This window comes from Arvicola amphibius, chromosome 3 (genome assembly GCF_903992535.2).
Source record: "Arvicola amphibius chromosome 3, mArvAmp1.2, whole genome shotgun sequence".
Lineage (NCBI taxonomy): Eukaryota > Metazoa > Chordata > Mammalia > Rodentia > Cricetidae > Arvicola > Arvicola amphibius.
In genome coordinates, this window is record NC_052049.1 from 88,168,952 (window position 1) to 88,241,040 (window position 72,089).

Genomic DNA, 72,089 nt, shown 5'->3' on the forward strand with positions numbered 1-72,089 from the left:
GGACCTAGGGATGAAACTAGAGGACTGGATTTTGAGGAGCACAGGGAGAGTGAAGATCTGCTGTTAGCCTACCTACTTCTTAGTGAAAAAATTCCACTAAAAATAAAGCAGGAGCACTGGGCACAAAGGAAGAACTAAAAAAACATACTGACTAGTGTTGCCATCAATTTGCTTCACAAGCTTCCCAACCATGAAGGACACACTAGAATTCTCTGAAACTTGCTAAGAAGTTTTTATTGTAAAAACCTTTGAAAATGTTTCATTTTTAGTGAAAAATAAAAGACCATACATATTTTAAAAATGTTTAAAATATTTTTAAAAGAATTTTAGTTCTATTTTTAGTTCTATTTTTTAAAAAAGAAAGAGAGGAATAAACAAACAGAAAAGAAACAAAGAATGTAATGTATTCACTGTTCTAGTGCCTTATAATTTCCACATAATCAGTTTTTACAATCTAAGCTAAATGCAAATAGTTTCTTTTATATTACATACTCTTCTTTTCTCTTGACCTAGAATAGTGTATGTGAGTGTTGTGGTATTTGCGGACATCAACCAACAGATTGAACAAAACCTTAAACAAAATAAATATCCCAGAAATGTTGAAAGCCATGGGTGACTAAAGGTTCATAGCATCTATATGCAATTTTGAGTACTCTTCTGTATCAGTTGAGACAAGAAATGTGATTTTTTTCCATATTACAATTGTGTTAATAATTACTTTTACATGCACTGTTTTATGTGCTGTTCAATAAATATATAGTGAGACCTTTTGTGAGGAACAGGCAGCATAGACAGATTAGGCCAGTAACTACAAACTACAGAGAGATGTAAGACTCTGGGAAAGAAATGCAGAATTCCAATTTTGGCTCACTCTTGGTTAAACTATTTCAAGGGGATATTTTTGTTTCATTCTTTAAGGTAATATCAGAACACATAATTAAATAAGAGGATAATTAGGGATGGAAAAAGGAATGTCTCAATATAGTAAATGCCATATATAACAAATTGTGCTGAATAGTTTGATGGAGGAGAGTTATCTGTCTATGTTTTTTTTATTGGTTAATTAATAAAGAAAACTGTCTTGGCCCTTTAAGAACAAAAAATTAGGTAGGTGGAGTAGACAGAACAAAATTGTGGGAACAAGGAAGTAGAGTTGGGGAGACGCTTTAGGCAGTCGCGTGGTGAGTCTCCATGTTGTTTCTCTCCGAGATGGACGCAGGTTAAGATCTCTCCTGGTAAGCCACACCTCGTGGTGCTATATAAATTACTAAATATGGGTTAAAGAAAGATGTGAGAATTAACCAATAAGAGGCTAAAACTATGGGCCAGACAGTGTTTTAAAAGAATACAGTTTCCGTGTAATTATTTTGGGCAAAGCTAGCCAGCGGCGGGTGGCGGGACGCAGCCCCGCCGCTTCGCACTACAGATTGGCGCTCCAACGTGGTCACTAAATCCACTTAAAAACCTTGCCCACTTGGTATCAAATCTGTAGTGTGAAGCGGAGGGGCTGCGTCCCGCCGCCCAGTTCCCAGCAACCGGCTAACTTTATCCGAAATAATTACACGGAAACTGTATTCTTTTAAAACACTGTCTGGCCCATAGTTTTAGCCTCTTATTGGTTAATTCTCACATCTTTCTTTAACCCATATTTAGTAATTTATATAGCACCACGAGGTGTGGCTTACCAGGAGAGATCTTAACCTGCGTCCATCTCGGAGAGGAGCAGCATGGAGACTCACCACGCGACTGCCTAAAGCGTCTCCCCAACTCTACTTCCTTGTTCCCACAATTTTGTTCTGTCTACTCCACCTACCTAATTTTTTGTTCTTAAAGGGCCAAGGCAGTTTTCTTTATTAATTAACCAATAAAAAAAACATAGACAGATAACTCTCCTCCATCATTTCCCCATTTGGCTGTAACTTGGATTAAAAGAGTTTTTGTGCTACACGCTCAGTCTCAGAGTTAAAGTGCTGAGTGCGGCTCCTACCTGGCGGCCCCAGAGCTAGTATAAAATGGTACATCCTCCATTTTGAAATTGGAGAGAGGTGGAGCCAACATCCAGAGCAGCCCGCTGCTCTGCAGCTCAGAGCTGCAACCAATTCAGAGTCACAAGCGGCTCAGCTATGTTGGACTGGGCGTGGCAAGCTCACAGTACCTGTTTTTTGACCTAGGAATGTCACAGCTTAGAGTCTTAAGCGCTTAGCAATGTAAAGGCTCAAATCAAACAAGTTTCTCGACAGTAAAAAAATTACAGATTCACAATAGGACAGATTCAGACATAAAAGACTTTTAAATGAGTCACAGTGTTGGATGAATGTATGTAGGCTTGAGAGAGAGAAAAAAAAATATAAAAAATAAAGTTAATGCCTTAAAATAGGGGTAAAGTCTTTAAAGAGACAAAATAAAGTAAGTGATAGAGTAAAAATAAGCCACATAAAAATAAAAAATTCACAGAGAGTCTGGATTATGTATTTTATTGTGTTTTCTTTGAAATTTTTGACTGTAAAGGAGCTAAATACAGAGAGACATTTCATTATATGGGCTGCCAGTCTAGACCAGAATGGACATTTTAATGGTATGACTTCAGGATTTGGATCTAAGAACATGATGCTTTAAAAAAGAGTTTCTTCTTTTGTTTTCACAGAGGACGAGACTCTGTGGATTGCTTCTATCCCAATATGGTATGATAGACCACGCCCTCCTAAAAGGTTGCTATAAACATCTTCAAAAAATTACTTCACTCAACTGCCAACTGAGAGAAACCTAGCACACAGGTTACACCATAAAAGACCTAAATAACAGCGCCCCCATTCAACAGAAAGCAGTTTGGAGAAAAATAACTGCGCCCACATTCCCAAATATTGTTTATAAATGTTCTTTTACATTTAAAGGGGGATATGATATAGATATAAATAATTTACATTGGTATGGATTTTAAGGTCAATTTGTTATATGTATATGTATTTCTGATTTTGATTAAGCTATTTTGATTGTGTAGTTCATTTTAAAAATTGTAATGTATAATTAGAAAATATAGGTTGTTAATAAATAATCATTGATAATAGTTAAGCTTATAGTCATGTTATTAGATTTTCTAGATATGTAGAGATATATTTCAGTTAGATAGATATTCTTCATATCTTTCAAAGACTGCAAAATATGGCATTTAATGTTTTAATAACTTAGGGTTTTTCATGACAATGAGACACGTCTGCTCCTGGCAGCACCAATCTACTTCGAGAGAAAGATGGACATCAAAGAGGCTACTTATGGAGTTTGTTAGCCATTTGGGCAAGAAACTGCTCTTGCCTGGACTGTTGCATAAACTGGACACAGGAACCCACAGAAAGAGGACTGCTAAACTTGCCTAAAGGTGAGATGGCCTTTTGGGGTTCCTGATTCATAAAAGAGTCTGCGAGACGTTCTACAGGACACAGCAAAAAGTGACTGAACTGTCTTTAAAATTTTTCTGCTTCATAGAAATGTCTGCTAGATACTATGGGCCTAAAGGCTAAAGATGGATGCCCCAACAGTACAGAAGAACTTTGGGTGACTGTCCAGGCAGCGAGTTGTCTCTGTCATTTCTAGAGTTTTATAAGTTACTTATTTCTTATTTACTTAGGTAACATTATATCCTTCTGGAGTCTTTGATGGAATTAAAAAATAAATAGATAGTTATAGCTTTCCTTAGTTATGATAAAAGATAAAATAGATTTAAATATTGTAACTGTAATACTTGCTTGATAACTGTTTTGTTATATGTAATTTTGCTATGTTAAAGTTAAAGCCTTTCTTTTTTGTTTAAACAGAAAAAGGGGAAATGATGGAGGAGAGTTATCTGTCTATGTTTCTTTCATTGGTTAATTAATAAAGAAAACTGCCTTGGCCCTTTAAGAACAAAAAATTAGGTAGGTGGAGTAGACAGAACAAAATTGTGGGAACAAGGAAGTAGAGTTGGGGAGACGCTTCAGGCAGTCGCGTGGTGAGTCTCCATGCTGCTCCTCTCCGAGATGGACGCAGGTTAAGATCTCTCCTGGTAAGCCACACCTCGTGGTGCTATATAAATTACTAAATATGGGTTAAAGAAAGATGTGAGAATTAACCAATAAGAGGCTAAAACTATGGGCCAGACAGTGTTTTAAAAGAATACAGTTTCCGTGTAATTATTTTGGGCAAAGCTAGCCGGCGGCGGGTGGCGGGACGCAGCCCCGCCGCTTCGCACTACAATAGTTTGTCAGCTTGACACAAGCAAAAGTCATTTGAGAAGAGGGACATAAATTTATATTTCTTTATTATTTTACATATATATATACATATAAAATTACTTATAACTATCCAGTACACACACACATATATATGTATATATATATATATATATTACATATATATTATATATATACATATACATATACTATTAAGTCTATTATTTAGCATTGCCTATATGCATGTCTTCAGGGCTGACCACTTGAGGTAAGACATCCTATGTAGATTCTCACTCTCTCCATAATATATTTTCTCATTTTTATTAGTTGTTTGATAATTTCATAAAAGGTATTTTGATCATATTTATGACTTCCCTCCAACTCCACCAAGATCCATTACTACTCCCTACCTACCCAACTCTGTGCCCAGTCTTTTGACACTCCAAGAACCACATGTTCTGCCCATGTGTTCTAAGATGTATGGCCTTCACTGGAGGATGGCCAACCCATCAGGGAGTGGATCTTAAAGAAAAGTGACTCACCCACTTTCAGTAGTTACCAACAGACAGGAGCTGCTTATATAGGAATGGCACTTTGGTTATATGTCTCCTCTCCATACTGGAATTTTGTGTAGGCTATGTCTGCACAGGTCTTGTTCTTACTGTCTCAACAGCTGTGAATTCACATTTGTAAACACCCTTCTGTATACACAAAGCCTACTGATTTTTAAAGTCATCCACAGCCTAGAATACTGATGTTCTTAGGTTCAATGAGCCTTAAAAATTATCTGGCTCCTGATTATAGCCACTCTGCTTTTGTTTCAGAGTTATAGGGAATACTGCTACCAGATACTTTTACTGTAATGAACTGAGGAACTCACATTCCCTTCCTTACCATAAAATGTTCCTGAAATTTAGTCAAAATAAACCTTTCCTCCTCTAGGTTGCTTTGTTCATTCATTATTGACTAAAGACATAATAGAGATGAATATACTCACTTCTACTTTCACATTTTTCTTCTTTTCTTTTAAACTAAATTGTACATATGACATAAACAACAGACGACTTGTATTATGCATTTGGCTTATTTTGCTTTATATGATGATGTCCAGTTATGTGAATTTCCTGAAAATTACATAATTTAATTTTAAAACATAATAACACTAATATAATCAGTAAATTATATAATGAAATTTAGTTATGTAACATACCAAGGCAGAGAAGCTGAACACCTCAAGGCTGAGACTGTGAAGTGATGCATACCAAAGGCTAATGTAAAGAGTGACCAGAATGATCAAGAAACAGAATCAAGATTTGTTGTTCCTGTGTAGACTAGTATATCCCAAATGAGCAAACAGTAGTCATAGACCAATTCTGTAAGGGGATATTTTTAAGCAAGTTAAAAAACTAGTAAAAATAATATTTAAAAACATATATGTCAATTGTTTTTACATTAATTTACTAAGTACAATACCATGTGTCTAGTAATGTTTAATAATATGCACATGTCAGTAAGATGGTATTGCAAGATTTTTAATGGGACATAAAAACAATATTTATGCACACTAAATAGATTAATCAAATATTCCAGAAAGTCCAGCTTTAAAACATAGATGCTATTTTATTATAGCTACTTACAGTACCAAAATTCAACAGTTCTGTTCACCAAGTTCTTAATTCGTATGGCTCTAGGCAGCATTTGTTGCAAACATAAAAGTGACTATAGGCTCAGGCATCTTGATGTCTTGATAAAATTAAACCAGAAGGAAATTGCATGGTTTTGGGTACTTCAACTGAATTTTCATGGCTCTTGAAAATATGGTAATCATGAAAATAAATGAATGTTTCCATATAGACTGGCATAGACAACAGCTAAAGATTCTGTAAAGCAAAGGACACAGTCAATAAGACAAAAAGGCAACCTACAGAATTGGAGATCTTCACCAACCCCACATCAGACAAATGACTGATCTCCAAAATATATAAAGACATCAAGAAATTAGACATTAAAATTCTAAATAACCCAGTTTAAAAATGCGGTAATGAACTAAACAGAGAATTCTCAACAGAATGGTCAAAAGATAATTAAGGATATGTTCAACTTCCTTAGATATCAGGGAAATGCAAATCAAAACAACTTTGAGATACCATCTTACACCTGTCAGAATGGCTAAAATCAAAAACACTAATGATAGCATTCACTTGAAAAAATGTGGAGTAAGGGGAACATTCATCCATTGCTGGTGGGAATGAAAACTTGTACAGCCACTTTGGAAATCAGTTTTCTCAGATAATTGGAAGTCAATGTACCTCAGGACGCAGCAATATCACTCTTGGGAATATACCCAAAAGATGTTCAATCATACTACAAAAGCATTCATTCTACTATGTTCATAGAACCATTATTTGTAATAGCCAGAACGTAGATACAACCTAGATGCCCTTCAAAGGAAGAATGGATATAGAAAGTATAGCAATCTACTTATTAGAGTACTACTCAGTGGGAAAAATATTGAAATCTTGAATTTTGAATGCAAATGGATGGAATTAGAAAACACTATCATGAGTGAGGTAACCCAGACCCAAAAATATGAGTATAGTATATTCTCACTCATTAGTGGAATTGGCCATAAACAAAGAACACTGAGCCTATAGTTCAAGATTCTACAGAAGCTTAGTAGTCAGGAGAACTCAAAGAAAAAACTATGTAGGTCTACCTGAAAACTGGAAGAAAACAAGATTGCCTGAAAAAATTTTGGAGCATGTGGGCAGGTGGTCGAAGGAAGGGAGAAGGAGAAGAGGAGGGTAGAATGGGAGGGTTGTGGAGAGCTTGAGGGAATGGGATAGTTGAAATGGAGGAAGGACAGATATGAGAGCAAGGAAAGAGATATCTTGATGAGAGAGCAATTTGGGGGTTAGCAAGAAATCTGGTTCTAGAAAAATTCTCAGGAATCCACAAGAATGACCCCAGCTAAGACCCTAAGCAATAGAGGAGGGAGGGGGTGCCTGAACTAGCCTTGACCTGTAGTCAGACTGATGATTATCTTAAATATCACCACATAAACTTTATCCAACAACAGATGGAAACAGAGGCATAGACCCACATGGGAGCACTGGACTGAGCTCCCAATGTCCAGTGGAAGAGCAGAAAGAGGGAGAGTATAAGCAAGAAAGTTAAGACCATAAGGGATTCACCCACTGAAACAATGTGCCTGAGCTAATGGGAGCTCACCAACTCCAACTGGACTGGGAATGAATGAGCATGGGATCAAACTAGTCCCTCTGAATGTGGTTGACAGTTGGGGCAGACTGAAGGGCCAATGATAATGGCAATGGGATTTGTCTCTACTTCATGTACTGGCATTTTGGGATCCTATTCTCCTTGGATGTATACCTTGTTCAACCTGGATGTAGTGGGGAGGGCCTTGGACTTTCCACAGGGCAGGGTGCCTTTCCCTCTCTTAAGATTGGAGGGGCAGAAGGGAGGGTTGTGGAGGGAGTGGGAGGAGAGTGGGAAGAGGGCAGGAAGTAGGAATTTGGGTTGGTATATTTTAAGTAATAAAATAATAATAATAAAAATTTAAAAAGAAGACCTAAGCAATACACTAAAATATATTCAAATATAAAATTCAAATAGGTCTCCTAACTAAATATATTGATATAGTTTAAATAGGGTGTTGGAATTTACAAAAATTTTAGTTTGTTCTGTTTGCAAGGTCTATGAAATGGTGGTGGTCAGGAAATATAATGAAAGGCAAATAAGGCAAATATGGCCTCATGGGTCAGGATACCAGGCACTCAGAATTTCTCCTATCTACAAAGTTGGTCTTTAAGGACCTACACTCTTGGGATCTTACTGAAATTATCATTTGCTGTCTAATAAGTAGCTTTGGCTATTAAACTGTCACGGATCTTGAGACTATAGGTGTCAGCCACTGAAATCTCCCGTTAAAAGTTCTGCAATGTCAGAAAAGAATATTCTCGATTTTTTTTTGACTGCCCGGAGCAAGGTAGGCCTTTGTCTGAGATCCATCATTCTTTGGGGTGAGTGAGGAGTGAGTGCCCGAACCCTGGCAGCTGCCCGGAGAGGGACCACCGACTCTCCACAACTACCCCTGCCACCAGCACACTTCCTGCTCTTCCTGCAGGGGTTATTCTCCCCGGATACCGCCTCTCTCTCCCTGTCCCTTCCCAGCTTGCACCCAGAATCCTCCCCCCCTCCCCCTGCCTCTTCCTCCCGTCTTTGGGGCCACAAAATCCCACAGCTCAGCCTGTTTGGGCTCTGGGGACCTGGAATTGAGTGCACCCAGGCCGGTGGGAGGTCCCCTCCTTCATTTGACTGCCCGGAGCAAGGTAGGCCTTTGTCTGAGAGCTGCTTGGCCTGCAAGGGGACCTGACAGTCGGCAGGAGGATCCATCATTCTTTGGGGTGAGTGAGGAGTGAGTGCCCGAACCCTGGCAGCTGCCCGGAGAGGGACCACCGACTCTCCACAACTCCCCCTGCCACCAGCACACTTCCTGCTCTTCCTGCAGGGGTTATTCTCCCCGGATACCGCCTCTCTCTCCCTGTCCCTTCCCAGCTTGCACCCAGAATCCTCCCCCCCTCCCCCTGCCTCATCCTCCCGTCTTTGGGGCCACAAAATCCCACAGCTCAGCCTGTTTGGGCTCTGGGGACCTGGAATTGAGTGCACCCAGGCCGGTGGGAGGTCCCCTCCTTCATTTGACTGCCCGGAGCAAGGTAGGCCTTTGTCTGAGAGCTGCTTGGCCTGCAAGGGGACCTGACAGTCCGCAGGAGGATCCATCATTCTTTGGGAGGAGTCAGACCCTGGCCTCCAGGACACCAAACACCTCCGCGCTCCTTTTAAAGGAAGAGATGGGCAGGCGCCAATGCAGGAGCTCCTCCAACAACATGAAAGGCAACATGACATCACCACAAGCCAGACATCCCGAAACAACAAGAATTGAACACCCTACCCCAGAAGATATAGAAGAAACCGACCTTAAACAGTACTTTATGAAAATAATAGAGGACCTTAAACAGGAGGTAAAAAACTGCCATAAAGAAATGGAGATGACAAACAAAAAGGTAGACGAAATAAATAAATCTCTCAAAGATACCCAAGAAAAACAAGAAAAACAAGAAAAAGCAATCAAACAGGTAAGGGAAACAGTACAAGACCTGAGAAATGAAATGGAGGTATTGAAGAAAACACAATCTGAGGGACGACTGGAAATGGAAACTCTGAGTAAACGAACAGAAACTTCAGAGACAAGTATTTCCAACTGAATACAAGAGATGGAAGAAAGAATCTCGGACTCTGAAGATACTATAGAGGAAATAAACTCACAGATTAAAGATCTAAACAAATCTAACAAATTCTTAACACAAAACATCCAGGAAATCTGGGACACCATGAAAAGACCAAACCTAAGAATAATTGGGGTAGAAGAAGGAGAAGAATTACAACTCAAAGGCCCAGAAAACATATTCAACAAAATTATAGAAGAAAACTTCCCCAACCTAAAGAAGGATGTTCCTATGAAGGTACAAGAAGCCTACAGAACACCAAATAGACTGGATCAAAAGAAAGCATCCCCACGCCATATAATAATCAAAACACAAAACATACAGAATAAAGAACAGATATTAAGAGCTGCAAAGGAAAAAGGTCAAGTAACATATAAAGGGAAACCTATCAGAATTACACCTGATTTCTCAATGGAAACCATGAAAGCCAGAAGAGCTTGGATAGATGTGCTACAGACACTTAGGGAACATGGATGCAAGCCTAGACTATTATACCCAGCAAAGCTTGCATTCACCATTGATGGAGAAAACAAGATATTCCAGGACAAAAACAGATTTAAACAATACGCAGTCACAAATCCAGCCTTGCAGAAAGTAATAGAAGGAAAATCACAAACCAAGGAGTCCAACAACGCCGACAATAACTCAGGCATCTAGCGACCCTTCACCAGCACAACTAGAAGAAGGGAAACACACAAACTCTACTACTAAAAATGACTGAAGTTAACAACCACTGGTCATTAATATCACTTAATATCAATGGACTCAATTCACCTATAAAAAGGCACAGGCTAAGAGACTGGATACGAAAACAGAATCCAACATTTTGCTGTTTACAAGAAACACACCTCAACCACAAAGACAGACATCTACTCAGAGTAAAGGGTTGGGAAAAGGTTTATCAAGCAAATGGCCCTAAGAAACAAGCTGGTGTGGCCATACTAATTTCCAACAAAGTTGACTTCAAACTAAAATCAATCAGAAGAGATGGAAAGGGACACTTTATACTCATAACAGGAAAAATCCATCAGAATGAAGTCTCAATCCTGAATATCTATGCCCCTAATATAAAAGCTCCCACTTATGTAAAAGAAACACTTCTAGAACTCAAGGCAGCCATCAAACCACACACACTAATAGTTGGAGACTTTAACACTCCTCTCTCACCAATGGACAGGTCAATCAGACAGAAACCTAACAGAGAATTGAAAGACTTAATGGAGGTAATGAACCAAATGGACTTAACAGACATCTATAGAACATTCCACCCAAATAGGAAAGAATATACCTTCTTCTCTGCGGCTCATGGAACCTTTTCGAAAATTGACCATATACTTGGTAACAAAGCAAACTTCCACAGTTACAAAAAAATATTAGTAACCACCTGTGTCTTATCGGATCACCATGGATTAAAATTAGAATTCAACAACAATGCTACCCCCAGAAAACCCACAAACTCATGTAAACTGAACAGTCAACTACTGACCCACACCTGGGTCAAGGAAGAAATAAAGAAAGAAATTAAAGTCTTTCTTGAATTTAATGAAAACAAAGACACAACATACTCAAACCTATGGGACACAATGAAAGCAGTGCTAAGAGGAAAGTTCATAGCACTAGGTGCCCACTTAAAGAAAACGGAGAAAGCGCTCATTGGTGACTTAACAGCACACCTGAAAGCTCTGGAAAAAAAAGAAGCAGACTCACCTAGGAGAAGTAGAAGACTGGAAATAATCAAATTGAGGGCAGAAATCAACAAAATAGAAACACAGAAAACAATCCAAAGAATCAATGAAACAAGAAGCTGGTTCCTGGAGAAAATCAACAAGATTGACAAACCCTTAGCCAAACTAATCAAACGGCAGAGGGAGAACACGCAAATTAACAAGATCAGAAATGAAAAGGGGGACATAACCACAGACACAGAGGAAATTCAGAAAATCATTAGATCTTACTACAAAAGCCTGTATGCCACAAAATTGGAAAATGTAAAAGAAATGGACAGTTTTTTAGATAAATACCATATACCAAAGTTAAACCAGGACCAGGTAAATGCTCTAAATCGTCCTGTTAGTCGCGAAGAATTAGAACTGTTATCAGAAACCTCCCTACCAAAAAGAGCCCAGGACCAGATGGTTTCAATGCGGAATTCTACCAGAACTTCCAAGAAGACCTAATACCTATACTCCTTAAGGTATTTCATAATATAGAAACACAAGAGTCACTGCCAAATTCCTTCTATGAAGCTACAGTTACCCTGATACCTAAACCACACAAAGACTCAAACAAGAAAGAGAATTACAGGCCAATCTCACTCATGAACATTGACGCAAAAATTCTCAATAAAATACTGGCAAACCGAATCCAAGAACACATTAGAAAAATTATCCATTACGATCAAGTAGGCTTCATCCCAGAGATGCAGGGCTGGTTCAACATACGAAAATCTATTAATGTAATCCATCATATAAACAAACTGAAGGAAAAAAACCATATGGTCATCTCATTAGATGCTGAAAAAGCATTTAACAAAATTCAGCACCCTTTTATGATAAAGGTCTTGGAGAGATTAGGGATACAAGGGTCATTCCTAAATATAATAAAAGCTATTTACAGCAAGCCGACAGCTAACATCAAATTAAACGGAGAGAAACTCAAGGCTATCCCAGTAAATTCAGGAACACGACAAGGCTGTCCACTCTCTCCTTATCTCTTCAATATAGTGCTTGAAGTTCTAGCAATAGCAATAAGACAACATAAGGGAATCAAGGGGATTCAATTTGGAAAGGAAGAAGTTAAACTTTCATTATTTGCAGATGATATGATAGTATACATAAGCGACCCCAAAAACTCCACCAAGAACTCCTACAGCTGATAAACTCCTTCAGTAACGTGGCAGGATACAAGATCAACTCCAAAAAATCAGTCGCCTTTTTATACACAAAGGATAAGGAAGCAGAGAGGGTAATCAGAGAAGTATCACCTTTCACAATAGCCACAAATAGCATAAGATATCTGGGAGTATCGCTAACCAAGGAAGTGAAGGATTTATTTGAGAAGAACTTTAAGTCTTTGAAGAAAGAAATTGAAGAGGATACCAGAAAATTTAAGGATCTCCCCTGCTCGTGGATTGGGAGGATCAACATAGTAAAAATGGCAATTCTACCAAAAGCAATCTATAGATTCAATGCAATCCCAATCAAGCTCCCATTAAAATTCTTCACAGAGATTGAGAGGACAATAATCAACTTTATATGGAAAAACAAGAAACCCAGGATAGCCAAAAAAATCTTATACAATAAAGGTTCTTCTGGAGGCATTACCATCCCTGACTTCAAACTCTATTACAAAGCTACAGTATTGAAAACGGCTTGGTATTGGCATAAAAACAGAGAAGTTGACCAATGGAAGCGTATAGAAGACCCGGATCTTAAACCACAAACCTATGAACACCTGATTTTTGATAAAGGAGCCAAAAGTACACAATGGAAGAAAGAGGGCATCTTCAACAAATGGTGCTGGCATAACTGGATGTCAACCTGTAGAAGAATGAAAGTAGATCCATATCTATCACCATGCACAAAACTCAAGTCCAAATGGATTAAAGACCTCAATATTAATTTGAACACATTGAGCTTGATAGAGGAGAAAGTGGGAAGTACTCCACAACAAATGGGCACAGGGAACCGTTTCCTATGCATAACCCCAGCTGCACAGACTTTAAGGGGCAACATTGAATAAATGGGACCTCCTGAAGTTGAGCAGCTTCTGTAAAGCAAAGGACATTGTCACTAAGACACAAAGGCAGCCTACTGACTGGGAAAAGATCTTCACCAACCCTGCAACTGACAAAGGTCTGATCTCTAAAATATATAAGGAACTCAAGAGACTAGACGGTAAAATGCCAATTAACCCAATTAAAAAATGGGGCGCTGAACTGAACAGAGAATTCTCAACAGAAGAAGTTCGAATGGCCAAAAGACACTTAAGGTCATGCTCAACCTCCCTAGCTATCAGGGAAATGCAAATCAAAACAACTTTGAGATATCATCTTACACCTGTCAGATTGGCTAAAATCCAAAACACCAATAATAACCTTTGCTGGAGAGGTTGTGGGGTAAGGGGCACACTCATATATTGCTGGTGGGAATGCAAACTTGTGCAACCACTTTGGAAAGCAGTGTGGCGGTTTCTCAGGAAATTCGGGATCAACCTACCCCAGGACCCAGCAATTCCACTATTGGGAATCTACCCAAGAGATGCCCAATCATACAACAAAAGCATATGCTCATCTATGTTCATAGCAGCATTATTTGTAATAGCCAGATCCTGGAGACAGCCTAGATGCCCTTCAGTGGAAGAATGGATGAAGAAATTGTGGAATATATACATGCTAGAATACTACTCAGCGGTAAAAAACAATGACATCTTGAATTTTGCAGGCAAATGGATGGAAATAGAAAACACTATTCTGAGTGAGGTAACCCAGACCCATAAAGATGAACATGGGATGTACTCACTCATATTCGGTTTCTAGCCATAATTAAAGGACATCGAGCCTATAAATTTGGGATCCTTGAGAAGATAATAAGAAGGTGAACTCCCAAAAAAAGATATAGTAATCCTCCTGGATATTGGAAGTAGACACGATCGCCAGGCAAAATTGGGAACTTGAGGGTTGGGCAAGACTGGGCCAAGGGAAGATGGGGAGAGAAAAGTGTGAAGGGGAGAATGGGGGGAGCTCGGAGGAATGGGGTGCTTGGGATATAGGAAGGGTGGATTTGAGAGCAGGGAAGCATATATCTTAATTTAAGGAGCTACCTGAGGGTTGTCAAGAGACTTGACCCTAGAGGGGTTCCCAGGTTTCCAGGGAGACGCCCCCAGTTAGTTCCTTGGGCAGCTGAGGAGAGGGAGCCTGAAAAGGCCAGTTCCTATAGCCATACTGATGAATTTCTTGCATATCACCATAGAACCTCCACCTGACGATAGATGAAGAAAATGACAGAGCCCCACATTGGAGCACCGGACTGAGCTCCCAAGGTCCTGATGAGGAGTAGAAGGAGAGAGAACATGAGAAAGAAAGTCAGGACCGTGAGGGAACCTCCAGCTGGCGACAGATGGGGAAGGTGACTGAGCCCCACATTGGAGCACTGGACTGAGCTCCCAAAGTCCCGATGAGGAGCAGAAGGAGCGAGAACATGAGGGAGAAAGTCAGGAACGAGAGGGGTGCGTTCACTCATGGAAACGGTGGGACAGATCTAATGGGAGATCACCAACTCCAGTTGGAATGGGACTGATGGATCATGCGACCAAACCCGTCTCTCTGAGTGTGGCCAACAGCGCAGGCTGACTGAGAAGCAAAGGACAATGGCTCTGGGCTCTGATTGTTATTCATGGACGGGCTCTGTGGGAGCCTTCCCAGCTTGGTAGATCACCTTCCTGGACCTGGGGGGAGTTGGGAGGACCTTGGTCTTAGCATAGAGTGGGGAACCCTGATGGCTCCTTGGCCTTGAGAGGGAGGGAGGGGAGGTATGGGTGGAGGGGAGGGGAGGAAAGGGGGAGAAGGAGGGGAGGGAAGGGGGAGGAGGAGGGGAGGGAGGGGGAGGAGGAGGGAAGGAGATGGAAATTTTTAAATATAAAAAAAATAAAAAAAAAAAAAAAAAAAGAAACAGGAAAAAAAAAAAAAGAAATATACAGGCTTATGTGGACGGGGAAAACCCTATGAGCCTTAACACTAATCAAAGAACTATGGGCAACTAAGGAATGTTGAGGCAGGAGAAACAGTCTTCCCCCAGAGAAACACACCAATTTGTTATCCAGTACCAAATAGCCTTAAAAACACGCATGTGCAAGTAACATTATCCAGACTGAGTAAGTTGTATTTAAGTATTTTGGAGTCTCTCTTTGTTCTTCCGCCCCCCCCCCCCCCCCCCCGTGTGTGTGTGTGTGTGTGTGTGTGTGTGAAACAGACATGAATCAAACAAGAGAGAGCATAAATTTGAAAGGTAGCAAGGAAAGGTATATGGGGTGCTTTGGAGGGAGAAAAGGGGAGGGTAAATAATTATATTGTAGTCTCAAAAAGTAATTTAAAAACTTTCAGTGCAACTTCTAATGACTAAAAAGGGTTATTTGAGATCTCTGCTTAAGCTGGGTAAATCTTTCTTTTTTCATGGGAGAGCTGTTTCTATTACTCATTTGTCATGTGGTAGCATGGGTGAGAGAGAGATACCCCCCATCAACACCTGAGGTAGGTGGGAGAGCTAGACCTGCAGTCATAAGAGCGAGAGAGTTGTCTCTGCCCTTCATCAAGTACTGCTCTCAGGAGAGTGGCCTGTATGCCACCATGCCTGGGCAACACAGTAGAGCAGGCCCTGAAGGTGTCCGTGTGGGAGAACCACCCCTTAGGACATGAAAGCAGAATTGGTTCAACCCCATGCTCATCACTGCATGGGGTAAACAGGCCAGGGCAATGCAGGAGAGGTCACTCTGGTGGTGAGGAAGAGGGACAGCGGGTGGGCTGACCAACATTGCAACTACGCAGGCCCAGAACCATGGTTTTGTGTGGCTCACTCCCACATCCACCCCATCTGTGATCTGCTGGAGTATGTGAAGGGACTGGTCCTGCACACCCAAAGCTGCAGGATCTTCACAACAAAAAGCAACAACAGGATATCCAAGAGGAGTCGCTGTGAGAGCCCAGCATTGAGGCCTCGAACCAGACCAATAACTCTGCAGTAAACACTTGCTAGTAAGGGTATAAGACTAAAGGGTCTACTGTGCAATTCACTGTGTCACACCACAGCGTCCAGAGTGAAATAAATTTTCCCTTCTCTTTATTTTTCTTAAATAATTTTATTTCATTTTGGGGGAGAACTTGCAAGGGCAGACGGGAAGGGATGGAGAAAGGAATGGGATGGAGATGCATGATGTGAAAGACACAAAGAATAAAAAAAAGAGTTTAAAAAAGATCTCTTTCTTGAAAACAAAGTTTACACTTCCATTATTGATATAAATTATACTTATTTTCCTTTATTCTGGTCCAATAGATAATGGAATTAAAGAAAGGCATTCCTTCATGACTTGTTATCACAAACAGATATTCAAAGGCAGCACAGCTCAGGAGAAAGAGCAGTGGGTTTGGAGTCAGGCAGCCTTCATCTGAATTCTGGCTCCATTTGTACTGCAGAATTTTTATTATGCTGCTTAAATTTTCCAGGCTCAACTTTCTCATTTGTAAAATGAAGTTAATAATTTTCAATCCACAAAATTACAATGATAATTAGTTTAAATAAAAGTTATCATTTAAACAAAGTGATATAAAAAAAAAAGAAAAGAATATTCTCACTTTGCTCAACAGATTATATTTCTTCTAGGAGCCCGATTCTGTCCTGTGTAAGCAAGGGCTGTGCGCTGTTTTCTTTCCTATTTTGTGGGAGGTTGAAGACCATTCTTCATGAAGCCACTGAAGTAATGCAGAGTGCTGTATTTAATGATTTGACATTAAATGACATTGATGGGATCAGGTCTTTTATACCAGATCTATCTAAGGGAATGAGTTAGGAAACTATATGTGAAAGGCTTTAAGAGAATCAGTTAGGAAACTATATGTGAAAGGCTTTAAGAGGCAGGTCTATTGTGAGGACTGTGGCATTTTATTGAATCATTGTCATTTTTCACTGTGACAAATATTCAGCTTTCTCTCATTCTATCAGCTTTCTCTCATTCTAATATATATATATATATATATATATATATATATATATATATATATTATAAAACCTGTCTTCAGAAGATCCAGGCCATGTTTTACCAAAAGAGAAATATGTTCTTTCTCAAATATGATAGCTGTCTTAAATAATTTTTATTATTACTATCTTTGAAGATGAAAGCAAAAGTATGGGCTACTTAGTATGCTAGCTCAAAAATTTCTATAGTAAAGTATTACATAATGAGTAAATTATTCATAATCTTTTTTCAACACTTCTGAAATTTTGAATATGTTTAGCAACAGGATCAGCCAAGCCTATTCCAGAAGAGTTTATGATTTGTGTATAGATGGGAATGTTGTTTGTGTATATACATGTGGTTTTTCCTATTTCTGTCACTGTGGCAATTATATATCCTTATAAGATCATATTTTATGTTGTATTGGAACATGAACTCTTGGCCAGAATATTCATAATTGGCTTTGCCCTTGTGTGATCATAGTCTGAAGGACTGAGGATAAAACATATAGCAAATAAAATATGAGGCAAACATGACCCTTTCCCAAACAATTACAATGATCTTATTCTGTGTTGCTGTGTACTTGTGAGGACATATGAGGAATCTGTACAGAAAATGGAAAATGTAGAAAGACTTGATTGTCATTTTTATAGTGTCAATTTTGATTCTAGCTGTGAAAAATATTTTAAACGAGAATCACAGAGAGATCCTATGCACAGAACATGATCAAAAGCACTTAGAACATAGGTGGAATAATATCAAACACAGTATAAAAGCTGGAAAAAGAAGTGCAAGCATGTATAATCCTTGTACAGAAAATAGGAGATGGGAGGAAGATAAATGAAATGCCCCCATAAAGTCCTGGTCCAGATAATCTGTAGTGCTGCATCAAAAAATAGAAGAGACTTTATCTCAAGCAATTAGAAGCAAAAACCTACGCCTGAGACTTTCCTCTGATTTGAAAAGAATGCAATATTTTAATACCATGCATGTGAAATTCCTCCCATATGCTAAGAGTTTTAAAACTTGCTTTCCTGCTGTTGGCAGTGTTTAGGAAAAGTGTGAAACCTTTAGGTGGTGAATGAAGTTGGTCTGTATGGTGGACATTTAAATTTTATAGCCAAGACCAAATTTCATCTGTAGCCCAACTGGTGAACTCACTGGGCTTAGAAACCATGGACACACAGCCCTGGTTAAACTGAGTCATCAAACAAAAACGAGACATGAACAAGGAACAAGAACAGAATGGAAAGAGGGTGAGTGGGTGACAGGGTGGGAGGGAGGTATGGTGAGGTAAGAGTAACGAGAAGACATTATATAGATGAATAAAATTGTCAAAGATCAAATTTAATCAATAGAATAAGAAATATAAAATATTAAGAAATCTGTTAAAATATTAACTATTCATTTTCATCAAAAACTCACATTCAGTAAGAGAATAGTGATTGACACAATATTAATTTTTATTCAGGTGCACTGTGACACTGCTTTTCCTCATTAATAATTAATGAATTGAATTTCAATTTTGTCCCATTTTTCCTCAAAGATTGGCAAGCAACACGGAACCCAAAAACCTAACATTTGTGTTACAATTCCTACTTCTGGGATTTACAGATGACCCAGAACTCCAGTCTCTCATCTTCAGCCTCTTCTTGTTCATAATCTTGGTCACCATCCTGGGAAACCTGCTCATAATTCTAGTTATAAGCTTTGAGTCCCACCTCCATACACCCATGTACTTCTTCCTCTCTAACCTGTCCTTTAATGACATCTGTTGCTGCACAGTCACAGTCATCAAGATGCTGGTGAACATCCAAGCAAATGATCAGAGCATCACCTACACAGCCTGCCTCACACAGCTCTTCTCTGCACTAGTTTTTGCATACTTTGAAAATTTTATCCTTGCAGTGATGGCCTATGACCGCTACGTAGCTATTTGTCACCCCTTGAGGTATACTATCATTATGAAACCTAACTTATGTGTTCTGCTCTCACTGATTTCTCTGTTCATTAGTATTATTGGTGCCTTGATGCACACTTTGATGGTACAGCGGCTGTCCTTCTGCACAAATCTGGAAATCCCCCACTTCTGTGAACTTGTTCAGGTCATCAAACTATCCTGTTCTGACACCCTCATTGATCACATCATGCTATTTGTTGCAACTTGTGTATTTGGTGGTGTTTCTCTTTGTGGGATCATTTATTCTTATTATCATATTGTGTCTACAGTCTTGAGAATAGCATCACTGGAGGGAAAGTGCAAAGCCTTTTCTCCATGTGGGACTCACTTGTCAGTGGTTTCCTTATTTTATGGGGCTGGTTCTATTGTATCTATCAGCTCTGCCCTGAGCGCCTTACCAAAAAAATCTGCAGTGGCTTCAGTGATGTATTCTGTGTTTCCTCAAATGATAAACCCTTTTATCTACAGCTTAAGGAACAATGACATGAAAATTGCCATAAGAAATCTTTTAAGTTCAGTTATGTCACTTGAATAATGTATCCTTTGTTTGGGGTTTGTGTGTATAGAATTAGTAGAAATGACTAGATTTCTGATAAAGTATATATCTAAGACTGCTGTTACTATACTTTACTGAGATCATATTTCAATAAATTGATCATATGTTTTAGTATAAATTCTGGATTTTCTTTGTGTCAACATTTGTAAAATTTAGAACAAGGTTTTACCTCTTTAACATTTTCCTTCTTCAGATTTTTCGAGCATAATGCAAAAGAAAAAATCCTAAATAGTCACATTTTATTCTTGTATGATCTCAGAAAATGTAAAAATTTTAAAATATTAATGTAGAAATTGTTTTCAAAACAGTTTCATCCCATATATAGAATGGTAGCTGGACCAATAAATCACTCAGTACGCAAACCCACTTTCCTCCAAGTCTAGGACCTCATTTATATCCCTGGAAATCACATTGTGTAAGGAAGGAACTGACTCCTGCAAGATATTCTCTAAGATCCACGTGCACATTATGATTGTGCATTTACCAAACATATATGTTACATACATTCATACATGTACACCAAAATAAATAAAAATATATAATAATATAGAGGGTAAGGCATATTGCTTTGGGGAAGGTCCAAGGCCCTCTCCACTATATCTAGGCTGAACAGGGAATCCATCCAAAGAGAATAGCTTCCCAAAAAGCCAGTAGAAAAGTAGGGATAAACCCTGGTGCATTGCTAGTGGCCCTGCAGTCTGCCTTATGATGGAGTACATATCATGTTCATCACTGTTTCTTCTAGTTCCACCCATTTGCAAGCAAATTTCAAGTTGGCATGTGTTTTTACCACTGAATAGTATTTCATTATATAAATATGCTACATTTTCTTTATCCATTCTTTGGTTGAAGGAAATCTAGGTTATTTTCGGGTCTTAGCTATTACAAATAATGTTGCTATGAACACAGTTGAGCAAATGCCTTTGTAGTATGATAGAGAAACATTTGGATATATACCCAAGAGTGGTATTGCTAGGTCCTGAGGTAGGTTGATTCCCAATTTTCTGAGAAACTGCCTTAGTGATTTCCAGAGTGTTTGTACAAGTTTGTATTTCTTTTTTTTACTTTAAAAAGAAGATTTATTTATTTTGTAGCATGTGCATTACAGGAAACAAAACACAAGAGGCCAAGAACAGTCACAGAGTCACATGCAGCTCAGCTTGCTGTGTACCACTGGGTGCTGCAAGTGTACATACATTAGGTAATTGAAGTTACACAGTATGTACCATACTTGCCCCCACATTGTGATTATTCACCATCCAAAACCCCCCACTACATGAGTATGTTGATAACCAAGAATACACCTCGCCATCTCAATCTGCCAGACAAAGCTGTAATCCTATCTTCTTTGACTTGAAGGCAGAGAAGGGAGGACAAGTTTGCATTTCTAACAGCAATGGATGAATGTTCCACTTATTCCACATCCTCTGCAGCATAAGGATTTATTAGTGTCTTAGATCTTAGCCATTCTGACATGTGTAAGAGGATATCTCAGAGTTGTTTTTATTTGCATTTCCCTGATGGCTAAGGATGTTGAACCGTTCTTTAAGTGTATTTTAGCCATTTGTGATTCTTTTGTTGAGAATTCTCTGTTTAATTCTGTACCCCATTGTTTAATTGGGTTATTTGAAATTTTGATGTCTTATTTCTTGAGTTCTTTATATATTTTAGAGATAAATCCACTGTCTGATGTGGTGAAGATCTTTTCCCATTTTTGTTGTATTGACTATGTCCTTTGCTTTACAGAAACTTCTCTGTTTCAGAAAGTCCCATTTATTTATTGTTTGTCTGAGGGTCTGTGCTACTGGTATTATATTTAGGAAGTGGTCTTCTGTGCCCATGAATTGAAAACTACTTCCCATTTTTTCTTCTATCACATTCAGTGTGGTTGGATTTATATTGAGGTCTTTATTCCATTTGGACTTGAGTTTTGTACATAGTAATGTGGATCTATTTGCATTCTTCTACATGTTGGCATTCAGTTATGACAGCACCATTTGTTGAAGATTGAAGAAGGATGCTTAAAAGAAATCCCATACTCAGACTTGAGAATAATAGACAGTCATTTATTTAGAGGTAGACTCACAAATCAGAATCCTCTGCTGGAACAGAGAACAGAAACTGAATCCTGCAGCTGAAAAACAGAGCAGAAGCATGCTTTACATGGGCATAAATAGTATAGGAGGCCACTCCCCAGTGGGCAGGTAACTTGAAAACTAATGGCTGTAGGATTTTCCTACAGCACCTCCCTTTTTTTGTTTAAATAAGAGTTTTAACCCTAATACAAAATTATATACAATAAGAACAACTATATTCAGTTATTATCCTATTCTAATGACTTTAAGTCTTGTACAATAAATAACTTGGCCAAGCCATGAGAGGAAAGTAACTAGTCTTCAAACCCATTGAAGATCCCAGAAGGGAAATAATATTACTTGAATAAGAAGGAAGTGCAATCAAGCAACTTTGAAAATGTGCAGCAAATGACAGAGATAACTGTCTACCTGGGAAATCACCCAAAGTCTCACTTGCAATGTTGAAGGCTAAGAGTAACTGACAGGACATTTTCAGAGGCAGGAAATTTTTCAAAACCATCTTAGCCTGTCTTGGCAAGATTTGACAGTCCTGCTTATTTACAGATACCAGGAACCTTGTCAGTGGTTGAGGCATGAAAAGTTCCTTGCCCAAAGGTGAGTTTTGTCAAGTGGAGAATCTTCAGTGGTCAACATTCTCTCAGGAATAGATTGGTGCTGCCAAGAGCAATCATGTCTCACTTCAACAAAATCCTAAGTTATTTAAATGCAATGTTCTACAGCTCTTTGAAGTGGTTGAAGATTCCCTATCTATGCAAAGTACAATCTCTATGTAGCTAAAGAACCTTATTAGTCTAATTATAAGTATGACAAATATAGATGACTACTGATTTATAATTCTTAATACCTATATTACTTAAAGAATTCATATTAAAATATTATATAATAAACAACTGTGCAACAAATAAGGACAATGACCTCAAAATGTAAACAATGTATAATATCTTGATCAGAGGTAGAAATGTACATTGCAATATGATGAATAGATGCTAAATGTATCAATATACAAAAATGTTTTAAGCAAATGTAGAAGCATGCATGCCTACAATATGACAAAATAACTTTGCCTAGGTATACAAATATGGTGGATGAAAATAGGAACATATTCAATATAATTTGGGTTTGTATCAATATACAAGAATCTATACCAATGTAAACTTCCTATAAATAATAGCTCACAAGTATTTACTCTCTTACTCATTATTATTATTAGCGTAAGTAAGCTCCCACTAATGTATTTACCCATCCAATTTTCCCTTTTTTTCAAAGAGATCCTCGAGCTTACAAAATTTCTCCCCCAACCTCCCAACCCTATACCAATTATAATTAACACCTAAATGATGTCCCTAACACCTAAGGACAGACTTTGTTGGAGGAGGAAATTTTGTCTTCTAGAATTACTTCCAGCTGTCATAGGGGCAATGTTCTTTCTATGAAAGTAAAATGATGGTTAAATTACAAGATTACTGTCCAGTAAAATTGCAAATAGTATCTGAGTATTTGGTAGGATTTTTCTGAGGTTCCTATTTGGAGTTCTAGCCAGAACACTGTAAAAAAAAAAAAAAAAAAAAAAAAAACAAAAAACAAAAAAAAAAAACAGTGCACTATTTTAGCTAATCACGTTGGATCCATCTTGAGAAGCTTGTGCCCAAAACAGGTCTTATAGTAGTTCTATCAGCACCATGACATCATATCAACCAGGTGAAGTTGTTGTTGTGAAGCTCCATCTTATTCCTGGAAACTTCCAGATTACTGAAGTAAAATTCATTGATCACTTTGGAAAACTTAGACATTATTTATATAGCCGGGCGGTGGTGGTGCACACCTTTAATCCCAGCACTCGGGAGGCAGAGGCAGGCAGATCTCTGAGTTCGAGGCCAGCCTGGTCTACAAGAGCTAGTTCCAGGACAGGCTCTAGAAACTACAGGGAAACCTGTCTCAAAAAAAACCAAAAAAAAAAACCATTATTATATAGATATATATTTTCAATGAAAGGTACAATAAAGGCAAAAATAGATATTAAGAATAGTAAATTTTTGTGTAAATTCTTTTTTCTTTCTGTCTCATACCAGCTGACTCTTGACATGAGACAGAAACTCTGAATATTCCTTTTAACAACCTGCTTGGATTTGGAGAAGGACAGAGCAGTTGTCCAACTCCTCAAAAACGTGTGTGTATGTGTGTGTATGTGTGTGTGTGTTTATCACCTGTCCTTACAAGTCATATTCCTTTTTCTTGATGATCCTTATTGGATAATTATTTGTCCTTCTGTCAGCATCCAAACATCCAGGATCTCTTGAATTTGTGAAGATGTGTACTTTCCTGTAAAAATAAGAGCAGTCTATACCTGTTAATTGATGAAGTCTCAAATTACCTTTTATAATAAATTCAAAAACTTTTTCCACAAAAGTTTTTAATTTCTTACTTGGTTTTCTGGTAGAAAGATCCATTCTAAGATAACCTTGTCCCTCTGCATTAAAATTCCTGTAAGAATAATTCTGAAAGGCAATATGACTAGAATACAATTAAGATTTAGATTCTTCCTAGCCACATGTGCCTCCTGTAATTTCTCCTCAACAATTGTCAATTCCTTTATAACTTATAGAGATCTCTGTGTTATTTCTTTGGGGCTTGCCGGCTGTAGGGTACCAGGCAGGACAGAAACCCAAACAAGCAGGCCAGTCCCTTCATGTTACAAATGTCATCCATGTAATGGTAAGTTATAGATTTAGGAAATTGCTTATGTATTATTTCCAATGGCTGACTTATAGAGTATTAACACAGAGTGTGGCTATTGAGCATTCCTTTTGGAAGGATAATCCACTGATATCTCATAGTATGCTGAGAGTTATAAGTAGGCATTATCAAGGCATTTTTCTCTATCCTTTTCTTGTAAAGGTATAGTGAAGAAACAATCTTTCAAATCCATAACTATAAGAGACCATCCTTTTGATAATAGAGAAGGCAGAGGAATTCCAGATTGTAGAGGGCCCATAGGTTGAATAACCTTGTTGACAGCTCTTAGATCTGTCTCCATTCACCATTTACCAGATTTCTTTTTCGACAACAAATACAGGAGAATTTCAAGGGCTGGTTGATTCTTCAATATGGTGAACATCTAGTTCCTCTCATACCAGCTGTTATAAAGCCTGCAATTTTTCTTCAGCTAGAAGCTGCTGCTTAACCCATATTGGTTTCTCAGTTAGCCACTTTAAAGGTAGGGCTGTTGGTACCTCTAAAGGTTTGCTAGTTGCTTTATGTTCTTGTACAACCTGAATGGCTGGTGACCTTCTATTACCTTATAATATCCTTCCCAGAATTATGAGTTCCTGGGACTGCAGAAATGTTCATCTGGGTATTCCATTGCTCCAGCAGGTCACAACCCCATAATTTTATTGCAATATTAGAAATATATAGCCTCAGCTTCCCTCTTTGACCTTCTGGACCAATGCAGTCAACCCATCTTGTGCTTTGTTTAACTTGAGATATGGTTCCAATTCCTAGTAATTGAACATCTACCTCTTGAAGAAGCCAGTTTAAATTCCAAGATTCTGGAATAATGATACTCACATTCATACCTGTGTCGATCAAACCAACAATTACAATGCCATTTATACACAATCTTAGCATTGGTCTTTGATCATATATAGCAGTCTGCCAGAATATACATTTCCTATTTCCTATTGGAATTTTTGACTTATCCTCCATGTTTATGCCATCATCTAGAACAGTATGGTCTTTTACAGAAGGCTCTGTATTTTTTTAATTTTTCTGGTGAGACATGTCTTTCACAATTAATGGGAATGACTGGGCCACTTTTTGCTTTGGGGCTTACAAGAGGCCCCTCAAGGAATTTCCCAATGGTATCTGGTTGCCTTGTTTGTCTTTTGTTGATCTGCATTCATTGGTCCAATAATGTCCCTTGCTACACCTTCTACATATACCTAAAGCTGAGTCCTCCTATTTTTGCCATTCCCAGAGGAGATATTATCTCTAGGAATTCCTTGTCTACAATTTCTTCTCAGATGTCCTATTCTGCCACAATTAAAATGTTTGGCATTTTAATATTCCTCATTCCTTTAGAAATTGCTTCTCCTACCAAAAATTCAGCATTATAGTCAAATATCTCAATGTTCATAGTATGCAGGATCCATTCATCCATAGGAGCTGATCTAACTTTTAAAAACCCAAGTATCAGCTGGTCTGGAGGCAGAGACAGGTGGATCTCTGTGAGTTCAAGGCCATCCTGGTCTACAAGAGCTTGTTCCAGGACAGGCACCAAAGCTACAAAGAAACTTTTTCTTGAAAAAACAAAAAAATAGCCCAAGTATCTTTTTGCATTCTAAGTTGATATTTTCAAAAGCCATAGAGTCAATAAGTACTCATCTAGCATCTTGGTCTGTTACTTCTCTTTATATAGCCTTAGTTAATTTTTGAAAAAAGTCACTCTGACCCTGTTTAACCCAGGAATATGATTCACTCCATTTTCTTGGTTTTTGAATCCTGTCCCAAGTATTTAAAGCTGCTTCGTGGCATAGAGCCAAGATTTGTTCATCATAAAGAGCTTAAACCTGTGGGTCAGCATAAGTGCCCTCACCAAGAATTTGATCTTGGGAAGTCTCAAGTACTTTGGCTTTTCCTGTTATTCCAAAATTTTGCCTCATCCCTGAAATAACATTTAAACATCAACTGAGGCCCGTCATCCAGGACTGCTGAAACTAACTGAATCCATTCAGGTGGTGTTGCCTTGATGCTAGAAGCCCAAGTCTTTATCATCTCCCTAACAAATGTGGAATTCAAGCCATAAGTTACAAAAGTTTGCTTATTTTTTTATTTTAGATCATTTATTCCTAAAGGTATCCATCTACTTTTTTGGATCCTTTTGGGCTTTTAGAACTTGATGCTTTGTCAGAGTAGATTACAGAATAGGAAAGTAAATCAATTCTTACAGTTACTGGCAATGTTACATCCTGTCCTTGTGCATTCTTTTCCTGTTTGTCAGCTCCAATAATTTCCTCAATTATTTCAAATCTTTATACTATTTCTTGAACCTAATGTAAAAAAGTGGAGATTAGGAAAAATAAACATCAAGCTGCACATTCTCTTGTTCCCAGAAGCAATATAATTACCTAAGGATTTGTAAGAATGTCAGTTTTTGGACACCAAACTCCAACCAAATGAAAATCAGCTCAAAAATGAACATCAACAATCCTGCAATTTCTATGCAGCCTGAATATCCTAGCCTGTATATATTTCTAGTGATTTCACTGAGGCACTTATGACGGAAACTACAAAATACTTGTTATTATGTGTTTGGCTTGTTTTGTTTTATATGATGATGTCCAGTCACATGAGATTTCTGAAAACTGCATAATTTAATTTTAAAGCATAAAAATACAAATTTAATCAGTAATATATATAATGAAATTAATTGTGTAACATTCCATGTCAGAGAAACTGAACACCTCAAGGCTAAGACTGTGAAGTGGTGCATACCAAAGGCTAATGTAAAAAGTGACCAGAATGATCAGGAAACAAAATCAATAATTGTGGTTTCTGTATACACTAGTATATGCCAGATGATCAAACAGTAGTCATAGACCAATTCTGTAAGGGGATATTTTTAAGCAAGTTAAGCAACTAGTAAAAAGATGTAGGCAATTTAAAGGATACTTATACAAATCACTCCCACATCCAGGACTCAGTGAACATTGCAGAGGAGGGGGAAGAAAATTTATGAATCATAGAACCAAGAAGTTTTCTGGGAGATTGTGTCTTCTAGTAATGTCAGAACGTACACCCATAAAGTCTCATCAACATGATTGCAATAATATTTAAGAACATACATGTAGATTCATATATATATATATATATATATATATATATATGAATTTAGCAACAGTTACTGTAAAAAGAGGCAATGGGTTTGAAATATATTAAGGAGGCATAAAAGAGAATTTTCAGAGGAAACAGGAAGAGAAATTATATAATTATGATATCAAAAATAAAAGAAATCATAACAAATGTCCTGGTACCTCTGTTTAGGGGCTCTTATTGCATGTATAAGATCCAGAGAAAATCAAGTCAGAGAAAGTCCTAGCATGGATGGGGAAATGATTCATTAAATACCATCTTTAGCTATGGTAGTTGCTAGGAGAAGAAAGTCCCTTAAATTTGGAGATGAAGTCCCTAATGGGTTTTCAATGCTCCAGTAGATGGTATTACATATTCATGATGACATCAGTAAGTGGATGTGATTAAAATAAACAAAAATAACTAGCAGAAATGAAAATAAGACATGTTTGGAGAGAAAGGGAAGAAATTCGAGGAGAAGATATGGGAGTAGGATTTCTACAAACACATTATAGACATGTACCAAATTCTTATTTTAAAATTCTTTTAAGATCTAGGTGAGGCATCCATCCTGTGAAAATGATGATTTGATCTTGTGGTTTTTACTCATTTGATCTTGGATATTTTACTTATTTTATCTTGAGTATTCACTCATTTTTCTGGAAGAGATTAACCTAATATAAGAAGAAGATTTTGAAATCAATGCAGAGGTAAAAAACAAATTGCACAGCCAGAATGGTAGTAAATATATTACTTCTAGTATACAGAACAAATATCTAGATAGAAACAGACACCCCAAAAAAATGTTTATTTATAGATGATCTGTCAGTCCGTCAGAAAGGAATACTGCAGTAGCTGTTTGGTTTCTGAATTCCACAGTTTCACACTATTTCTTGAACCTAATGTAAAAAAGTGGAGATTAGGAAAAATAAACATCAAGCTGCACATTCTCTTGTTCCCAGAAGTAATAGAATTACCTAAGGATTTGTAAGAATGTCAGTTTTTGGACACCAAACTCTAACCAAATGAAAATCAGCTCAAAAATGAACATCAACAATCCTGCAATTTCTATGCTCTACCAAGTCCTCCAATACATTTAAAATTTAGGAATTTCTTCATTAGAAGAATATTTTATATTTAGAATAAGTTAGATATAAATTAGAAAATAAGTTAGAAAATGTTTTATTTTGATTTTCTATGCCTCCATTCTTGTTCTTCAACATCTTCCCTGTAATTTACCCTCTCAGCCCAATTTTCATTGAGTGCTAACCTATTTACACATTGTGCCAAGGGCTAAGAATGAAATCAAATGGCATAGCTTTATCTCTTCATAATTATTTTCTACATTTTAACACATGACTGGCAAAGCAAAATCATAAAATGCATATTATTCTTTGGGAAGTACTTTTCCAAAACTCTTTCATGTCAGGTAATTAGAAAGCAAAAGGAATAACATTAAGAGGAAAAGTGTAAGGTATAGGCCCATAAAACACATATGAAAATAGGTACAGTCTAATACTTCTCAGAAGATACAATCATAAGTAAAATTATAACTACATTAAATTTCTTAGGAGAAATTGTTGGGGCAGCTGGCCCAATCCCTGCATTCAGGGGCGTGGCTGCTCCAGCGGGGTAGCATTCCCCTTAAATAGGATTGGGGAGCCGGAAGGCGGCCCGTTCTTTTGCGCTGCCCCGCGCTCACCTTCGGCTTTGCTGGACCTTTGGTTCTGTAAGTTCCCTTATCTCCCCTTGTATTAAAATTGAGTAATTATAAAAGGACTATTTTTGGTTATTTCCAATCTTCGCCGCTTCATCTGGCGCCCAACGTGGCTACATCCACTTAAAAACCTTAAGTGGGACAAACCGTGACTCGCTTCGGCCCCGCGGCCCGGCCGGTCGTCCAGCAGCCAGTCCGTTGGGAGTCCCGCGAGCGCGCGCTCCCCCCTCCCTCCCAGACGAAACCTCGGCTTGCTCCGGCCCGCCAAGCCACCTGAAACCACTCGTATCCCACAGTCCGCTGCGGTCGGCAGATTCCTGCTCAAAATTCACAGGCGGGCGGAGCCGGCTCAAATTTAAGCTGATTGAGCCGGAGAACGCATTTTTTTTATTATTATTATTATTAAACCCCACGCTACCCAGATTCCCACGCCTCCATTCGGCGCAGCGCAGTATCCTTTACTGTGCCGGGCCTGCTGCCTTGCTCCGCCCAGGAGCTGTTTGCCCGGCCTCACTGGCCGCTCCGCGCAGTAGCCAGGCCACAGACACTGGCTATTGAGAGCCGAGCGCAAGCCTCGGCTTCCCTCGGCTCCGCGCCCCCGTGCTATTGAGAGCCCCGCGCACACCCGTGCGCGATCCGCCCCCTCGGCTTCCCTCGGCTCCCCCCACCTCAGGGCGACGGGTCGCCCGCCAAATTGTTTGTTAAGCTCTTGTAGATACTCAACGTTGATATTGAGCTGGCAGATTGCTACCCGCTTGCCCGCTAGCTGTTTGTACAGCTTTTGCCGAGGTTCACCGTTGGTTTTGAACTGCCGGACCGTCGCCGCTGCTTCCCCAGCTACTGTGCTCTGCGCTGGACGCCATCTTTGGTTTCCCAAAACATGTGAAACTCGGGGCCCTACGCCATCTAGTGGCAGACAACGGTAATTACAGGTAATTTTTCATTTGATTAAAAATCAACCGTTTGGATTAACAATGTCTGACAATATCACTATTAACGGATTCTATAATTTGTTCAACTACACGATGACTGAATTTTTGAGCGATACAGATGTGGTTTCCCTTGGCTGGATATTTACAGGGCTTGGTATCTTCTTTATTTTTGTTTGTTTCATTACAACGTGGTTGGAAAATAAAAAGGAGATAGAGTCCTTACAGGCAGGAGCTAAAAAACTAAACAAGGACATAACTGGTTTGGAAAACACTAATAAACAGCTTGAAAAGATGGTTGCAGCTCTCGAGGAAAGGGATAATAGACTTTCCTCTGAGATGGCTTTGTTACTTGAGAAATTTGGAACTTTCGAGGAGAAGTTTGAATTTCATGAGGAAAGGAATAACAGATCTCTCTCTGAGATGGCTTTATCACTTGAGAGAAAAATGCAAGGTATGGAGTCAGGAACAACGGATCTGAATCATAAGTTACAATCCCTGTCGGTAGGAACTGAAACATTATCTGAGGAGATTCGAACCGTTAAATGTATTAACAAGACTTTATCAAAGAGCTATGAAAGATTGCTGGACAGAATTTCAATACAAGATGGCACCATTCATGCCATGAAAATTCTGTCCAAGGATGAGACGTTATCGGTATTGGACAAACTTCATACCCTTGAATCCTCTATGAAAGCCTTGGAACATAATACTGGACAAGAGATTGAGGCATTGCAGAAGGCAATGGTAAATAGATTTGAAAAGATCGAGGAAATTATGGACTCTCATGAACAGGAGCAAATAGTACAAAAGAAAGTCCCAACCCCATCGAATAGAACTCTCCGGGATAGCTTCAATAGAACTCTACCTATTTTCCCAGTGATAACTACAGAAAAGGTGACTGGTTCTAAAAACCCTAAGATCACCAAGGAATATATATGGGAACCTATCCGTATGAATGATCTGAAAGAAATTAAACAAGCTGTTATGAATTTTGGGATACATAGCTCCTTTGTTAAGGAGATGCTAAAGTCTTGATCCCTTACAATTAACCCAAGCCCTAGGGACTGGTTGGACCTAGTCTCAGCTGTGTTAGAGAACGGTCATCAGTTGAGCTGGAAGTGCATGTTTAGACAAGAGGCTAGGCTTTTAGAACAGCAGGAAAGATCAAAGGGAGTTGACATCACCCTAGATCAAATTATGGGTGAAGGACTTTATTCTGATCCTCTAGAACAAGCTAATTATGATGAACACACTCTATCCATATGTACTACCGCAGCCTTGAAGGCTTGGGACAGGGTTCAAGACCCAAGACAGAGAACGGAATCATATATCAGAGTTAAACAAGATCCGAGAGAACCATTTGTGGACTTTTTACATAGACTAACTAAAGCTGTACAAATAGGGATATCTGACCCAGAAGCAAGGCAGGTAATAATTGAGTCCTTGGCTTATGAGAATGCCAATGTAGAGTGCAAAAGGGTTTTGACGCCCCTAAAGATCAGATCAGCACCCCTGGAGGAATGGGTCTTACATACAATGAATATTGAATCGAATGAGCTTCATGCCCATCACGCCGATAAGTGGGTAGAAAACGCCATTGCCATCGGTACAAGAAGATATCAGAATACCAAATGTTTTAATTGTGGCAGAATGGGACATATGAAACGGAATTGCAGACAAAGGACTTACAGAAATAATAATAATAATAATGCCTTTGCCAGGAATAACAGGAATAGAAGGCCTCAGCCTTCAGGGTTATGTAGGAGATGTGGGAAAGGCAGACACTGGGACAGCGAATGCAAATCATCAAGAGATAGGCAAGGAAATCCGTTGCAGGCGGGAAACGCCATGGGGGGCCTCTCGCAGGCCCCCATGGCGAATGTGGTCCAGTCATTTCCCGTTACAACGGAGAACATGCCTTGTCAGGACAATTAGAAATCCCCATGTCTGCTGTTGGAAGCGAAAATAGCCCAAGAGATGAATTACGTGTATTTTGGCAAACTTCTATAAGTGATCAAAGACCAAAGTTAAGAGTGTGTGTAAATGGCATTTTCATTACTGGCCTGCTGGACACAGGAGCGGATGTTAGTATCATTACTCCAGAATCTTGGCATCCGTATTGGCCACTACAGGATGTAAATGTTCGACTTTTGGGAATTGGGACCCTATCTCGAGTAAGGCAAAGCACTAGATGGGTCGAATGCATCGGTCCTGAGGGACAGATAGGAAAATTAAGGCCATATGTAGCTAATATTGCAGTAAATTTATGGGGTCGTGACCTATTGCAGTAATGGAATACTCAAATTAACATTCCTGCTGCCTCTAGAGCATATATTTCTGAGGAAAACATCAAAAGGTATTACAGATGGCGAAAACCAGCCATTCGGGCTGTACAAGAACACAAACCAATGGATGCCCCTCCAGAACCACCAACGGCCCTACCTCTAAAATGGTTGACTGAGAAACCGATATGGACAAAACAATGGCCTTTATCTGAGGAAAAGTTGCAAGCTTTAGAACAGCTAGTACAAGAGCAATTGGATGCTCAACATATAGAAGAATCTACCAGCCCTTGGAATTCTCCTGTATTTGTGGTTAAGAAAAAATCTGGTAAATGGAGAATGGTGACGGATCTCAGAGCTATAAACAGGATTATTCAACCTATGGGCTCTCTGCAATCTGGACTTCCTTTGCCTTCTTTATTACCAAAAGGATGGCCTCTCATAGTTATTGATTTGAAGGACTGTTTCTTCACAATACCTTTACAAGAAAAGGATAGAGAAAAGTTTGCCTTCACTGTGCCTACTTATAATAACTCTCAACCTACCAAGAGATACCAGTGGACCGTCCTCCCACAGGGCATGTTGAACTCTCCTACCCTGTGCCAATACTTTGTGAATCAACCATTACAAATAATACGCAAGATGTTTCCCAAATCCGTTGTTTATCATTATATGGATGACATATTATTGTCTGATTCAAACATGGATGCCTTAGAGAAACTGTTTGAAGAGGTAAAAACAGTTCTACCTAAATGGGGATTACAGATTGCTCCCGAAAAAATTCAGAGAGGAGATTCTGTTGATTATCTAGGTTATAGAATAGGTTTGCAAAAAATTAAGACACAAAAGGCACAAATTAGGAGAGATCAGCTGCATACTCTTAATGACTTTCAAAGGTTGTTGGGAGACATTTCCAGCCTTCGACCGGCTGTTGGGATAACACCTGATATGATAGTTCACTTAAACAAAACCTTAGATGGGGAAAGAGACCTAAACAGTCCCAGAGAATTAACAGCTGAAGCAGAAAAAGAACTGACAATGATTGAAGAAAGATTGCAAGAAGCACATGTGGATAGGGTGAATCCAGAACTCAGTTGTATTCTCGTTATACTGCCTTCAAAAATTTCTCCTACAGGAATTCTAATGCAAAGAGATGATATTATTTTAGAGTGGCTCTTTCTACCTCATAAGCCAAGTAAGAAATTAAAAACCTATGTGGAAAAGGTTTCTGAACTAATCATAAAAGGTAAATTGAGACTTCGCCAACTAGCAGGCATAGACCCAGCAGAAATCATAGTGCCTTTCACCGCTGATGAGATACGAAAATTGTGGGAAGATAATGAACCATGGCAAAGAGCTTGTGCTAACTTTTTAGGAGAAATTAATAACAACTATCCAAAAAGCAAAAGGCTTAACTTTATAAAGAGAACTTCTTGGATTCTTCCTCGAATTGTCCGTGATGCTCCGATAACTGGAGCCCGCACGTTTTATACTGATGCTAATAAATCAGGGAAGGCAGGCTACAAATCAGAAGACTTGAGTAAGGTGGAACAAAGTCCTTATGATTCTGTCCAAAAGGCAGAGTTATTTGCCATTCTTATGGTGCTAAGGGATTTTAAGGAACCTCTTAACATTGTTACTGACTCACAATATGCAGAAAGAGTTATCTTACATATTGAAACTGCTGAATTCATACCTGATGATACTGAACTAACCTCATTGTTTATCCAGGTGCAAGAAATGATCAGGAACAGACTTTGCCCTATGTATATAACACACATCCGATCCCATACGGGTCTGCCAGGTCCTTTAGCACGTGGCAATGCAGATATTGATCAGCTATTGATTGGTAGTGTGCTGCAGGCTTCCGAATTTCATGAAAAGCATCATGTCAATAGCAAAGGCTTGAAAAAAGAGTTTTCTATTACATGGCAACAAGCTAAGGAGATTGTAAAGAAATGCCCTACTTGCTCTTTCTATAACCAAGCACCACTGCCTGCAGGGACTAATCCAAAGGGCACCAAAAGGAATGAAATTTGGCAGATGGATGTGTTCCATTTTGCAGAATTTGGAAAATTAAAATATGTACACCATACCATTGACACTTATTCAGGATTCCAATGGGCAACTGCTTTAAGCTCAGAAAAGGCCGATTCAGTAATCACTCACTTATTAGAAGTCATGGCCATCATGGGTATACCTGCGCAAATAAAGACGGATAATGGTCCAGCTTATGTCTCTAGAAAAATGAAACGGTTTTTTGCCTATTACAATATTAAGCATGTTACAGGCATACCCTACAATCCTACAGGTCAAGCAGTCATTGAAAGATCAAATAGGACGATAAAGGAAATGTTAAACAAGCAAAAGGGGGTGGAGAATACCCCCAGAAATAGATTACATAATGCTTTACTAACTTTGAATTTTCTCAACGCTAATGAAAAGGGGACAACGGCTGCAGAGAGACATTGGATAATGGAAAGTCTGTTGAATTAAATCAACCAGTTTATTTCAAGGATGTGCTAACCTCACAATGGAAGCCAGGGGATGTGCTGCGTTGGGGAAGGGGTTTTGCTCTTGTCTCCACAGGAAAAGAAAAATCGTGGATACCATCAAAATTAATAAAGGTTCGGTTTGAAGAGGAGAAGCCCCTTGGAAAAGAAAAATAACAATTCATGCACAAGGATGGTGAACATACTGATGGTAAGAAACCTATGGTACGGGGGCAGGGTTCTTTTCTTATCCCCACAGGAAGACGCTCACCTTCAAAGGACCTGAGGGACCCTGCATACCTTGAATATTGATGAATTGAAACCAATTGCAACCCAACAAGGATCAGCATTAACATTGGGTAAGCTCGGTGAGTATAAAAAACAATTTTTGTATATGTGTCAATATGCATTTCTTCATAGATATTCAGAGCTGGTTTCTTGGAGTTGGACTCTGGCCCAGTCCCTCTCCAATTCCAAGCTTGTTTATAAGAGATTTCTCAGAGTTTCTGTCTCAGGTTAGGAGTAAAATTATGAGACAGAATATTAATAACAATAATGTTGATAATGGTACCAATATATTTGCCTTCTTTGCCTTCATTCATATCAATGGTTGTTTTTAATGCACCTTTCATTGAAGATATGCACGTATACGTCTGTATGTGTCCTTGTAGATAATGCTTATCTCTCTCGCAACAAATGACAAATTTTTTTTTTCTTCAGTAATCTTTGCAGTTTCCAGGATGAAGACGGGGCCCCGCAACATCAACTCCAACTGGTTATTATGACGTCATGTTTTAGTAGCGCTAATATTTGGCCTGTTTTTTGGTACCAATTGCACAGAACACTTTTGAATGGTGCACATTTTTGACAACATTCTGGCCTCATTTAAAAAAAAAATTCAGAGGCTGGACACATTTTTCCTAGACAAAATGTTACCCTGGGTATTCTACCATCATTTGCTTTCACAGGAACCCCTGGGAAGAAAAGTCGCCCCTATGTCAGCTGGAAGCAATCTTGGATGACGACGCCCCCCCCAACAAAGTTTACCCTCAGATTTAGGGACACTAATTGGTGGCTGGTATAGGGTGGTCGGGTTGTAGAAGGCTTTATATGGACTCAGGGGTATAAATTATGTGTATATCTATATGTGTGTATATATATATATATATATATATATATATATATATATATATAGGGGGGAGGGAGGGATTAACTGGTGATCTGAAGGAATAATTGATTTTTGTGAGTTATTGTTTTTTTTTAAAAAAAAAACTATATGAGTGTTGATTCTTGTATATTGATATATTGAACATTGTATGAGAGTATGATACTACCTCTGTTTGAAACAATTGTTATATTGACATTGTTTAATATATTGCAATGTACATCTCTACCTCTGATATTATTTATGTAATGACATTGTTTACCATATTGCACTGTACATTTCTACCTCAGATATTATTTATGTAAGGACCCTGTTTACATTTGGAAATCATTGTCTTCATTTATTGCACAGTTGTCTATTCTATTAGTCATACAGTTACATAAGTGTTGAGAATTATATGTTGGTCATGTTTATTTTTAGGACAATCAGAGTTTTTAGACACTTAGAGGTTGTATTTAGTATAGATAGCATAATCTTCAACCTCTTTGAAGAACTGTAGAACATGGCCTTTAATCTAACCTAGAGTTTTGTATTTATGAGACATAATCACTCCTGGCAACAATGCTCTACTCCCGAGAGAACGTTGAGCACCAAAGACACTCCACTGGGAGTTTGTCTTCTACTTGGCAGAACTGGCCTTGGGGCAAAGAAAAGCCCATACCTCCATTACTGACTAAACTACGAAATATCCATAAGTGGATAAAACAGAATTGTCTTATCTTGCCAAGACAGGATAGGATTGTTCTACTAAAGGTTCCTTGCCATTGTATAATGGTATGTCAGGTTTTTTCAGGTCTCAGCCAAAGTTGGTTGCCTCAACATTGCTATCAAGACTTCGTGTGGTTGCCCAGGTAGTCAATTGTCTCTGTCTTCTGTTGCACATTTTGGAAGTTTCTCGTTTGTGCTTCCTGGTTACTTTGGTAATTTTACTCTCCTTCTCAGATCTTTGATGGGGTTGAAGATTAGATAATGGTAGCTACCTTCTAGATTATTTAGACTTCCCAAAGTAGAGTGATTAGAAAAATTCTTCGTTATATACTTCTCGCCTGATATTGTTTACTTTTTGTAATTTTATATGATCTGTTCCCATTGTATATAGTTGTATTTGGTTTCTGAATCTGTCTTATTTAGACAAAAGGGGGAGATGTTGGGGCAGCTGGCCCAATCCCTGCGTTCAGGGGCGTGGCTGCTCCAGCGGGGTAGCATTCCCCTTAAATAGGATTGGGGAGCCGGAAGGCGGCCGGTTCTTTTGCGTTGCCCCACGCTCACCTTCGGCTTCGCTGGACCCTTGGTTCTGTAAGTTCCCTTATCTCCCCTTGTATTAAAATTGAGTAATTATAAAAGGACTATTTTTGGTTATTTCCAATCTTCACCGCTTCAAGAAATGACCCTAAAAAATTGGTCTTCTTCTTTCTGGAAGACATATATAAATCATATAAAGTATGCTTACTCTCACAAGATTCCAATTAAATTTAGTCTTCAGACTTGTATTTTTATTGTAGTGTGTTTGCAGAGGTGTGTATAGGCACAAACATGCAAGGCTTCTGTGTAGCGGTCAAAGAACAACTTGCATGAGGAAATTCTAACCCTCTACCAGTAGAACAAGATTTGTTTACATCACATTTTATTTATTTATTTGACTATTTATTTACTGTGTCTGTGTATTTGTATACACCCACATGTCATGACATGTAAATGTAACTCAGAGAACAAATTATAGGAGTCCTCTCTTTCCATAATATAGAACCTAGGGGGTAAATAAAGTCATTGGGTATAGCAGTAAGCACATTTATCAACTGAGACATCTCACTGACCTGAAATTGAATAATATTTTCAGGACTAGCATTCAGTCTACTAATGGTATTAAGTCTAGTTGATATACAGTGAAGTCATTTAATAGGCCCGAGGAAGGACACTTAATGTTCTGTCTCTTCTACCTTGACCAGAAATTGCCCTTGAATTTGTACACTATTCCTCATATCTGAAATAAAAGAAGTTGTATGAAGGACTGATGGAACCCCAAGTTTCTTCAAACATATTCTCCTCCATAAAAATACTTATAATGAAAAAGAACTCTATTCATTGTTCTGTAGCATTGATATTCAGACCTCTGTGCTGTCAAGTCTGAAGATACCATCACTAGTGAGCGATAACTTTCTCACAATCATCCCAAACTACAAATATTATACCAATAAGTCAAATATCTATATAATGGTATCATATTTGCTGAATGATGTTTACCTCATGGACATGTGCACTGTGACAAATATGTCACAGTAACAGTTTACAGGAAGTGAACGTCCAACTCATTGCTTCACTTTGTACTAAGTTAGACATAGTCTTCATGGACCCAGTTATGCACTTTGGTAAAAACCACTGTCCACATTTAAATTACATATTAATATTGTTTACTATTTTCCTGACTACTTCATCTCCTATACATCCAATACTCTGACTGCCCTACAGCAAAATTTCCTTAAACAACAACCTCTGGTTCAGATTCTTCTTTTGTGAAACTCAAGAATATAAGCTATGTAAAACACCTGGAATCATGTAAATTACTCACAGAAAATGACATAATTGTGAAGTACTGACCCAATGAATACATAATGCTTATGTTGTGCTATTAGAAGCAAACAGTATGAGAAGATTAGGTATTCTAATTCACTGGACATTACATCAATTCACTTACTCTAGAAGTTGAAGTCCAAATAAGTGAAATATCATAGAAAAGAAGCCATCCTGTGAAAGAATTTCCTCAAGGCTTCCTTAATATCCCTGTTTCTTAGACTATAAATAAAGGGGTTCAGCATCTGAGGGACCACAGAATACATCACAGAAGCCACTGCAGTCTTCCTGGATGACTCCATAATAGCAGATGTAATATATACACCAAAACCTGTCCCATAGAACAAAGACACAACCAACAAATGAGACCCACAGGTAGAAAAGGCTTTATACTTTCCTTCTGATGATGACATTCTCAAAACAGAGGAAATAATATGGACATAAGAAAAAATGATTCCAGAGAGAGGAACACCAACAAATATGCAGGATGAAATATATATCAGGATGTTATCAATGAGAGTATCAGAACAGGCCAGCTTGAGGATCTTGGGAAGTTCACAGAAGAAACTTGGTATTTCCAGGTATATGCAGAATGACAATCGTAGCACCATCAGGCTGTGCATCAAAGAATCCGCAACGCTAATTAGCAGGGACAATATAACCAGCAAGACACATAACCAGGGCTCCATGATGACTGTGTACCTCAGGGGGTGACAAATAGCCATATAGTGGTCATAAGCCATTACTGCAAGGAGACAGTTTTCCATGACACCAAAAATTAAAACAAAGCTCATTTGAGTGAGGCAGCTTCTGTATGTGATGCTCTGACTATTTTCTTGTATGTTCACCAGCATCTTTGGGATTGTGCTTGTGCTGAAACATATGTCATTTAAAGACAGGTTGGAGAGAAATAAGTACATGGGGGTGTGAAGATGTGAGTCTAATCTGGAAATCAAAATTATGAGTAGGTTTCCTAGGACAGTTACCAGGTACATGAAAAAGAACAAACAGACCACGACAGGCTGCAGTTCTGGGTCATCTGTCAATCCCAGAAGAAGGAATCCTGGAAATGCTGTTTGGTTTCTCTTTTGCATGTTATTAATTAATCTGATAGAGGTGGTGAAACGTGAGAAAAGTTTGCATCAGAAACAGCAGTCACACTTAAAATGTCACTAGAATGCTACCCCTGAAGTTTGGAGTTAGGTTCAATGTTTAAAACACTTGTTGCAAAAGCATGAGTCCCAAAGTTCAGACCTCCAGAACCCCACATATAGACCAGGTTGCTGTAGCAGTCAACCTGTAATCCAGTCTTAGATGTCTCTGAGTGTGTGTCCTTGGGAAATGAAAATCAGCTTTATGAGCAAGATCCTGATCATGAAGAATTTGCACCTCATCATGCTTTACAAGAGAGATCATCACAGACTGCCTCCTAGCATGTCCCTGGGCAATTTAAAATTCAAAGCACTTCATTAGACAGATATTTGTTCTAATATTTTCACCCCATGAGTGCACATCCTCAGAGAATGTATGAGAGTGAAATTCATGTTACATACTTTATGATTCCAAGAGCCTGCCTTCCAGTATTCAAAGTCACTTTTACACTTCCTTCCATGTCACATGCTTTGAGCATGTAATACATGAGTTTTTATTAATTTCCAATCTTACTATCTTTCTATATGTTTGCTTCATACCATTAGTCTGACATAATTTTACACTATGAAGTGTATCCAACATATATGTAACAAATATATATGTGTGATATAAAAATGTAAAAGCTCAGAAATTTGTCTATTCAAGTTTCCTCAATGTTTCCAGAATTTTTACTGTAGTTTTTATATTGTTCATAGAAGGTTAAGATCTAAGATACCTTAATACTGATTGCTAAAAACATATAAACATTGTAACTTGCTGGGAGATTTACTAATATCATCTCCAGTTTTATTATAATGTATTTAATATTAATTACTTATTACAATAGTGGGATGCATCTAAAATATTTTAATCATTTGAGATTTTGATTGAATTACAAAATTAATCAAAAGTAGTAGATTTGGTTATATAATTCATCCTTAATTGAATAGATTTGTTCAATTCTCCATATCACTAATATTAAAAAGAACATTTAAGAATTTTGATATTCTTTAAATCCATTTTAACATTTTATACCAATACATTCTCTCAAATTTTTAAGAAAGTAATCGAAGAAGATTTCAGAAAATGGAAAGATCTCCAATGATCTTAGATTGGTAGGATCAACATAGTAAAAATAGCAATCTTCCCTAAAGCGATCTACAGATTCATTGCAATCCCCATCAAAATCTCAATACAATTATTCAGGGACCTCAACAAAACAATACTCAACTTCATATGGGAAAAAAACAGTATAGCCTAAACAATTCTGCACAATAAGGAAACTTCCAGAGCTAACACCATCCCTGACTTCAAGCTTTATTGTAGAGCTACTGTAGTAAAAATAGCTTGGTATTTGCTTAAAACAGACATAGGGATTTATAGAATCAAATTGGAGACACTGATACTGTTCTACACACTTATGAACACCTGATTTTTTATAAAGAAGATAAAATTGGAAAAACAAAAGCATTTTCAACAAATGGTACTGGTATAACTGGATTTCACTACTTAGAAAAATGCATTAGGGCCATATCTATCCCCATACATAAAACTGAAGTCCAATTAGATAAAAGACCTCAACATAAGTTCAGGAAAACTGACTTGATAAAATAGAAAGTTGGAAGTATCCTTAAACACATTGGTACAGGAGACTACATCCTAAATATATTACCAGCAGCACAAACTCTGAGAGCAGCAGTCAATAAATGATAAATACTAAAACTAAAAATTTCTGTGAGGCTAAGGATATGGTCAATAAAACAAAACAACAAACTACAGAATGGGAAAAAAATCTTTACCAATACTATCCATATCTTATAGAGGCCTGATCTGCAAAACATATAAAGATCTCAAGAAACTAAACATCAAAATAACCAACCAATTAAAAAATTGGGTAGAAGATGGGCAGTGGTGTTGCATGATTTTTATCCCAGCACTCGGGAGGCAGAGGCAGGTGGACCTCTGTGAGTTCGAGGCCAGCCTGGTCTACAAGAACTAGTTCCAGAACAGGCACCAAACCTACAGAGAAACTTTGTTTTGAAAAGGAATGGGGTGCAGATTAAAACAAAGAATTCTCAACAGAAATATCAAATAACCAAAAAAAAAACCTTAAGGAAATGTTCAACATCCTTAGTTTCATGGAAATGCAACTCAAAATGACTCTGAGAAACTATTTTACACAAGTCAGAAAGACTAAGATAAAAAAAACTACTGATAAAAGTTTATGCTGGAGAGGTTGTGAAGTAAGAGGAATACTCATCTACTGTAGGTGGGAGTGCAAACTTGTACAGCCACTTTGGTGGTTTCTCAGAAAATTAGGAATCAATTTACCTAAAGACCCAGCCACACCACTCTTGGGCATATACCCAAAGGACACAGAATAATACCACAAGGACATTTGCTCAACTATGTTTATAGCAGCATTAATTGTAATAGGCAGAACCTGGAAACAATTTAGATTCCCCTCAACTGAGAAATGAATTGTGTGAGTGTACCACATTTTAAATTTATAGGCAATTGGATAGAACTAGAAAAAAGACCATACTTGGTGAGGTAACCCAGACCCAGAAAGACAAACATGATATGTATTCACACATAAGTGGATATTAGAAGTCAAGCAAAGAATAACCATGATACAATCCACAACCCTAGAGAAGCTATGTAAAAATGGGGACCCTCAAAGGGACATATATGGAGAGCTCCAGGAAGGAAAAATAGTTAAGATCTCCCGGGTAAACTGGGAGGGGTTAGATGGGAAAGGATGTGACATGGGAACATGAGGGATCAAGAAGAATGAGTTAGGGTAAAGACAGTGAGGGAGAGAAAGGAAAGAGATAGCTTTCTAGAGGGAGCCGTTATGGGGTTAGGGAGAACCCTGGTTCTAGAGAACTTCTCAGGATCCACAAAGATGACCCCATCTAAGACTCCTAGGAATAATGGAGAAGATGTTGGACACGGCCTTCTCTTTAATCAGATTAGTGACTACCCTAATTGTCATAATAGAACCTACATCCAGTAACTTATACAAGCAGACACAGTGACCCACACCCAAGCACTGGGCTGAACTCCTGAAATTGAGTTGAAGAGAGGGAAGAGGGATCATATCAAGAAGATGATAATGGGGGAATACCACAGAGACAGCTGACCTGTGCTAGTGTGAGCTCACAGACTATGGACTGACAGCTGGGAAACCTGCATGGGACTGAAATAGATCCTCTGAATGTGGGTGATGATTATGTGACTTGATCTGGAGTGGGGGCCCTGGCAGAGGCACCAAGGCCTATCCCAGGGACATGCCCATTCCCTATGGTAGAATACTTTGCTCAGCCTTGATAAAGGGGGAGGGCCTTATTTCTGACTCAATTTGGTATGCCAGACTTTGTAAACTCCCCAAAGAAGGCCTTATCCCTCTGAGGAGTGGATAGGGATGTCAAGGGGGATGGGGAGAGGAGATGGAGAAGAGGAGGGAGGATTAAATAAGGTGTATATGTAAAATGAAAAATAACTTTTTAAATAAAAAAATATCTCCGTGTGGGCATTTTGAAAATTTCTTGACCTCTATAGGTGTTCTAAATGAAATACACATATCTGGAGATTGAAAGCTAAAATCCACAGATGAGAGAAATTGTGTTATGGTTCTCTTTCTGGGTCTGGATTACCCTAACTCATTGTTTCTAGGTTTATTGACTTCCCTGTGGGTTTCATAATTTTGTTTTCTTAAGGCTTAATACTATCCCAGAATGTAAATGTATCAGATTTTCATTATCCTGTTATCGGTTGTTAGGCATCTAAGCAGTTTTTATTTTCTGGTTGCTGTAAATATGGCAACAACAAATGCGAATATGCAGGTATCTCTATTGTAAGATATGGAATTCTCTGAGTATGTGCTGATGAGTAGTATAACTATGTCATGTAGTAGAACTATTTTTAGCTTTGTGAAGAACCTCCACTCTGATTTCCATAGTGGCTGTACCAATTTACACTTCTATGAACAATAAATGTTCTTTGCTCCCCATGTTCATGCAAAATTTTTTTGTTTGTTTGTTTGTTTATCATTTTGTTTACCTTAGCCATTATGACTGGACTAATATGAAACGTGAAAATAGTTTCAATTGCATTTCCCTGATTGATAAGGGTGCTCAAAGAAATTAAAGAATATTTCTCAGTTCTTTGTATTTCAGTTTTGAGAATTACTATTTAATTCCATGCTCCATTTTTAAAATGGACTGTTATCTGTATTAAATGTTTGGAAGTGGTAAATTGCTGTGGGTGAAAAGTAGACAGGATAGAAGAAGCAAAACAAGAAAAGTAAATTAACTAAAGATTTTTCCAACACAAAATTTGCAAGTCTACTACTTTAGAATCTTTCTCAAATATATCTATGTGCATGCATTAAAAGACTCAAAAGGGAGTCATTCTAAAATATACAATTCTCGTAGTAGACTGCAGAACTTAAAAAAGAAAAAGCCCCAGTTCCATGAAAAGCTTATTGCTTTTGAGGTTGTCAAGCAGTTTCAAAAATAACAACAAATAATACATTCTATTATTAACTTTTTGTTTACTCTCCAAAACTTGGGGGACATCCTTATTGCTGAAGATATCATGTAGTTGAGGCATAAAGCATGAAGACATTAAGCTGGTCCATACGTGAAAGCGTCATCCCTACTGGTTAGGTTTCTTGAGCCTGGATGGTTCTCTGTGTGCTATCAAAGTAGAAAAGTAATCACCAGTCTTACACAATGTAAACACTGTAAGCTAAAATAACAGTAGGCCCTTGATGATATGCCCATTGAAGCAACAGTGGAAAAAATCTCATGAAAGTTATCAACAAAATTCTGATTAGATATAATGAATGCTATATGAGATGAAACTCATGGGTCAAGAACTTATGCAGATAGATGTTAGACCTTAGGCAAGAGCCTATTACTAATATTTTTTGATGTGGAACATAAATTATTGGTCTATTTACAATATTTTGTATATAAAAGATATTGTAATTTCATCCATTTTACTACAAATAACGATATTCCATTCCTCTGTATTGCTGAATGAGATTTCATTGTGTATGCACTTTATACATTATCCATTCACCTATATTTATACCCTTGATTGACTTTCCATCTCCCTTTGCTCATGATATCACAATAAATGTAAGTTTTTATGTATCTCCTTAGTTTGCTGACTTTATTTTGTCTGACTATAATCCCAGATGTGGAATCAAATAAAAGAATGATACTGATAACTTCTTTCCATATTTTTAAGAAACACACACTCTTTTCTCTGTAATTGCTTATGTAATCAATATTCCTACCAACAGCATGAGAAAATCCCTTTTTCTCTATGTCTTCATTGACACTGGCTATTTTTACATTGTCTTGGTTTTTAGTGTTTGAGCTTGTTACTGGAAATTAGTCTCAGGGTCTGTTGACATCGAGAAAATGAAATCTCTCTTAAAATTTTATTTATTATTGAGAATTTTATACATACAGTAAAGGGTATTTTGATTAAATGTAGACTCCCCTATACTTCATTTAATACACCTCACTACATTTCTTTTTCAATTTTATGATTCTTTTATAAACAAACTGTGTCCATTCACACTTGAACCATTAACTGGAACCTAGGCTGTCTATTATGGGGTCATATGGATAAAAATACTCAAACACCCAAACTTATCAAACTCCTCCCATATCCTCCCCACAGGATACTCACCAACTCTATATTCTCTCTCTCTCTCTCTCTCTCTCTCTCTCTCTCTCTCTCTCTCTCTCTCTCTCTCTGTCTCTCTCTCTCTCTCTCTCTCTCTCTCTCTCTCTCTCTCTCTCTCTCTCCTCCTATTTTTACAATCTGTTCCCCATCTATTCTTCAGGTTTCCCTTAGCCATGAAGTTGGGGAATTTATTGAGATGTACTGTTTATGACTTAGTGTTGCAAGGGCTCTTGCTATGATCTCCAGGATTATGCAGTGAGATCTGAGCAAATAATTTATAAGACTAACCTACCAGCAATGTACATCTGATAGAGGATAAACCTTAACCACAAAGCACTAAGGAATACTGTCTTTGAATGACTCGGTTGTCCTTGTTGCAGATCCCTATTAAATCATATACCTCCACCATGACCATTTATTCTGTAATTTACCCTAGGAAAAGGGAAATACAAGTGTTTAATGTCCTGGGGTTTCAGCTGTGTATTAATTATTTATATTAATTATTGATATTAATTATTGATAATAATTATTAATTATTGATATTAATTGTATTAATTAGTGATTGGGCATAATTCTCCCTATATACTGGAATATTAAATGACTTTATCCACACTATGTGATTCTGATGAAAACAAGCCACGTAATTTTCAGATGCTCAACATCTTTTTTCTCCCAGAGATAAGACCTTGGTTCTATCTCCTGATAAAAACAAACTCCCTGCAATAATCTTTAGTGGCAGGACATTTGCTCAGATGTGCCTTGCAAATAGGTCATGAGTGGGAGTTTTCAAAGATAAACCCAAGGACAGGATAGCTATGTGTCTGAGTTTGATGATTCACAACATGAGAGATAAAAAGAATGAGTATGCCCTGAATTCACTTTTGAGCTGTGCTTACAGCTGCCAATATGTCTAACAGGATGTTGAACACTTGTATTTCCTTTTCCTGGGTGTAGTGATCTAAGATCTTAGTCTAGGAGACTAACTGCTTGTGTTTTAACGCTGAGAGGTAACAGAAAGAAAGCAATTGACCATTTGGTTGGCTCTGGAGTCAGCTAATCCTTTTTTACACACACACCATGAGAATGGGCGCCGTGGTTGGGACAGGGTGGATAGAGGTGTCAGATTCCAGATTTTTGTAAATTATAGCAAAGGGCCCCTCTTTTGCTCTAACTACTGTGAGACCTTCACCCCTTATTCTCAAAGGGACGAGAAGGAATTGCCTAGAAGAATGTTTTAAAATTAGAAACCCTGGACTAGCTTCATGTTCCCAGAAAAATAGTGCTCCCCCACAACTTGGGAAATTCCAAAGCACAAGGACGCCCGACCACCTGGTGGAGGCTGATAAAGATGGCCTGACTCAGGGGCAGGGTGGCCTTGCTCTGAAAACAAAGAACAAGCTGACTAAACAGGATGGGAGAGAAAGCAAGGACCTTGCACCCCTGCCAAACCCCCATCACTGCCCGAAACAGCTGCTTGTGGTTTTTGCCTTTCAAAAAAGTTAACCCCACAAAGGAACTCAATTCATCTCTCCGCCTCACTGTGATGGGGTGTTGGAGACAGGGATTCTGAGCTAGCTCGCAATAAAACCTTGCTTTTTGCAGTCTGGTCTTTGTTGTGCCCAGATTTCGACCCCCAGAGAGAGACCACCAGAGAGGCCCAGACTGTAATAAGCACGGTTTAATCAGCATAATACAAACATGTTTGGAACTCATCTCCATCCCAGTTACAACAAGGTAGAGAGGAGTTGTATCTCCTCTGTGGGGTAAGCTTTTAAAAGCATAACTACAAAGAGAATCTTTGAAGATGCTTTGGCACGGGTACAAGGACTTTTGCTCCCTCCCATTCTGTTAAGTCAGCTTTTTCCTTGTTCTTAGAGCAAGGCCCCTGTTCTTGAGTTAGGCCATCTTTATCAGCCTGTACCAGGTGGCTGGCTGGGTTGAGCTATGTGACCTTGTGCTTGGAATCTTCTGGATGGGTGAGGGGAAGGCCACTATCTTCCTGGGAAAACATTCTGCTAGGAAATTTCTACTTGCCCCTTTGAGAATAAGGAGTGAGGGTCCCACAGTCTTCTCTGGTTTCTGGTGGTCTCTCTGAGGGTCTTATCTGGGCACAACAGTACTTAGATTAGCAGACATATTTTTATACATAAGACTTTTCTTTCAGCAAGCATTCAGCGAATATGCTAAGATGAATCTGCAGTGGCTTGTAACCCACTGAGGTTTATACTGGTTGCAATAGTTATCCCAGAGCCTTCTTGAAGCAGGGCTGCAGCTCCCTGCCAGCTAGAGACATGACAAGAAAAAGAGTCTGTGTCATTGCTTCTTTTTACATTCATCAATTACAAACCTTTAGCCTATCACCTAGTTACATTCAAGGATGTAGAATAGCACCTGAATTACCCTTTCTTTTCTTAGAATTCTTTATTGTAGGCTCACCTTTCATCTTACCCCATCCTCTCTAAGAATTAGCTGGGGCTTCTTCACAAGAAAGTTGACAGTTACTATTTTGTGTGAACTCTTTTCTGTTTTATGACCCTGAGAGAGAGAGAAAAAAACATAGCCTCACTATTGCCTGAATCGCAGATTGTATGGCATTCATAAGCCGGAACCTTTGCAGAATGGGAGAACAATGAGAGAACAAAGAAATGAGTTCAGCTCCGTAAATGTGAGAGATTCTTTTCACCCTCAGACTGCCTAGTCCTCTCTCTCGGGGCTGAACTTCAAAGGCTCCCGAAAATCTCTCATTCTCTGCACATTGTTCAGGTGTAGACTCTTTATTTTTATTTTGCAGGAAGAAGCTTCTGTTATCATGGCCAAGAAAATCACTGACCTATGAGAATAGTAAAATGTAATTAGGAGTCATTTCATGCCATGCTCCTTTAGTGAACTAGTAGTACTTGGTTTTCTCCTAGGCCTCTGACCTATCTAGTCTCAGATTCTTGGTCACCCAAAAAGTGCCCAGCATGGATTCCATATCATGAAGTAGGCCTTCATTCAAATCAGATATTGGTTAGTTACTCCCACAACTTTTAGGAAACCCTTGCATAAGGATGTCTGGCAGGAAGGGCATCATTGTAAAGCAAAGCTACAAGCCAGAGTTGGTGTTTACCTTTCTTTTTAGGTAGCACACAGAATACCTGCCAAGACCCTGGATACTACAAAAAGTAGTGAAGACTGTAGGTCGGCATTTGTTCTACTTTTTCATGTCCAATGAGTAGTATAGATGTTGTCATTAGCAATAATGCCTTGCCATCAGTTTGTGGAGAGAAACCAATAGTCTTGACAATAACCTCAGTTGTTTGGCATTCCTTTAGGGCCCATTTGAACAGCAATTTAATTAAATATAATCTATTCCCAATACTAAGATCTACATTTGGTGGGGAGCAATGTCTAATTGTGGCTCTCCACCAGGTTTTTCCCCCTCCCCCACTTGGTGATTCCATTTATATAACCTTCATATATATGTTAAGCTTTTACTCTATTATGTTTTCATATAAACCCTAAAATAGACCTGACTTTTAATTGTCTTCTGCCATATTCCTTCCTTCACCCCTCTCTTAATTCCTCAAGACAATTTTATTCTCCCATGCCAACCCCCTTGCCCCATGATCCAGAACTATCTATTCTATGTCCCTTTCCTATGTTATTAAATTCTAGTTTTGTATCTTGATAAGCATTGGGGAAAAACTGGAATGTTAAACACACAGGTTTGCTTCTTCAAAGTAATATATTCAGAACCTATGCTATTAATTTCCAAAGTCCATATTCTGCAAACAAACAGCATGGTCAGACCAGTCACGACCCAGAATGCCAGAAGGTATGCTTAATATTTTGGTGAGCTTTCCACTATCTGTGTGACTGAGACCACATCAGACCTTCTCCCAGATACTTATTCCGGACATGAATCTATAGAACCTATCATTATGGAAAATGTCACATGCAATTTGCAGAATTTCAATATAGTCACATCTTAAGCTTTATTGTGAGCACAGGATTGAGTAAATTATCACCAGAATTGATCATCACCAAATTGTGCTGTGCTTAAATATATCTAAAATACACTACTAGAGGTAACACTTTCAAAGTTTGAGCCAATATCAGCTACTGAGTTGTATTGAAACAAGCTACCTTCCTGCTTTCCTTTGACCATTATTCTGCTGGCAATGGTGGTCTCAGAGACCCCTGCAATTTCATTCAGCTATTTGTATGTTTTTGTGTTATTCATTCAGACATTTATCCGTATTTTACATGAGGTCCTTGATCATATTTATAATTGCTATTTTGAAATCATTGTGTGTTTTCTAAGTTGCTTTTCTTAGGGGATATTAAGGTAGGAGTATGATTTTTTTGTAGGAGACACATTGTCATGGTTATTAATATTTGCTATCTTTTAACAATGGGACCTAAGCACCTAGAGTTAGTCTGATGGTATTGTTTTTGGTAAGGATATTTGGTCTCATGATTGTTAAATGGGTACTTGGGTCTCTGTTACCGATATCCCAACTTTCAGGTTATAGAACAATTAAGTGGTACATGGTATTCATTTTTGGCTCTACTTGGGATTGATGTGTGTATGTGGTAGCATACATAATCTTATCTCAGCTACAGATACCTATAACTTTGGAGCACAGGAGCAGACGTTCTTTATAATTAACAGATTATTATTGTTGATCCTCAGAAATGTATGGAAAGTTTACCAGAGTCCCTAGGTAGCCTTGAGTGGTGGGCTCTGGGACACAATGGAAGTGAGTGATTCACCTCAGAGATGTGAACAGGACCATTGGTCCTTAGAAAGCACTGGTGTGGACAGTAAGGTCCTCATGCAGCTGGGGGACGATTAGCAACAGTATCCAGTACGGTTTTTTAAACAATAGGGTAGGTAACAAAAGTGTAGTACTTTTACACAACGTAATGTATTCAAACTATTAAGAAAAATGAGCTGACATGCTGTTAGGCTGTTCCACTACCATTACCACCCACTGGACAACTCTAACCTACAAAATGCTCTCTGCAGACCAAACCCACTGAACCCTTCATGCCCCCCCACCACTGTCCAAACATTCTCCTCAACATCAGCTGCCCCCAGAGACAAAGCACCACCTTCACTAATTGGAAGAAAAGATAAGTGATTGGTATTCCAGAAAACTGCTCCATCCCTAGACCCTAAGCCCCAGGGGCATTTTCCATACCCATTCCTCTCCCATCCCAGCCCCAACAGCCAGCTAACAGGTAAAAGTCCTGTTGACACCCCACCCATTGAACCCTTTAATCTCCAAGACCCACTTAGTTCCCCAGACACCCTGAACCCCTCATGTTATGATTTTCGTCTCTTTAAGAGGCAAGCCACGCCCACTCCCCCACAACCCCTGCCCTCCATCTTGACTTTCAATCTTGACTTTCACTGTTCCTCTGGCATGTGCAACATGTGCCAGCCCACTTCTCTCTCTCCACTTCCCCCTTCTCTGTCTCTTTCTTTTCTTCTCTCCCTCTCTCTGCCCCCCTTCTCCCTTCCCACATCATAACCCCCCAAATAAATATTCAACCTCACTCTACATATTATGTCTATCCATGTCTCTATCTCCTTCCCGGGACCAGCCACAGCTGGGGAACCGGCAGCCGTCTCTGTCTGGGACTGGCTGCTCCCGTAGCCCGCTGCCTGCCGCTGGGGATCTTGCAGGGACCCGCAGCCGCAGCCTTCTCTGCCTTGGGATTGGCTGCTCCCAGAGCCTGCTGCCTGCCTACTGCTGCCGGGGACCTCCCAGCATTTTTTTAAAAATCATAAAACCTCACCCTCCTCCTAGCCAAACATCCCATCCAAAATCAGCAGCCTGAGAGACATGAGCAGCTCCTGTACCAAAAGGAAAAAGAGGTAAGTGACTATTCTCCAAGCTAAACTTCCTCAATCCATGGGCTTTAAGGCCCAGGGTACACTCCTTGCACTCCCATCTCAGCCACAGCAGTCAGCTAGAAGGTTAGAGTCCTGTTGGAAGCCTGCTCCACTGTCCCCACCAATTGGACACTATAACCTACAAGATCCACTCCACCGCCCAAACCCACTGAATTCTTCACCCTCCACCTGTCCAAAATTTGCCTGAAAGATATAAGGGTCATCAGCACAAATTGGAAGAGATAGGTCGACACCAGTGTAAGAATACATTCGGTAACATCAAGAGCAATATGGTGCCACCAAAACCTAGTGGTTCTACAACAGCAAAACTTGAATAAACTTGAATATCCAAGGCAGATAAAGCAGAAAAAAATGACTAAAAATAGCTTTATGAAAAGGATAGGGGCTCTAGAGGAGGAAATGTGAAATTCACTTAAAGTGAGGAAAAGACAAGCAAAAAATTGAAGAAATAAATAAACTCTCAAAGAAAGCCAGAGAAAAAATCAAACAGGTGAAGGGAACAGTTCAAGACTTGAAATTGAAATAGAGGAAAATAAAGAAACACAAACTAGGTATTCTGGAAATTACTGAGAATCTCAGTAATCTAACAGGAGCTACAGATAAAAGCATAACCAACATAACACAAGATATGAAAGAATCAATTTCTGGCATTAAATATATATAAAGGAAATAGATTCATCCATCAAAATGTTAAATCGAAAAAAAATTATTTTTTGTTTGTTTTTGCTTTTGGTTTTGTTTTGTTTTGTTTTGTTTGAGGCAGGGTTTCTCCGTAGCTTTGGAGGCCTGTCCTGAACTAGCTCTAGTAGACAAGGCTGTCCTCAAACTCACAGATATCTATCTGCCTCTGCCTCTCAAGTGCTTGGATAAAGGTGTGTGCCAACAACACCCAGCAATCCAACAATTCTTGACAAAAAAAATTCAAAAATTCAGGATACCATGAAAAGACAAAACTTAAGAATAATAGGGATAGAAGGAGAAGAATTCTAGATCAAAGGTACAGAAAATATATTCAACAAAAACCAGAGAAAAAAACTTTCCCACCTATGAGGTTATAAAAAGCTTACAGAAAAAAAAAACAGAAAGAAAATTTCTCAACCTATGAAAAATGCAAGAAGCTTACTAATACCAAGTAGACTTGCAATAAAGATTTGGTATTGGTATGGATCTTGCTTTATTGATACAATTTTGAAGTCAATTTTGCTATATGTTATATGTATTTCTGCTCTTGATTAAAGTATTGTGTTTGTGCAGCTCATTTAAAAATGTAATATATAATTAAGAAATATAGGTTAATAGAGAGTCATCTATAGTACTCAAGCTTGTGGTCATGTTAGATTTCCTAGATGTACAGAGATGTACTTCAGATGGATAGGGATTCTTCAAATCTTTCAAAGACTACAGAATATGGCATTTAAAGTGTTTTAAGAATTTAGGACTTATCTTGACAATGAGACACATATGATCCTGGCAGCACCAATTACTTCAAGAGGAAGATGGGCATCAAAGTGGCTTCTTATGGAGTTGCTTAGCCATTTGAGCAAGAAACTGCTCTTGCCTGGACTGCTTGATGAACTGGACATGCGGGACCCACAGATAAATGACTGCTGAATTTGCCTAAACATGAGATGATCATTCAAAGTTTCTACTACATAAAAGAGTCTGCTAGACTTCCTGAAGGACACAGAAGGGAAGGGACTGACTGTTACTATAGGCAGAACTGTCTTTGAAATTTCCTGCTTCATGGAAAAGACTGTGGGCCTGTAGGCTGAAGATGGATACCCCATAGTACAGAAGAACTTTGGGTGACTGTCCAGGCAGTGAGATTTCTCTGTCAATTCTAGAGTTTTTGAAGTTGCTTACAATGCACTTCCTGTTAACTTACGTAATATTATATCCTTCTGGAGTCTTTGGTGGTGCTAAAGAATAGTTATAATTATAGTTTTCCTTAGTTATAATAAAAGATAAAGTAGATATAAATATTGTAGCTGTAATTCTTGCTTGATAACTGCTTTGTTATATGTAATTTTTCTGTGTTAAAGTTAAAAACCTTCCTTTTTATTTAAACAGAAAAGGGGAGGTGATGTGGTATTTCCCTTTATATGCTGTGAATATGACTGCCTAATTAATAAATAAAACTGCCTTGGCCTGTTGATAAGAAAGATCTTAGGTAGACAAGGAAAACTAAACTGAATGCTGGAAGAAAGAAAGGCAGAGTCAAAGAGAAGCCATGGAGTCACCACCAGAGAAAAACATGTTGAAACTTTGCCAGTAAAACCACTGTCATGTGGTGATATACAAATAATGAAGATGGATTAAATTAATATGTAAGAGTTAGCCAATAAGAAGCTAGAGCTAATGGGCAAGCAGTGATTTAATTAATTCAGTGTGATTATTTCAGGGCTAAACAGCCGGGAACTAACTAGCACCTCCATAATACATAGATTGGAACCCCCCAAAAAACCCACTATATAGTAATGAAAACACTAAACATTCAGAGTAAAGACAGAATACTAAGAGCTGCAAAGGACAAAGGACAAGTCACATATAAAGGCAAACCTATCAGAATTACACTCAACTTCTCAATGAAGACTGTAAAAGTCATAAGGTCATGGACAGACATTTCAAAGACAGAAAGAGACCATTGATACCAGCCCAGCGTACTACATATATCAAAACTTTCAATCACCATAGATGGAGAAAGTAAGATATTCCATGACAAATCCAGATTTAAACAATATATATTCACAAATCCAACACTACAAAAAGTATTAGAAGGAAAACTCCAACCCATGAAAGCTAGATACACCCACAGAAACACAGGCAATATATAATATCACATCAGCAAATCCCAAGGAAGGGAAACACACACTGCCCCCAACAACACCAAAACAACAAAAAACAGTAATTAACAATCACTGGCATTAATATCTCTTAAGATAAATAGACTCAATTGGATTATAAAAGGACACAGGCTAATAGATTAGAAAAAAAGAGGATCCATCCTTTAAATGTATAAAAGAAATACTATTATATTCAAAAGCAAATATTACCTCAGAATAAAGGGTTGGGAAAAGATTTTCCAAGCAAATGTACCTAATAAATAAGTTGGTGTAGCTATCCTAATATCTAACAAAATAAACTTCAAACTAAAATTAACCAAAGACATAAAGAAGGATATTTTATATTGATCAAAGGCAAATTTCATCAAGATGAAGTCTCTCTTATCAACATTTGTGCCCCAAATACAAGGTCACCCATTGTTGGGGGAGGGTGCTACTTAGTTCCCAGTCACTTAGCATGGAAATAGTCACACAGAAACTGTATTAATTGAATCACTGCTTGGCCCATTAGCTCTAACTTCTTTTTTTTTCTTTTTTTAATTTCTTTTTTATTACTTTATAAATAATACCAATTAGCTCTAGCTTCTTATTGGATAACTCTTACATCTTAATTTAACCCATTTCCATTCATCTCTGCATCATCACAAGGTCGTGGACTACCAGCAAAGTTTCAGCATGTCTGTCTCCAGCTGTGGCAGCTCCATGGCTTCTCCCTGATTTTGCCCTTTTGCTCCCAGCATTCAGCTTAGTTTCCACCCCCCACCACCAGCCTAGCTCTGTTCCCCTATAGCTCTGTTATAGGCCCAAAGCAGTTCCTTTATTTATCAATGATATTCAAGCATACAGAGGGAAATCCGACATCAACCCACATTTATAAAAGAAACATTATTAAAGCTTAACGCACGCATCAAACAACAATCACTAGTAGTGAGAGACCTCAACATCCCACTCTTACAGATGGAAAGGTCTTGCAACCAGAAAATTAACAGAGAAATAAGGAAACAGATAGTTATGACTAATTTGGCTTAACAGAAATCTATAGAACATTCCACCTAAACAAAAAAGAATATTCCTTCTTCTCAGGACCTTATGGAACCTTCTCTAAATTGACCACATAGTCAGTCACAAAGCAAATCTCAACAGATACAAAAAATGGAATAAGCCGGGTGGTGGTGGCGCACGCCTTTAATCCCAGCACTCGGGAGGCAGAGGCAGGCGGATCTCTGAGTTCGAGGCCAGCCTGGTCTACAAGAGCTAGTTCCAGGACAGGCTCTAGAAACTAAGGAAAACCCTGTCTCGAAACACCAAAAAAAATGGAATAAACCATTGTGTATTATTGGATCATCATGGGTTAAAGTTAAAATTCAAAAACAACACAAACTAAAGAAAGTCTACAGACACAATGAAGCTGAATATTTCTCATCTAAATTATTACTGAGTCAAGGAAGAAATAAAGAAATTAAAGAATTCCCAGAGTTCAATGAAAAATGAAGCAACAACATAGAAAATATTTTGGGACACTATGAAAATAGTGCTCAGAAGAAAGTTTATAGCACCTGTAGCACCAAGTGCCCACATAAAGAAATCTCACACTTCAGACTTAACAGCACAGATGAAGGCTCTAGAAAAAAAAGAACCAGATTCACCAGGAGAAGTAGATGACAGGAAATAATCAAACTCAGGTCTGAAATCACCAAATAGAAACAAAAAAAAGTACAGAGAACCAATGAAACAAAGAGCTGGTTCTTTGAGAAAATCAACAAGATACATAAATCTTTATCCTAACTAACCAAAAGGCATAGAGGGAATATTCAAATTATCAAAATCACAAATGAAAAAGGAACATAGAAACAGACACAGAGAAAATCCAGAGATTTGTCAGGTTATACTTCAAAACCTTTACGTCAGAAAATTGGAAAATCTAAAAGAAATGGACAACTTTCTGGATAGGCCAAATTTAAATCAAGATCAAACAATTTAATTCTTGGTGGGTACAGTGAATTTTATTGATGTTATTCAAGAGAGAAAAGCTCCCTAAGTCCCTCCTATATTCTGGGGGTCTGAAATGGAAACTGTAGGGAGACACTCAGGAATAGGAGTTGAGTTAAGACAGTGACTGATCAGCATCCAAAGGCTTCTCTCTTGTTCTGTGTCCTTGCTGATAAGGGTGGTCGAGGATGGGCTTCTTACTCCTTGGAGGCCATGTAGACCAGGAGGTCCACCACTCTGCTTCTGTTGCTGAATTCATTGTCATACCAGGAAATGAGCTTCACAACATTGTCATTGAGAACTATGCCAGCCCCAACATCAAAGATGGAAGAGTGGCAGTGATGATGTGGACTATGGTCATGAGTCCTTTCACTATGCCAAAATTGTCATGGATGACCTTGGCCAAGGGGCTAAGTATTTATGTGTATGTATGGGAGGTGACATGAACTAATGGGTACCAAGTGTATGCAGGTTTATGCAGGTGCCCATAATGGCTAAAAGATGGCTGATCCCCTGGAGTTATTGACTTTGTAAACCTTTTGATGTGGGTACTGGGAACTGAACCTGGATCTGCTGCAAAAGGAGTAAAGGCTTATATCCTCTGAGCTATCTCTCTAGCTTCTAATAATGATCTCTGATCCTTGAGAAATTCACTTCCAAGTGTCACTGTAAATGATCATAGGGAAAAAAGGAAATAAGATAGAAACTGGTGCTTTATTAGACTACCTTTTCTCTATAATTTTCCTTCCTAGGCTTTTTCTAGTCATAGTTTTTTTCTAATTATATCACGAACAAAAATGTGCAACCCAGTAAAAAACTACAGAAAAAAAAACTGTTGTGTATTTATTTTTGTGATTCACAGTGACATTCTGCAACAACACTAACAGATATTGATATCTGTCACTTTATCATTGCTACTAAATCATCCAAGGACTTGTTTTTGTTGCTGTTTCTCTTTTTTCTTCCAATTAAGGGACCCAGCACTGATGACCCTTTGCATTTGCTAAACATGTGCTCTGCTGCTGGGATTCCTTTTTGTCCTATTTTCATTATGTTGGTGGCTTTTCTTGAATTATGCCAGAACACTAAATATTTGAAGTAACACGTGACAGCAGAGGGCTGGGGAGTCTTCTTTGGGAGATTGCAGGTCGCTCCAAACTAAAGAAATCTAAGATGATTGAAATGGGGTAGAAAATTCATGGGCATTTCGTTTCACGAAATGTTTTATATATGTACTTTCTAAGATTGGCATATATTCCATAATGAGGCCTTCCAAAAATATAATAATAAAACATGCTGGTTAGATTTTTGTCAGCTTGACACAAACTATAGTCGCCTTAAAAGGAAAAAAAAAAAAAACCCTTAACTAAAGAATTGCCTCCATCAGCCTGATCTGTTGGCGAGTCTGTGAAGCATTGCTTGATGAATCACATGGAAGTGCAGTGCTGCTCCTGGGCAAGTCATCATGGAATACACAAGAAAGCGGGATGAGCAAGTCACTGGGAGAAGCTAAGGAAGCCACACTCCGGGAGATGCCGCTCCAGATCCTGCCTCCAGGTTCCTGCCTTGAGTTCTCAGTGATGAATTGTAACCTGCAATCTAAATGAACCCTATCCCCCCAAAAGAGAAAAGTGACCATCTCCACAAAGCTAAAATTTACATAAAAATAACTGATTTTGAAAACTATAAGCGTTTTAGAATTCACAATGAAATACTAAACCTTTATAATCATTCTTCACACTCATCTATGCAAGACCCATATTTTAGAGCACAATTCAGAACCAGGTTTTGGAGTTATTATGTAGACAGTGAATTCTTTGCAGCTACAAAGTATAACTTTATCTAGACATTATATGTCTACCACCATCACCATCTTTGGAAGCTTACTCATCACTCTGGCTACTAGTGATGACTCATCTCCATACTCCTATGTATTTTTTTCTCTCTAATCTTTTACTGGTAGACATGGATATAAGCTCAACCACCATTCAAAAGATGCATGCAGACACAGGATAAGAACATCACTTACACAGGTTGCCTCAATCAGGTCTGCTTTATTTTGGAATTTGCTTCCTTGGAAAACACTTTTGCTGTGATAGCCTATTACTGATATGCAGTCATTTGTCACCTTATAAGCTACAATCATCTTAAACCCTTCCTTTACAATTGGTTAATTTTATCACTCCTGCTCATTATCCTTGTGTGCTGGCTAGTTTTATGTCAACTTAACAAAACTAGAGTTATCTGAAAGAAGGATAATCAGTTTAGAAAATGCCTCCATTTCAGCTTCAAAATACAGGAAAAAAGAAAAGAAATTGCCTCCATAACATCTGGCAGTAGGGCATTTTCTTAACTAATGATTGACAGGGGATGGCCTGACCCATTACAAGTCATGCCATCCTGGAGTTGATGGTCCTGGATTCTGTAAAAAGCAGCTTGATTGAGTATCCTCTGGATATGTGTACAAAAGTGGTAGAGTTGAGTCTTGAGGTAGATCAGTTCCAATTTTCTGAGAAAGCACCCTATTGATTTCAAAAGTGACTGACAACTCTGTACTCCCACCAGCTGTGGGGGAGTGTTCACCTGGTTCCACATTCTCTTCAGCATAAGCAGTCATTTGTGGTTTTCATCTTAGCCATTCTGCCAGGTGAAAGATGAAATCTAGAGTTATTTTGATTTGCATTTCCCTGATGACTAAGTATGTTGAACATTTCTTTAAGTGTATCTCTGCCACTTTAAACTCTTCTGTTGAGAATACTGTTTAGATTTTAGTATCTGTGCTACTAGTGTTCTATTCAGAAAATTGCTCCTGTGCCAATGAATTCAAGGCTATTTCCCACTTTCTCTTCTGTTAGGTTCAGTGTAAATTAGTCTATGTTGAAGTTCTTGATCCACTTAGACTTGAGTTTTGTACAGTGTGATAGATAAATATATATTTATATGGTAACATCCAGCTATGTAGCACCATTTATTGAAAATGCTTTCTTTTCTATTGTATACTTTTTGTTTCTTTTTAAAAAATCAGGTGTCCAAAATATGTGTGGATTTATGTCTGCAACTTCAGTTCTATTTTATTGATCCTCTCTTGTTTGTTTTTATGCCAGTACCATGCTGTATTTATTATTATACATCTATAGTAGAATTTGAAATTAAGGATGCTGATACCTCCAGGTTATTAGTCTAGTCCCAAACTATACCATAAAAGTGAGCCAACTCCTGGTACTGCCAGGAGTGCCAGAACCTAAAACCTGGATGGTGAGAGACCTAGTATAGAACCAAACACAACTGAGAAAAATTTCAACATATTGATACCCAATGACAGTCTGTTATCCCCGTAGACTGGTGACTACACTAACTGTTATCAGAGACCCAATTTCAGCTGCAACAATGCATTTTGTGGTTTATCCAAAAATGCACATTTTATATTTTTAAAATTATAATATAAAATTCCTCCCCTTCTCTTTCTTCCCTTTTATTCCTCCCCTGTATTCTTTGGCTCTCCCAAATAATGCAGAGCTTCTACCACAGACTAAATCTATACGCAACTAGAAGAATGTTGCAAGCAGGGGAAACAGTCTTAGCTAGTCAACATCACAGGTTTAGTCAGTCCTAAAAACATACATAAAATATCATACAATAGAACACTGCTTTGCAATCTTGGACATGAAAGCAACATAAGCAACACATTAAAATATATATTCAAATATGAAATTCAAATAGGTCTCCTAACTAAATATATTGATATAGTTAAAACAGGGTGTTTGAATTAACTAAAATTTTAGTTATGTTTGTCAGGTCTATGAAATTGAAGTGATAGAAAATATAATGAAGGCAAATAAGGCCTCATGGGTCAGGTACCAGGCACTCAGAATTTCTTCCATCTACAAAGTTGGTCTTTAAGGACCTACACTCTTGAGATCTTACTGAAATTATATACTGCCTATTAAAAAGCTTTGTCTATTAAACTGTCAGGAATCTTAAGACTATAGGTGTCAGTCAGTGAAATCTCCCCTTAAAAGGTCTGCAAAATCAAAAATGAATATTCTCACTTTCCTCTACAGATTGTATTTCTTCCAGGAGCTCCTGATTCTGTCCTGTGTGAGCAAGATATGAGTGCTGTTTTTTTCCTATTTTGTGGGATGCTGAAGACCATGCTTCATGAAGCCATTCAAGTAATGCATAGTGCTGTATTTAATAATTTGACATAGGATCGGATCTTTGATACCAGGTCTTTCTCAGGGAATCAGTGAGGAAATAGTATGTGAAACACTTTGAGAAGCAGGTCTGCTGTGAGGATCCTGGCATTTTATTGATACATTGTCATTTTTCAATGTGAGAAATATTCACCTTTCTTTCATTCTACTAGATATATATATATATATTACCTGTCTTCAAAGGAACCAGGCCATTTTCTGATAAAAAATAAGTATGTTCTTTCTCAAATATGATAGCTGTCCTAAATAATTTTTAATATTACTCTCTTTGATGATGAAAGCAAAAGTTTGGGCTACTTAGTATGCTAGCTTTCAAAACTTTCTATTACAAAGTATCATATATTGGATAAATTATTCATAATTATTTTCCAAAATTTCTGAAATGTTGGATATGTTCATCAACAGGATCAGCCAAGTGTATACCCAGAATAGTTTGTCATTCAGGTATAGCTGGGTATGTTCTTTGTGTATATACATGTGGTCTTTCCTATTTCTGTCACTGTGATAATATTATATCCTTGTAAGATCATATTTTATGCTATATTGGAACATGAACTGTTGGCCAGATTCTTCATAATTGGTTTTGCCATTATATGATCATAGTCTGAAATACTGAGGATAAATCAAGTAACAAATAAAATATGGTGTAAACATGACTCTTTCCCCAAAATTACAATCTTCTTACTCTGTGTGGCCTTGTACTTACCTTTGTGAAGATATATGAGGAATCTGGGCAGAAAACTGAAAAGTTAGAAAGCCCTGATTGTCATCTTTATAGTGCCAATTTTGTATCTAGCTGTGAAAAATATTTTAAACTAGAATCACAGAGAGGTCCTATGCATGAAACGTGGTCAAAAGCATTTAGAACATAGGTGGGATAATATCAAACCAAGTATAAAAACTGGAAAAAGAAGTGTAAGCATGTATAATCTTACTACAGAAAATAGGAGACAGGAGGTAGAACATGAAATGCTCCCATAAAGTCATGGTCCAGATATCCTGTAGTGCTGTATCATAAAAAACAGAAGAGAATTTATCTCAAGGAATTAGAAGCAAAAACACACACCTGAGACTTTAATCTGGTTTTAGTAAATGCACCATACCATGCAGATGGAATGCCTCCCATATGCTTAAAATTTTAACCTTGATTTCCATTGGTGGCAGTGTTTAGGGAGATTGTGAAACCTTTAGGTAGTGAATGAAGTGGGTCTGTAGGGTGGACATTGAAATTTTATAACCAAGACCCAATTTCAGCAGTAGCCCAACTGGTGAACTCACTGGGTTTACAAACCGTGGACACACAGATGGCCTTGGTTAAACTGAGTGGCTCATCAAACAAACAAACAAAAAGACATGAACATGGAACAGGGACAGAGTGGAAAGAGTCAGTGTGTGACAGGGTAGGAGGGAGGTATGGTGGGGTAAAAGTAACCAGAACAAATTATAGAGATGAATAAAATTGTCAAAGAATAAATGTAATCAACAAAAGGAAATATAAAACTAGTTAAGATATCTGTTAAAATGCTAACATTTTAACATTAACATTTTAACTATTCATTCTCATCAACAACTGACATTCAGTAAGACAATAGTGATTGACATAATTTTTATTTTTATTCAGGTGCACTGTGATATTGTTTTTCCTCATTAAAAATTAATTAACTAGATTTCAATTTGTCCCATTTTTCCTCAAAGATTGTAAAGCAAAATGGAACCCAAAAACCTAACATTTGTGTTACAATTCCTTCTTCTGGGATTTACAGATGACCCAGAACTCCAGTCTCTCATCTTCAGCCTCTTCTTGTTCATAATCTTGGTCACCATCCTGGGAAACCTGCTCATAATTCTAGTTATAAGCTTTGAGTCCCACCTCCATACACCCATGTACTTCTTCCTCTCTAACCTGTCCATTAATGACATCTGTTGCAGTACGGTCACAGTCATCAAGATGCTGGTGAACATCCAAGCAAATGATCAGAGCATCACCTACACAGCCTGCCTCACACAGCTCTTCTTTGCACTTGTTTTTACATACTTTGAAAATTTTATCCTTGCGGCGATGGCCTATGACCGTTACATAGCTATTTGTTACCCCTTGAGGTATACTATCATTATGAAACCTAATTCATGTGTTCTGCTCTCACTGATTTCTCTGTTCATTAGTATTATTGGTGCCTTGATGCACACTTTGATGGTACAGCGGCTGTCCTTCTGCACAAATCTGGAAATCCCCCACTTCTTCTGTGAACTTGTTCAGGTCATCAAACTATCCTGTTCTGACACCCTCATTGATCACATCATGCTTTTGGTTGCAATTTGTATATTTGGAGGTGTTCCTCTTTGTGGAATCATTTATTCTTATTATCACATTGTGTCTACAGTCTTGAGAATAGCATCACTGGAGGGAAAGTGCAAAGCCTTTTCTACATGTGGGACTCACTTGTCAGTGGTTTCCTTATTTTATGGGGCTGGTTCTATGGTATGTATCAGCTCCACAACGAATGCCTTACCAAGAAAATCTGCAGTGGCTTCAGTGATGTATTCTGTGTTTCCTCAAATGATAAACCCCTTTATCTACAGTTTAAGGAACAAAGACATGAAAGTTGCCATAAGAAATCTTTTAACTTCGATCATTTCACTTGTATAACGTATCCTTTGTTTATGGTTTGCATATATAGAATTAGTCCAGATGACTATATTTCTGCTAAAGTATAAATCTGAGACTTCTATTACTATACTTTTCTGAAATCATACTTCAACAAATTGAACATATGTTTTGTCTGAATTCTGAATTTTCTTTGTGTCAACAATACAAGGTATTACTTTTTAAATAACATTTTCATTATTCAGATTTTGTAGTGCATAGTACAAAGAAAAAATTCCAAATTAGCAATTTTATTCTTGTATATTCTCAGAAAACTTAAAACTTTAGAAACATTAATGCAGAAATTGTTTTCAGTTTCCTCACATGCATAGACTAGTATCTGAATCAATAAATAGCTCACTATGCAAACCTACTTGCCTCCAAGTCTAGGACCTCACTTAAAACCTTGACCACAAGGTAAAAGGAAAGGACTGACTTCTGCAAGATATTCTCTAAGATTCACATGCACGTTATGATTGTGTATGTACCAAACACATTTGCTGCATGCATTCATACATGTACACAAAAATAAATAAAATTATATAATACTTTTTAGATATTTTGTTGATCAAAGCTGTTCTAAATCATAAAAAAATGAAATCTCAAAGAGTTCTGATTTTTGTCTTACTGATGACTAAAAATGTAGAACATTTTTTAAATTTCTCAGCCATTTCTGTTTCATTTTTTGAGAATTCTCTGCTTGGTCCTCCACTTCATTTTTCCTTTTCATCCAGTTTTTAGTACTTCTTTATATGTTTTATATACTAAACTATTAGGTATATAATTGTTAAAGATCAAGCCACCATAATCCTTTCCTAGTTTCCTTTTATTTTTTTCATAACAACATAATCTATTTCTCCTTCTTAGAAGATCCTCTCCCACCCTCCAGCAACTTATTAGGCACCCCACTTTTGTGGTTATTCTGAGTGTATTATACCTAATGAAAGCTTAAAATCTAACATCTGAAGAAAAGATTTGACATGTTTGTTTTGGGGAATCAGATTACCTCAGTTGGAGAATTATTTTCTAAATCTATCATTTACCTATAATTTTCATAATAACATTTTTTCTAAGCATATGAATGATACCCTGATGCATATATGTACCATTTTATTATTCATTCATCAGTTATTGGGCATCTAGATTGTTTCCAATTCATACATATTGTGAATAGACCAGCAATAAACATGATGAGCAACTATCTCTGTATTAGGGTTTTGAGTCCTTTGGGAATATGCCCAAGAGTGGTATATCTTGATCTAGCTTCCAGAGGAAACTCTACCCTGATTTCCACAATGGCAGCACCAGTTTGCAGTCCCGTTAGCAATGATTTTATGCTTCCTATTTCCCTGCATTCTCACCAACATGTTTTATTGATCTTGACTGTTCTGACTAGAAAATATGAAATCTCAAAGTAGTTTTAACTTCCATTTCCCAGGTGGCTAAGATAACTAAAGATGCTGGAGATTTCTTTCTGTATATTTCAGTCAAATATTCTTCTTCTTCTAAAATCCCTCTGCTCATTTCTGAACCTAACTTTCAACTAGGTTATTTCTTTCCTTGACAATTAGTTTATTTTTATATATTATAGATAATAGCCTTTTATGGGATGTATATTGCTAAAGATTTTTCTCAACTGAGAGTCTGCTACTTTATTTAAATTATGCTGTGATTTGCTGTACAGATGTTTTTTTCAGATTCATGAGGTCACATTAATTGTTTGTTTGCTTTATGTCCTTTTATCAGTGTCTTGTTCAGAAAAGCCCTTCCCTGTGCCAATGAGGTAAAGACTATTCTGTACTTTCTCTTCCACTAGATTGATTGTATATGATTTAGATGAAAACTATGGTCCCTGTGTATTGAGTTTTGTACAGAGTAATAAAAATTAATCTATTTTCATTCATCTATATGCAGTGATCTGGTTCGACGAGCATTGTTTGCTAAAGATGATATTTTTCTCAAATATGCATATTTTACTTCCTTATCAAAAGTCAGGTGTTTATAGGTGTGTGCAGTTGTCTCAGTGTTCAGTTATAGTCCATTACTCAACTTACCTGGTTTCATGTCAATACCATACTGCTTTTATTACCACAGCTCTGTAATATAGCTTAAAATTGTGGATAGAGATACATTCAGCAGTTCTTTTATTATTTGTGACTGTTTTAACAATTCTGAGATTTGTGTGTCTGTGTATGTATGAAGTGTTTGAGTGTGGGTGTGTGTGAGCATGTGTGCATGTCTCATATGAAATTAACTTTTCTTGGTTTGTGTAAAGAATTTTTTGGAATTTTGAAGTGGATTCCATTTATCCTTTAGACTGATTTCATTAGGATGATTATTTCATAGTATTCTTATAAATCTATGATCACAAAATTTTTTTCCACCTTCTGGCAGCTTTTCATTTCTTCAGTGTCTGAAAAGTGTTTTTATGACAGTCTATCCTTTGCTATGTTAACAGTCATTGCAAGATATTTGAGGGGAATTTTGTGAAAGTTGCTGCCTCCCTCATTCTTTCTTGGACTGTTTGCCACTTGTATCTAAGAAGGCTACTGAATTTGTGATATAATTTATTTCATTTTTTAAATTTATTTTTTTTAATTTATTTATTTATTAAAAATTCCCACCTCATCCCATCCTCCCATTTCCCTCCAATGCCCTCCACTCCCCCTCCCCTTCCCTCTACAGTCCTAAGAGAAGTCAGTGTTCCCTGACCTGTGGGAAGTCCAAGGCCCTCCCCCTTCCATCCAGGTCTAGGAAGCTGTGCATCCAAACAAACAGACTAGGCTCCCAAAGAGCCAGTACATGCAGTAGGATCAAAACCTAAAGCCATTATCATGGGCTTCTCGGTCAGCCCTCACTGTCAGCCACTTTCAGAGAGTCCGGTCTGATCACATGCTTGTTCAGTCCCAGTCCATCTGGCCTTGGTGAGCTCCCATTAGATCAGTCCCATTGTCTCAGTGGGTAGGCGCACCCCTCGTGGTCCCGACTTCCTTGATTATCTTCTCCCTCCTTCTGCTCTTCATCTGGACCTTGGGAGCTCAGTCCAGTGCTCCAATGTGGGTCTCTGTCTCTATCTCCATCCATTGCCAGATGAAGGTTCTATGGTGATGTGCAAGATATTCATCAGTGTGGCTATGGGATAAGGCCAGTTCAGGCACCCTCTCCTCTGCTGCCCAAGGACCTAGCTGGGGACATCTCCTTGAACATCTGGGAACCCCTCTAGAGACAAGTCTCTTGCCAACCCTAAAATGGCTCCTTTAATTAAGATATCTTCTTTCCTGCTCCCATATCCACCCTTCTTCCATCTCAACCATCCCATTTCCCCAAAGCTCTCCCCAATCTTCCCCTTCTCCCTTCTCTCCCCCCATCTCCCCTTCCCCTCCACCCAACCCCATGCCCATGCTCCCAACTTCTGCCCGGCGATCTTGTCTACTTCCAATATCTAAGAAGATAAATATATGTTTTTCTTTGGGTTCACCTTCCTATTTGGCTTCTCTAGGATCACGAATTATAGGCTCAATGTCCTTTGTTTATGGCTAGCATCCACTTATAAGTGAGTACATACCATATTCATCTTTTGGGGTCTGGGCTATTTTACTCAGTAAAGTGTTTTCTATTTCCATCCATTTGCATGCAAAATTCAGGATGTCATTTTTTTTAACTGCTGAGTAGAACTCTAAAGTGTATATGTGCCACACCTTCTTTATCCATTCTTCTATTGAGGGGCACCTAGGTTGTTTCCAGGTTCTGGCTATTACAAATAGTGCTGCTATGAACATAGTTGAACAAATGCTTTTGTAGTATTATTGGGCATCTCTTGGGTATATTCCCAAGAGTGGAATTGCTGGATCCTGAGGTAGGTTGACTCTGGGTCTTTAATTCAATTCCATTGTTACACCTATCTGCTTAATGCCGATTCCAAACTATTTTCACTATTGTAGCTCTATAACATAACTTGACGTCAGAGATGGTGATGACCCCTGAAGTTCATTCATTGTACAGGATTGTTGTGGCTATCCTGTTTTTTTGTTTGTTTGTTTTTCCGTATGAAGTTGATTATTGTTCTTTCAAAGTTTGTGATGAATTTTGCTGGGATTTTGATGGGGATTGTATTGAATATATAGATGGCTTTTAGTTGGATTGTTATTATTATGTTGATCCTACCTATCCAAGAGCATGGGAGATCTTCCCATTTTCTGGTATCTTCTTTAATTTCTCTTTTCAGAAACTTGTCAAACAGATCTTTCACTTGTTTGGTTACTGTTACTCCAAGATATTTATGTTATTTGTGACCATTATGAAGGATGTTGTTCCTCTGATTTCTTTCTCAGTTTCTCTTTCGTTTGTATATAGGAGGGATACTGATTTTTTGAGTTGATCTTGTATAGTGCCACATTACTGAAGGTATTTATCATCTGTATGAGTACCCTAGCAGAGTTTTGGGGGTCACTTATGTATATTATCATATTATTTGCAAATAGGGAACATTTGATTTCTTTCATTCCGTTTTGAATCTGTTTCATCTTCTCTTTTGTCTTATTGCTCTAGCCAGAACTTCAAGAACTATGTTGAACAAATGTGGAGAAAATGGACAGCCTTGTCATGTCTCTGATTTTAGTGGAATCACTTAGAGTTTCTCTCCATTTTTTTTTGTTTGTTTTTTGAGACAGGGTTTCCCTGTAGTTTCTAGAGCCTGTCCTGGAACTAGCTCTTGTAGACCAGGCTGGCCTTGAACTCAGAGATCTGCCTCCCTCTGCCTCCCGAGTGCTGGGATTAAAGGCGTGATCCACCACCGCCCAGCTTGAGTTTCTCTCCATTTAACTTAATTTTAGGTTGGCTGTTGCCTTGTTGTATTGTATATTGCTTTTTATTATGCTTAGATATGTTTCTTGTATCCCTGATCTCTCCAACATATTTATCATAAAGCAATGATGGATTTCATTGAAGGATTTTTCAGTACCTAATGAGATTATCATATGGATTTTTCTTTCAGTTTATTTACATGGTGGATTACAGTGATAGATTTTCATATGGTGAACCATATCTGCATCTCTGGGATTAAACCGACTTGATCATGGTAGATAATTGTTGGTGTGTTTTTGGATTTAGTTTGCTAGTATTTTATTAAGTAATTTTGAATGTTCATAAGTAAGATTGGTCTCTAATTCTATTTCTTGTTTGAGTCTGTATAGTATCATTATCAGGGTCATTATAGCTTCATAAAAATTTGGCAATGTTCCCTCTGTTTCTATTATGTGGAACACTTTGAGGAGCATAGGTATTAGATCTTCTTTGAAACTCTGGTAGAATTCTTCACTGAAAACATCCAGCAGTGGACTTTTTATTGTTGGGAGAATTTTGGTGTCTGCTTCTATTTTCTTGCAAGTTATAGGTCTATTTAAACTGTTTACCTGGTCTTCATTTAATTTTAGTAAGTGATATTTGTCCAGAAAATTGTGCATTTCCTTTAAGTTTTCTAATTTTGTGGAGTACAGGTTTTTGAAATATGACCTAACAATTCTCTAACATGTCTGTTGTTATGTCCTCTTTTCATTTCTGATTCTGTTAATTTGGATATTCTCTCTGCCTTTTGTTTAGTTTGGATAAAGCTTTTTCTATTTTGTTGATTTTCTCTAAGAACCAACTCTTGGTCTCATTGATTCTTTGTATTCTTTTCTTTGTTTCTATTTTGATGATTTCAGCTCTCAGTTTGATTATTTCCTGCCATCTAGTCATCCTGGGTGAGTTTGTTTCTTTTTTTGTTGTTGTTGTTCTAGATATTTCAGGTGTTCTGTTTATTCACCAGTGTGGGATTTTTCAAGCTTCTTTATGTAGGCATTTAGTGCTATGAACTTTCCTCGTATAACTGCTTTCATTGTGACCCATAAATTTGGGTATATTTTCTGGTCATTTTCATTGAATTTTAAGAAGTCTTTAATTTCTTCTTTTATTTCTTCCTTGACTCACTAATGATTCAGTGGAGCATTGCTTAATTTCATATTTTGTGGGCTTTCTGGAATTTGAGTTGCTGTTGAATTCCAATTTTAAGCCATGGTGATCTGGTAAGATACATGGGGTTATTCCAATTTTTTTATGTGTTGACATTTGCTTTGTTACCTAGTACGATTTCAGATTTTGAGAAGTTTCCATGAGGTGCTGAGAAAAACATATATTCTTTTATGTTTGGATGGAATAGTCTATAGATATCTGTTAAGTCCATTTGAGTCATAACCTCTGTTAGTTCTCTTATTTCTGTGTTAATTTTCTGTCTGATGGACCTGTTCGGTGGTGACAGTGAAGTTTGAAGCCTCCCACTATAAGTGTGTGTGGTAAAATGTGTTATTTAAGCTTTAGATGTATTTCTTTGACATGTAAGGGTTCCCCCTTATATTTGGGGCATATATGTTCAATATTGAGATTGCCTCTTGATGTATTTTGGATTTTTCCTGTGACTAATATGAAATATGCTTTTTCATTTCTTTTGATTGATTTTAGTTTGAAGTCTATTTTGTTAGATATTAGCATAGCTACACCAGCTTTATTGGAACAAAAATTCCCAACCCTTTACTCTGAAGTAATGTCTGTCTTTGAGGTTGAGGTGTGTTTCTTGTATGCAGCAGAAGGATGGATTCTGTTTTCATATCCAATCTGTTAGCCTGTGTATTTTTATAGGTGATTTGAGCCTATTTATATTAAGGAATATTAATGACTAGTGATTTCTATCTTCTGTTATTTTAGTTTTCATTGATGGTGATATTATTGTGTTTTTTTTTTCATTCTTCTATGTTTTGCTGCTGTGGGATCATCTATTGTCTGTGTTTTTGTGGATGTAACCAAGTTCCTTGGGTTGGAGTTTTCCTTCTAGTACCTTGTGTAGGGTATGGTTTGTGGTTAGGTATCTTTTAAATCTGTCTCTGTTATGGAATTTCTTGTTTTATCCATCTATGGTGATGAAAGTTTTGCTGGGTACCATAGTCTGAGCTGGCTTCCTTGGTGTCATAGTGTTTTCATAATGCTTTACCAGGACCTTCTGGCTTTCATTGTTTCCATTGAGAATTCAGGTATAATTCTGATAGGTCTGCCTTTATGTTACTTGGCCTTTTTCCTTACATCTCTGAATATTCTGTCTTTATTCTGTATGTTTAGTGTTTTGATTATTTTCTGGCAAGGGGACTTTTTTGATCCACTCTATTTGGTGTCCTGTTATCTTCTTATATATTCATATGCATAATTTTCTTTAGGTTGGGAAAGTTTTCTTCTATGATTGTTTTGAATATATTTTCTGTGCATTTGAGTTGGACTTTCACTTCATCTATCCCTATTATTCTTAGATTTGGTCTTTCATGGTGTCCCATATTTTTTGGATATTTTGTGGTAAGCTTTTGTTAGATTTAATTTTTTTTCTTTGACTGATGAGTTTATTTCATTTATTGTATCTTCAGTACATAAGATTCTCTCTTCAATCTCTGGTATTCTGCTGTTTATACTTGTATTTATCATTTTCTCATAATTTCTGTTCCTAGAATTCACTTGTTTTTTGTTTTCTTTATTGTCTCTGTTTCAGTTTTCGTGTCTTGAATTATTTCTTTTATCTGTTTAATTGTTTTTTCTTAATTTTCTTTAAGAGATTTGTTGATTTCTTCCCATTTTTTTTTACTATCCCTTCTTTTCTTTGAGGGAATTTTTTGTTTCCTCTTTAAGGGCTTCAAACATTTTCCTAAAGTTATTTTTAGATCATTTTCTTGTGCTTCACTATGTTTGGTTATTCAAGTTTTTCTGTTGGACCATTGTTAGTTTTTATTGTTTTGTTGCTCTTTGTGGTATTGAATGTGTACTTACCTTGTCTACCCATCATTTCCTCTGATTGGTGTAGTTGGTGCTATGTCTGGTGATCAACCTGCAGATTTAATGCAATTCCTGTTGAAATTCCAGCAAAATACATCACAGACCATGAAGGGACAATACTCAGCTCCATCTGGAAAAATGAATAAACCCAGTATAGCTAAAAGAATATCAAACATTAAAATGAGCTATTCCCATCCCTGATTTCAGGCTGTACTATAGAACTATAGTAATGAAAGCCACATGATATTGTCATTAAACCAGTCATATTGAACAATGGAATTGAATGAAAGACTTAGAAATAAATCCACAGACTTATGGACACCTGATAAAGAAACCAGAAAATCACAGTGGAAAAGAAAAGGCATCTTCTACAAAAGCTCTAACTGTATGTCTGCATGTAGAAGATTGAAAATAGATCCAAACCTATCACACTTCATAAAACTCAAATCCAAGTAGACTAAAGACCTCAACATAAAATCAGATACATTGAATTTGATAAAAGAGAAAGTAGGGAATAGTCTTGAACCAAATAAATATGGAACATGAAAAAATAAAAAGCATACAGGAAAAGGCCAGAATACAAATTTGCCACAGTGTTATCATAGCTAAAATATATATGTGTGTGTATATAAAAAAACAGTTTAAAATAAAAATTATGACTCTTAAAGGTGAAGAGCTTGCATGATCATGAATATATATGTGTGTATAGATATAAACAAATATAAAAACCAGTTTAAAATAAAAATAATAACTCTTAAAGGTGAAGAGCTTGCATGATCATGAATATATATAATATAACTAATATTATATATATTATAATATATCCAAGAAATTATATAAAACGCTGAATTAAAAAAATACAAAAGAAACATAAAAACAAACAAATAAAAATGCAAGACACTGATAAAGTGTGATAAAGGAAATCCCATCAGAATAACATGATTTCTCAATGAAA

The 72,089-nt window shown here is 37.7% G+C and overlaps 3 protein-coding genes across 3 annotated transcripts; 2 read left to right on the forward strand and 1 right to left on the reverse strand.

Moving 5' to 3' along the window:
- Positions 1–15,843: 15,843 nt before the first annotated feature.
- Positions 15,844–19,728, forward strand: LOC119809281 (olfactory receptor 7G2-like). Its single transcript, XM_042054695.1, has 3 exons — positions 15,844–16,020; positions 18,354–18,526; positions 18,780–19,728. Exons 1-3 carry the CDS (start codon positions 15,844–15,846, stop codon positions 19,726–19,728), a joined length of 1,299 nt encoding a protein of 432 aa, XP_041910629.1.
- Positions 19,729–39,006: 19,278 nt separating this feature from the next.
- On the reverse strand, positions 39,007–39,948 carry LOC119809907 (olfactory receptor 7G2-like). Its single transcript, XM_038323126.2, has one exon. It carries the CDS (start codon positions 39,943–39,945, stop codon positions 39,007–39,009), a length of 939 nt encoding a protein of 312 aa, XP_038179054.1. The 5' UTR covers positions 39,946–39,948.
- A 22,405-nt stretch (positions 39,949–62,353) lies between these two features.
- Positions 62,354–63,292, forward strand: LOC119810209 (olfactory receptor 7G2-like). The gene has a single exon (XM_038323577.1). The coding sequence runs from the start codon at positions 62,354–62,356 to the stop codon at positions 63,290–63,292; it is 939 nt and encodes a 312-aa protein (XP_038179505.1).
- Positions 63,293–72,089: the final 8,797 nt, after the last annotated feature.

Coding starts and splice junctions, on each gene's coding strand:
- LOC119809907 (XM_038323126.2), bottom strand. CDS start 39,945: ATGCAAAAGAGAAACCAAACAGCATTTCCAGGATTCCTTCTTCTGGGA.
- LOC119809281 (XM_042054695.1), top strand. CDS start 15,844: ATGCCACCATGCCTGGGCAACACAGTAGAGCAGGCCCTGAAGGTGTCC. Junction 16,021..18,353: donor GTGAGGAAGAGGGACAGCGG/GTGGGCTGACCA, acceptor TAAATTTTATAG/CCAAGACCAAATTTCATCTG. Junction 18,527..18,779: donor TGGGAGGGAGGTATGGTGAG/GTAAGAGTAACG, acceptor TTTTCCTCAAAG/ATTGGCAAGCAACACGGAAC.
- LOC119810209 (XM_038323577.1), top strand. CDS start 62,354: ATGGAACCCAAAAACCTAACATTTGTGTTACAATTCCTTCTTCTGGGA.